Below are 69,500 nucleotides of genomic sequence, written 5' to 3' on the forward strand. Positions count from 1 at the left end.
GACAAAGATGCTTGAAAAGGATTTACAAATTTCAAACTTTGCAATGTTGTTAATTAATAGCAATGAATTTGCCATTTTAGTTTTAAGACAGGTGCAAATGGATGTAAACAACTTAGCTAATTTAAATGGCTAATTATTAGAAATTGTTTGCAAAAGCTGAGCATGCATACTTCGAATAGAATCGAAACTTGTTACAGTCTATGGCTCTAGTGCATATATGGTATGTATTCATTATCGACAACATGATGAACGTAACATCCTGGTACTGGCACTAAATGATTTGTCCGTCTCTGTGCATAATCTTTATTGAATGTGAAAGACAAAGAAAACTTCAAGTTTAAAGTCCGTCCGCCAACCCCCCAAAAGTCGCTTCTTTAAGAAATTGCGTAGCCCCCCAAGCCCGGGGAAGTTTTGATAACTCTAACAGATAAAGCAGTATGACAGAACTCCAACTGCACTTATTTGCCTCTCCATACCGGGGCCGTTAGGTAGCCGCACGTCAACAAAATTTGGGGGCGTGGCACAGACGTCAGTACAGCGACCTTGCTAACTCTGTAGTCGGCAGAGCACTCAAAACGGGTAAAAACGCATCATGCAAACTAATGAGGCATAAAGCATCCATTGTGAACATGTTATCTCGCAGCATTAGCCCAATAGCTTACGATATCACACGTGATCACATGACACGCGATGACGAAATCTTTTGAGTTGTGCGTCTGTCAACATTCCTAGCTAGAGACCTAAACTAAACCAGATTGCTCATTAGCAGTTCAAATTCTATTACAGCAGCAGTAGAACAAACTGTAAGCAAACAGAAAGCCGTACCAATGCGAATTAAGCTGCCAACAAAAAGCCTAGATGTCCAGGCAAGCAGGCCTCACGTAGAATGAAAGCGCTGCACAGCTACCCTGTTGTGGACTACGAAACAGTGTCTGCTGTTCTCCTACGAATGTAAATCAACGGTCTTTCTGTAGTACTCTTGCCCAACCTCAGGTCTCAGGCACTTGGCCTCTTAACCTCGTCGGTTTGTCATTTGGCTGGCCTCAAAAGAGTCCAAATTACTTTCTGAACGTGTGGGAAACAAGTAACACGCCAGACAGACGATGATCTGTGTTTATTTGCGTAACCTCGTGTAAAGAATTGTGATGCGGGGGCGTAATGACTACTTCCGGTACCGCGATGGTAAGTCTATGGTACAGTACAGTGTTTCTTTAGCCGATGTTATGTGGAGTGTATGACGTAAGGAAAAGGTTGCTACACGTAGAAAGACGTAATCGTAACTGGACAATAAAGATTTAAGTGCTCAAAGTTCACTGCAAGGACACTACATGTAAGATTCACTTCCAGATTGTGGTTTTAGTTAGATGATAGACGTCATTGTAACTGGAAGGTGACGACTTAAATAGGTGCTAGAAATTCAAAGTAATACAAGTACACTAAATGAAGATTCACTTCTAAACTAAATGAAAGTCGTCATCGCAGCTGGTCGATGAAGACCTAAGTGCTAAAAGTTCAAAGTAAATACAAGCATTCACTTCCAGATTGTGGTCTAGATGAACTTCCAGTTAGCACTATATAAGTAAGAGCTTTCGCCTACCTACACTAGTTTAGGTGTGAGCAAAGTACTTGTTGTCTTCTTTCGACCAAGTATCCTTACTCAGCTCTAATTAACTCAGCTTTCAATGGTATCAGAGGTAAAGTTGTCAACTGAACAGTTATATGCCAAACTGAGCATCAGAGATTTATTGTTGCATTATTGTTGACCATGACAGATCTCAAATTCAAAATCATTTCGCAGTTTTGTTTTGAATATTATCAGATGTCTGTGCAGAGAGCAAAGATAGCAAAATTGACTCTGAGTACTGCCTGTGCCATATTCGTATGATGTTACCGGTTCTCTTACGGCTTTTACACAAACCAGTTGGAGAACGTTGCAACATGCAGCAAGCATTCGCTTAGACGACGTCTTTACAGTTCTACAGAATTCTTGCACAGATGAATCGAAACCGATAGGAGCTTAACACAGACAATGCTACCAAGCATACACAAACAAAAAGGCTCTAGACAAACTTCAGCGCAGCCGAGACGTTAGCATCTCTGAAAGTAGTTCAATAATAGAGTCAGAGGACCCAGAGACACCTTAATTAAGCAATGGGTAGCACTGCAACCGTTCGTGAGACCAGAAGACTTGTCTCCCCAACCAACATCAAACTATGTTTGTTTTGTGAACAGAGAACAAAAAGTTCAAGGGAAACGACAGTCTTTAAGCAGAGTTACTACCTTCTCTGCATGTTCGGCTATTTCAAACGCAGTGGAAATCAGAAAAGACAGAAGAATTTTATTGAAAGTGCAGCAAGGACCGGGTCAGCCTGATGGTATCTCCAAGGAACTTTACTATCATGAATCTTGCTACAGGAATTACACTCATCAGAAAACATTAACCAACATGCTTGATTCTCAGATCTCTCTAGAAGATGCACAACACAGTACAGCATAAGACTGTGCGCTTCAAACTCTTGCCGGTGAAGTCGAGGGAGCAATACTTAGCGAAGATGAAGAAGGATTATTTGCAAGAATGTCTGACTTGAGGTCAACATTTGTAGACTTTCTAAAGCAGGAAAGTGTTGACACTCCAAATTACAAAATCAGCAAACTGAAGCGTCGTCTACAAAAGAATTTCGGTAATCGCATAATATTCTTTGCAAATCCACAAACTGTAACGGAGTCGGAACTGGTTACCTCTGCTACTGCATGTGCCCCAACTATTGAATGTACGACAAAGCCACCGGCACCTGTTGACGTTTTGAAACTGATCAGTTGCAGCTGTAAAACTGGGTGCAGCTCTAAGCACTGCTCTTGCCAGCGAAGCTGCTTGTCATGTACAGATGTGTGCCAATGCGACAATTGCGAAACCCTAATCCGCGTGAAGTTTTGCAGCCTGCTTCCACTATAGCATTTGCAAATGCGTTTGAAGCTGATAATTTTGATGCAAACTCTACTGACGAATATGATAAGTAGGTGGCTCTTTACATTTCATTGGTTATTAATTAATTAAGTGTAGTTTCTATATGAAATCATTAGTCCACTAAATAATGACTAAAAATGACTCTGAGCGATATACCACAGCCTTAAATTTAGACAATTTATGTCAGTAACGCTTACGTCCTGCTTTTGATGGTGTTATGTTAATTATTGTACACTTGTACTAACGTCTAGATAGATAGTATTACCAGGTACATGCCACACATCCGGGAGTTTGTCACGACTTGTGCGGTATTTACTGTCTTTCTGAACGCTCAGGTTCACGTTACTGTTGCAAGGCAGTCAAACGCAGCATTGCAAGTGTAACAACCATGTAGGAGTTTCTTTCATCAACAGAACTGCTGGCAATGTGAGAAATACTATCTAGAGACCGCACTTCATTACCTCCAGCTCTAGAAAAGACAGCTGCACTGGTTTAAGCCTTCGCGTGATATACCTAACGTCTATAGACCTTATGCATGGGACCACGTTCGTCTCTTACTCTCGGTTCGCTGTTACTGCGAATTTGCGTGGGCGTGGCCTCAGTCAATCTAGTCCTTCTTGTTACTCAGAAACGGCCCCGTTCCAAGACGGCAAACAATCGCAAATGCACTCGCATGGCTTCTATTCTACGATTGCAACTACGGAAACTTCCGCGGGTTTGGGGGGCTACGCAGCTTGTCGCTTTCTGGTGTTGGCCGACGGACTATTACACGGTAAATATATGTAGCTACATAGGCGGATAGAGGGGAGGGGTCCTGTGGGTCAGGATTTCTCCTCTTCAACGACACACCCACCACAGCCGCCGCAATGTTGTTTGGATACCGTGTTATTAAAATTAAGGTTTTGATAAATGGTTAACTCGTCTAATTCTATAAACTTATATATGCCTGTAATTATCTAATAAATATGCTAGGAAACTAATCGTAATAGAGATTGAAGTGAGTTTGCTGGTTCCATAGTTCATATAGAGATTTAGCTCCTATGGGGCGTGGCTAATTACGCTTGGACCCCTCTTTCAAAAAATTCTGTATCCGCAGTAGTAGCATCACAGCATTACATGCAGATAATTATCTACAAAGACTAAGTAACATTAATTGTTAACCGCATGCAGAGAAGCTTGGTGTTCTACTTACTAAAATGCAACTTAGTCTTATTGCAAAATACTAGCCTCGTACCAGACCCTTTCGCGCCGTCGTGCCCGGTTTCTGTACAACACGACAACGCAGGGTCTGGGATCATCCCGCCTACCGTTTATGCTATTAGATGATAAAATTAGCTTGTATGTCACCAAGCCTCAGGCTACTAATACGATTAGTCTAATAGCTATTCTCATGTGTCACACTAATGTCTTGCAATCGACTTGACCTTCCATTCGCACTCTACTTTTTTCTTTCAATGTTGGTATCCTGTCCCTACGCAAGCTCTACGTATTTGCCATCTCTCTGGGAGAGAGGGCTTCCTCTCCAAGCGACTCTAGAGCAGAAGTCCTAGTCAACACCGTGTCTGACGGCACGCGCTGCCAGGCTCCATATGTTCCCGAATCGTACACGAGATTCCCGATTTGTATTATTCTCGTACCCTAGCACAGTAATAGAGCGGCGCCTTGTGCATCCCTATTGCAAGCTACCTAACTGCTGATCGAATCACATTGGACCTCGTGACACATAGCTTCAGATAACGTGATTCGAACTCAGGATCGTGTGAATGAATCTCTTCCCTTGCAGCTACAGAAATGAAATGTAAACAGTGAATGTATGCAATCGGATATCACAGCTGGCATAACTTTGATGGAAGGATGGCTTCATAATTAACTAAGAGCATGAAAGTGTTGACGTTGGTGACGTGGGGTGACACTTAGATGACGTGGAGTGACACTACATAAAGAAAGTAGGCGGGATGATCCCAGATCCTCTTTGACATTGCCGTGTTATACGGGAACCGGGCACGACGGTGCGAGAGGGTCTGGTACGAGGCTAGCAAAATACTATCCTAGACATAATACATATTACGATGTGACGAACGTCTCGTCTTCATGAAAAGAGCGCCTTATCCAAATAGCAGAGCGTCTCGAGCGACAGTCGAAACAGACTGTTTTGAAACAGTGAAAACATCAGGCCCTGATAGTGTACGCAGCCTGCATGTATACGAACGTCATCTAATTCCGTTAAACGCAAGTTGACATATCGTATAGAGTCGTATACCAAGCATGCATCCCTAATCTGAGAAGCCACGACTGCTGTACGACGATATCATTCATGCTGAAAATTATATTCCAATGTCAGACTAGCATCATGCCCAACTGTCGTTCCTTCTCTATGGATAGGCTGCAGTTGACTAGCCTCTAGCAAGGTTCACGTGAGCCTGGCAGTGTCCGGTTCCCATATGACATTTTCAGGTTGAATGTGAGCCTGGCAGTGTCCGGTTCCCGTATGACATTTGTAGGCTGAAAATGTCATACGGGAACAGGACACTGCCAGGCTCACGTGAGTCTAGGGACGAGGCTACTAGTAGGAGTTGCATCACAGGTTTGATACTTCGTGTTTGGTTGAATACAAAATAGCATGTATGTAATATCGAAGCAGAATCGACGAAAAGCTATCGATCAGTTTCGTACAGATTTATATCTATAGCTCAAAGTAATAGGAGATCGCGCAAGTGTATCTCGAAAATGTTCGCCACCCATCCTCTAAGCTTCTACTTAAATCGAAAACACATCACATGCAATATATTAGTACATATGCACTCGCCATCAATTTGTGCTACTTGATCTAAACAGACTAGAATACACATTCTATAGTTGCTTTTGTGCGGGAATCCGTCTAGAAAGACTGCAGCTCACTCATGGAATACGATCGATAGTACTCGAAGTCCGAAAAGAGATAACTCGATCGTGTCTCGTCTGTGGTGCTTCCGACAGATTGAGCATCTCCGGTTAATCTCCTCTTTCTATAGATCTGACAGATGAGACGACAAGCGGCACGACACCCACAAGTCGGTTCGTCCGCCGTCTCTAGAACAAGCGGCCTCCGAGCCTCTTTGCGATACTTCCGACATCCTCGGACGAAAACGAGACAGATCACGCTCTTAAAACGCGTTGAAACCATCGTATAGATCAACGGATCAAACGAGGTTACAATCACAGTGAACATCATTACAGGCCAAACAGCATCCACGTTCAGTTTGCCGTTGAACAGGCTCTCTTGTCTAAAATGGCTATACCAATACATGATGCAAGGCGGCCACCAAACGACAACGTTCACTAACGTTATAATCGTCAGTCTGATCTGCACGTGTTTCGGATCCGTATTTGCCAAGGTGGCTTTACTGCGCGAGAGCTTGAAGACGAGGAGACCGTAAACGAAAGCGCAGGCGACCGACGCCGCCGCGTTAACGGATGTGACGATCACTGGAAAGACGGCGCGCTCTTCATTTTCCATGCAGCCCAGCATCGCAATCAACGAGAAGGCATCGGACGTCAGCGTCATATTATGAAGTTTGTGAGAAAAGTGACTCGTATCGATAGTGATGGCCGTCGCCAGCGCCAGAGAAAAGATCCAGCTGATAGCCATGACGGCGTAGATGACGGCGTCCCTGCGGGGGGACCCCCTGAGGGTAAAGACAGTGTAAAGAGCTATGGCGACCGCTGTAGTCATCAATGCATTACACGACCCAAAAGCCAAGAAAAGGCTCGTTAGACAAAAAGCTTCGTCTTGGACTGTAAAGCTAAATGTTGCGTTCTTCTCCGCGGAGATCACCCGTAGCAGCATGATTTCTTGGACGAGATAGTGAGAACACCAGAGAAGGTCAGCAACGGCAAGACTGACGATTAGTATTGAGAGTAGTTGACAGCGCGATTCCTTTCTCGAGCAGCGCCATACCATGACGAGCACATTAAAGATGACGCCAGCGGCGACGAACAGCCACACAAAAAAGTGAAACGTTGCAGAAGTTAGGCCGCGCACCGAGTTGTCGACAATCATCGTTTGACAATCAGTGAGTTCTGGTTTGCAACGATTGAGATTCGAAATTCACGTTTAGCCATTTGTACCGCCTACTCGCGTGACTCGATTGTTATAGCTATCTCTTTCAGTGAAACACTTTGAAAAGAAACCGTTTCTGATATTGTAACGTCTGTGTTTAATTAATTAATCAAGACGAAACTAGATTTTGCAGTTTGTAGAAAAGTGATGGCACTAGGTCGTAGAGAGCAATGCGTATCGTGTACATCGCGATTAGTTGGCGCGCAAAATACAAGACATACAATATAACGAAATGAGATAATATTGTCAACGTAGATAACTAGTTTCAAGGCAAATGGGTTGCGTTTTCGACCTCTCTGAAGGTCTGGCCACGCGAGACTACTTTATTCTTTGAGGGCGGAGTTACGATCGCCATGTAACTCACGTGTCATGTAGCTTAGACTACACCACGAGTAAAAATAATAAATCTATGGTTAAATACTATAACTAAATAGCAAAGCAATTAGTTAAACACGTTCCACACAATTCGAGAAACTGTGCAAAGAAAGACAAAAAGTTTGTATCTGACATGAACGCCATCATTCATGCAGTTCCCGTATGTGCATGCAAATTTGCAGTTGAAAAGGCATTCTACGACCATGTCTCGTGCAGAACACTAAATTTGTCTTAGAAATTTTAAAAATATACATGAAGTAATTATCAAATGCAGCAAATTATTTTTGTTACGCTTTAGCAACCAAATTACTGTCTACATAGTCACGTGACTAGTCCCGACATAGGACCGCCTACCTAAATCAAGCGCGCTAGAGTATCGATGGCTCACAAAGAGAAGAAGAGGAAAAGTTTCTCGAAGCGATCGAGATATCCACAAGAGACCGGACAATTGCCAGCAATAGATCCGTCAGATGCTGAAACAGGACTCCCGGATGAGACTCGCACACGCTTGTTCGACTTGTTTTCTCAGATCACACGAGAATTGGAAACAGTATACGCTGAAAACGTTGCTCGTAAGCATGTGTGTGTGTGTGTGTGTGTGTGTGTGTGTGTGTGTGTGTGTGTGTGTGTGTGTGTGTGTGTGTGTGTGTGTGTGTGTGTTTGTGTGGTGTGTGTGTGTGTGTGTGTGTGTGTGTGTGTGTGTTTGTGTGGTGTGTGTGTGTGTGTGTGTGTGTGTGTGTGTGTGTTTGTGTGGTGTGTGTGTGTGTGTGTGTGTGTGTGTGTGTGTGTGTGTGTGTGACGTGTGTGTGTGTGTGTGTGTGTGTGTGTGTGTGTGTGTGTGTGTGTTTGTGGTGTGTGTGTGTGTGTGTGTGTGTGTGTGTGTGTGTTTGTGTGTGTGTGTGTGTGTGTGTGTGTGTGTGTGTGAGTGTGATGTGTGTGTGATGTGTGTGTGTGTGTGTGTGTGTGTGTGTGTGTGTGTGTGTTTGTGGTGTGTGTGTGATGTGTGTGTGTGTGTGTGTGTGTGTGTGTGTGTTTGTGGTGTGTGTGTGATGTGTGTGTGTGTGTGTGTGTGTGTGTGTGTGTGTGTGTGATGTGTGTGTGTGTGTGTGTGTGACGTGTGTGTGTGTGTGTGTGTGTGTGTGTGTGTGTGATGTGTGTGTGTGTGTGTGTGTGTGACGTGTGTGTGTGAGTGTGTGTGTGTGATGTGTGTGTACGTGTGTACGTGTGTGTGTGTGTGTGTGTGTGTGTGTGTTTGTGTGGTGTGTGTGTGTGTTTGTGTGTGTGTGTGTGTGTGTTTGTGTGTGTGTGTGTGTGTGTGTGTGTGTGTGTGTGTGTGTGTGTGTGTGTGTGTGTGATGTGTGTGTGTGTGTTTGTGTTGTGTGTGTGTGTGTGTGTGTGTGTGTGTGTGTGTGTGTGTGTTTGTGTGTGTGTTTGTGTGTGTGACGTGTGTGTGTGTGCCTGTGTGACGTGTGTGTGTGTGTGTGTGACGTGTGTGTGTGTGTGTGTGTGTGTGTGTGTTTGTGTGTGTTTGTGTGTGTGACGTGTGTGTGTGTGTGTGTGTGTGTGTGTGTTTGTGATATGTGTGTGTGTGTGTGTGTGTGTGTGTGTGTGTGTGTGTGTGTGTGTGACGTGTGTGTGTGTGTGTGTGTGTGTGTGTGTGACGTGTGTGTGTGTGTGTGTGTGTGTGTGTGTGTGTGTGTGTGTGTGTGTGTGTGTGTGTGTATCTTACATGTGTGTGTACACGTGTATCTGGAGTGATGTGTGTCTGCTTGTTTACATTTGTCTGTTTGAGTATCTATTGACATCAGTTTCTTTCTTCTGTAGTTCATCGGAAAGTTCAGCTGTTAACAGATAAGTTGGACAGCCTACAAGCTGCTGATCGCAGTGATTTGAGTTTCAAGCAAAATGAATTGTTGTCAGTGTCACATTCTCCTCCAGACTATCAAGAATCGTCAGGAAAGCAAAGTCGACTCGGAGCAAAGAAAGGATGTGAGGCAGCATTGCACTGAATGTGATTGTCTTTGTAATAGCAATTATCATGTGATAGTATAACCTACCATAAAACCAGAAATTCGTGCGATGATTTAAATCATGCGAATCATGCGACCAATAAATATCATTGCACAAATTGAATTCACACTGTGCATAGACATTCCCATGCGTATTCATTCCATCTGTGTCTCGACGTTTTCCCATAGATCCATGTATGATAATGTGATCTCAGAATGAAGTTGAACAGGCAGCAAATGTCTATGCACGGAGGCTTTCTTTCTTGTTGTAGTTGTTTTTATGGTGGTTATTGCTTGGTCGATATAAAACTGTTACCAGTATACTTGAGTAGACAATCAACGAGTTGTCTTGATGTTGCACAAATTAAAACCGCATAGCATTTCTGAAGATCTCGTTTGGGGCAAATTTGCACAATATGAGGGTTGCACAAATTTCTGGTTTTCAAGTACTTATGTGATTGTCATTTGTTTCTTGTTTATACTAACTGTTATGCGTCTGTTGCATCTTTGTTAGATTTTTTGTTTGTCAGTGTCTGTATGTTTATTTTTCTTATTTTGTGTTTTGAATATTTGGTTATGCATGACTGGTTTCTCTTTCTGCTTACATTTCTTGCATTTGGACATCCTTATGTGCTCTTGTCGTGTTTTTTTGTTATGGTGTCGATCACTATGTATTTGTTTCTTTGCAGCAGCATCTAGTCAGATTTCTCAGAAACTGAAAACTACGTACAAAGCTGGGACTAGCAAGGTCAGCAGCTATATCTTGACAGTATTACATTTGTGTCAATGATGATTTATTTTGTGGGTTGGCAGATTGTTTCTAGCTTTAAGAACTCGGTTAATGTTGACTGTGCGGTACTAAAGGAGTATCTTGGGCATAATGATGGAGTTTGGGACGTGTCTTTTGCTCATCACGGGCAACCTCTCATTGCCACGGCATCTGCGGGTAAGGACATTGCTGGACGTTTGAGTGGTTTGTCCACGTACAATATGTGGCATGCGTTGCTGATTTGGGAAATTGTATGTTTCGCTCTGTTTCTATTCGTGTGTCTTTCTGGCTGTCTGTCTATCTGTGCGCTGGTTTGCTGGTCTTCTATTTTGTCGGTCTGTCTATTTGTTGTCTTGTGTCTTAGTTTGTTTATTTTCTCCTGTTTTTTGGTTGTTGTGTTGTTTTCTGTTTTTCTTTGTTATGTGTTTATGCATTTGTCTCTAATTGTTTGTCAGTTGGACAGTTTGTTTGTTTGCCTCTTGGTGTACTTGTTTGTTTGTTTGGTTGTTTGTTTATGTTGGTGATTATTTAATGGTGTCTATGTTGGCGTGTTATTTGGTTTGTTGCTGTGATTTCCTATTCATCTGTCACCTTTGCATATTGATGTTTATTGTCTTATATCGTTAGTGTGATGTAGTTATTTTCATCAACAGACAAAACTGCTCGTGTGTGGCACAGTGGGTCAGCTGCTTGTCTACTGCTTTATGAAGCTCACACAGGATCAGTTAATTCGATTCGATTTCATCCAACAGAAGCACTTCTCTGCACAGGTATGCACAATATGCTACATTGTCAGCATACCACTATCTCTGACTGTACATGATTGTCGTAGCCTCGGGTGACATGTCAACTCACATCTGGAAGGTTAACATTTCACTTCAAAAACAATCAGGCACACCCACAGCGACAGAGGTTTGGGAATTTTATTATTATATTAGGGCTGAATGTTGTGTAGTTATAGTTACTTTTTAATGCTTCCAACAAGGATTAGGAATCCACCTTTCTATAGTTTCTAATCAGGTTGCAATTGTTTATTTTTTAATTTTAAGGTTACAGTGGATGAGATCTCTCCCAGACATTCGCCTGAGCCCGAAGGTAGGTTTTCTATTGGGTGTCTTTGCTGTTTGTGCAGGTGGTGATTTCTTTGTTGTCATAGACCAAGAGAATTATGATTTGTTTGAGGCTGCGTCATCGCTTCAACTGATTTTGAAGGAACATACTGGTAGATGCTTGAGTCTGTATTGGAACAGAGTGTATTGCTGTATTATGTGTGTGTTGTATTCATGTGATCGCGTTATGAAATGATGACTTATGTCTACATGGACAGACAGACAGACAGATAGAAAGAAAGACAGATGGACGGACAGCAGACAGACAGATAGACAGACAGACTGCTTTGCTTAGATGGTGTATAATAGTTCAATGTTTGAAAATATATGTATTGATAGGCAGACAGACAGACAGAGACAGACAGACAGACAAACAGACAGAGACAGACAGACAAACAGACAGACAGACAGAGACAGACAGACAAACAGACAGACAGACAGAGACAGACAGACAAACAGAGAGACACACAAGCTGGCAAAGAGTGCAAGGGATGATGTAGGACGACAAAATGGATCGATCAAGACCAAGGGGCGATAAGTCGTATCAGTGACACTACAACGATGTAATGTGAAAATCATCTCAGACAATCTTATTAACATAACCAGATGATATTGTCAAAATGTAGTGTAATTTTAAAAGCTTCGGGACTGTGGTCCTGTTGTATTAGTGTTGCTGTGGGCATTTGTCTTTTAGTTGCTCATGATGTAAATGTTTGATTTAAATGGAAAATATATGTATTTAGACAAACAGACAGACAGACAGACAGACTTTGCACAACGTGTAGCTAAGTAGCTTCTTTTAAGTTTTGTCCCCCCCCTGTATGGGGCTAATGTACTATGTAGTAATTATTATGTAGTGGACTTTAGGTTTGCTTTTAGAGTTTGACAGACAGACAGACAGACAGACAGACAGACAGTATTAAGATAGACAGACAAACAGACAGACAGACAGAGGGACAGACAGACATGGTGTTTACGATTGGTCTTCAAAGATTTTTTTATTTGTGGACTTTACAGCTCAGGGATATCTAGACAGTGTATCCAAGAAATGAAATACGCTAAAGTTGACTAAAAATCTTTTTGTGGCTCATCCATGTTTGTTAACTGTGAAATATGTCCAAGTGTAGTTTTAATGGCCTCATATAATAATATAATAGAAAAACCATTTAGCACTATTTTCAAGATTGCAATTTCGTTGCTGGTTGTCTCAGTGTTTTAAGTGCAACAAATTTTCTGCTTGTCTAATAGTCAGCCAGTCTTTGCTTTTTATGATAGCAAGTTTAATGTTATGTGACTAGCTGGTGTGTGCTTGATATTTGTGGCTGTATGTCAAGGTGTTGTTATTGCTGCTGAATGGATGTGTGATGGTAAGCAGTTGGTGTCTGCATCATGGGACCATGTCGCCAAACTGTGGGATGCAGAACGAGGAGAATGTGTGTGTACACTGTCAGGTCAGAGACATTAACAAATTTGTTATACATGTGACTGGTTGTTTTGTTTACAAATTTTTCGTCTGCAATAGGTCATGATCAAGAGTTGACTAACTGCTCTACTCATCCGATGAAGAAATTGATTATCACATCTTCTCGCGATACAACATTTAGATTGTGTGACATTCGCACTCCTACGGTTCATGCAGTGAACGTCTTTCAAGGACACTCTAAGTTTGTTTCGGACATAGTGTACTGGATTGTAATTTGTGGTACTTGAATGGCAATTTGATTTTTGAGAGCGTAGTACGGACAGATAGCCAGTGAGATGATTTGAGGCTGCTTATGGTGTGTGTGTGTGTGTGTGTGTGTGTGTGTGTGTGTGTGTGTGTGTGTGTGTGTGTGTGTGTGTGCCTGGTGTGTTTACTTCCTGTCTGTTCGTTTGCTTGTCTAAATTGCTGTTTGCATCTTTGTCTTTGTTTGTATGCTGTTTTTGTCTGTGCTTGTTTGTCTTTTGGTTTGTTTGTTTGCTATCAGTCTGGGTAGTGGTCTACATTCATTAAATAGAGTTGATTTTATACTGTAATTCTCTTGTAGTGTTGTCACTACTGCTGCATTTACAAGCAAGGACAATATTGTGAGTGCTAGTGATGATCGAACTATCAAGGTTTGTGTTTGGTTTATTGTTACCACAATATTAACAACTCGTGTAGTAACTAGCCGCCGCTGCTGCTTTGATAGGTATTACAATTAACTTATATGTTTAATTATTTAATATCTCATTAACTTTATATTCTAGCAGCCAGCTTGCTTTCTTTGTTGCACATAATGTGAACTGAGAGACACAAGCTATGTCAGTTGGCTTTTTATCATTGAAGTGTCCTGGAGATGGGTTGTGCCCATGGGTAGGGATGCGAGTCAGTGTTTATATATGCATATGCAATTTGTACTAACATGTCGCCGTAGTTTCAAGTTGTGAATATAATTATTGCCAATGGTGCTTTGTCTATGTTTATTAAGTGTTTCTTTCTTTCATTATATTTTGAAAAGTTACAAGCTCATCAGATTGGGTATTATCAGATAAAAAATTCTGGTTGCTGATGGGTCTCATAGTTGCAAGCGAATCAAATGCTGTGGCAAATTTGACATAAAGCTTTCAGTTCACAATATGAATGTGGTGCTGCCCTTTTTTCTAGTACAAGTGGCAGACAGTCACACACACACACACACACACACACACACACACACACACACACACACACACACACACACACACACACACACACACCACACACACACACACACACACACACACACACACACACACACCAGAGCAACTTACAAATGTCACATTCTTTTTGCTGCTTGCTAGGTGTGGGATCTAAAGAACATGAGATCTGCTCTCACTACAATTAGAACCCATGCTGCATGCAACAGGTATCATAGTACAGTAATGTGTCAATTCTGTAATGTTGTTTGTTTGACATCATGCTACATGATTTACACATAGACTGGCAGTCTCATCGAAAGAAATTTTAGCTGCTCCTCTTGACAACCGAGATGTTCGTCTATGGGACCTCGCTGGTACAAGACTGGTGACTGCAAAACGCACTCGTCGCCAGGTACTAGCTATGTTAAACGTAGAAAGCATGTGTATGACATCAATGGTTGCAGGGACATAGCAGGATGGTCAGCAGTGCTGTATGGAGTGATGACTTGGCGTCTGGTGTCAATCTGTTTACCTGTGGTTTTGATAGAAAAGTCATAGGATGGAAAGTCTCTGTCTGATGTTCGCATTGATTGCTAAGTGATTGTGACTTCAGACGCAAAGGTATATAAGGAAGAGTTTAACGCCTCGATCAGATCTGTTTTTGATTATTAGCCAACATGCATACATTGAATTGTTTAACTTTTATGAAAATAGAATATGATGCCCAATACACAGTAGCCCGTTTGCTTCACAGTGGACGAGTAGCGTGTGCTTCTTTAACCACATGTCTCACATGCGCGAGTTAAGCAAGCGTCTCAGTCAGCTTCTCAGTAACAACACCAGAGGAGAGGAGTGTCGAGGTGTCCCACGATGCATCTCACACCCCATGCCAGGCCTGCCCCATTTTACTTTCCTGTTCTCCACCTAATGAAGCCACATTTGACTGTCTGATGAGACAATGGGACTCGCGAAGCTTGGTAAAGTGTCTCCTGGATCATGGCATGGGCGAAGACACACTAAACCAGCTTGCTGCAATCGTTTGCCAGGTAAATTATTAACCCAAAGCACACATGCGTGATGGTTGCAGTAATGCTTCTGGAGACCGCCAATTGGAATGCAGCGTATGCGCTCTTTGGTGTTAATGAATAAGCACTACTACTAGTAGAGTCCTAAACCCTCGGCTGCTAACTTGGACCTGCAAATTAATTAACATGAGAAGTATGAGAAGGGGGCTGCACACATTGACTCAGTCACTGGCATGTGTGATTGTCGACATCTGCCAGACTGGCACACTAATTAACACCAGCGATAACAATGAGCACATGCGCTGCATTCCAATCTCTGGTGGTCTCTTGAGTTAGTGTGCCAGTCGATGTGATGATGTGAGAAGACAACAATTATTTATTGAAGTCTAACTGCACAGTGTAGAACTAATGAGCAAAATGACAACTGGATAGCAGCCGAGGGTTTAGCACCTTAGTGCTTCTTCATTGTCTAATAATCTACTGAGTCAACAAAGAAGCACACCCCCCCCCGGCATTTTGGTTGGCTGCAGGCTGCAGACTACAGACTAGACTTCCAAATTGGAAAAGCACAGGCGTGTCTCATCCTGTCCAATGAAACATCATACGCGGATCTCTAGCTTTTGTGATGCTGCTTCTACCTATCAATCTAGGGTAGAGGTTGTGGGGATTTCAATCACCCCCCCTGTTTGTTAGCCTCGGAGTTCAAGCACAAGGTCTTGAAACCGCATTGTGCTCATTTCCAGTACTAAAAGGGCCTGACTCCCTACACAGACAGATTCTATGAAAAATTTATTTCTATTAACTCTTCCCTATATACTTTCATTCCATCATCAATTGCTACGTCTGCAGAGTGACAATATTCAAAACTCCTGGCTTCACCTTCAAATTGACGTGCATTCTTGAGTAACCGTGCACTTCCTGTATTCCTTTCCTCCTAGTCAAAAGATACGGTACAACATGACTAGCTCCATTCGTCTCTTAAAGTGTAGAAACAGTGTCTGTAGCTTACGTCTAGCTCACTTGCATGTTCCCTACCGACTTTGCAACTTGCCGAGAACTTCCGGCGCACTCGACCGTTGCGTGAAGACAGTATGAACGCCATTACAAGCCTTCTTCTTCTATATATATTAAGTTGGCAAACTAAACCGTAGAACCAAAAGACTTGGTACGACGATTCGTTACACGAGGTAGGCTACAACAATCTGATGAATCGATTTTTACCTCTGTTACCCTGACGAACGTATTTGACGTCTTTTCCATACAAAATTTGAGCACCCCGAGGTAGCGAAACTCGTCAAAATGAACTTGAACGCACAAAAGATTCTAATCACATCAGACTGTCGCGATCACGTAGCCTCGTGTTCCCTGCATGTTCGAGCGAAGCGAGCTCGCAATAATCGTTTGAAACCTCGTTTAAAACAGTGAATTGTGTCTTGTTGCTATGGAGACAATTTGATCGTTAGACCGTTACAACTCTACTGGCATTAATTAACAAGTGATAAAATTTGGAACGTTTTAACTGATAGTTTATATGTAACAGTTATGTCGTGAATTATAATAATTGTATTTTATCAGTAGGGGATCGGGCTCTTTTAATTAATTAATTAATTAAAATAACTAAGCAGATTCTTGACGAAGTGAGAGATCTGGCTGTGAAACTCTAGGCTCGTGACCAGGATATCTTTGTTGCATACTGAATGGTTCACTCAGTACGTAACTGAAAGAATTGAGGCAACAAGGCAGGATATAGACAAACTCTTTGACTTCTGGTATCAAGACATTCTGCGACTCGCAGACAGTATTGGATCCATTGAATCTGTTCCAAGAAAACGAACTTACAGCAAAACCGGAGCAATACACGTAGTCGGAGTCCGATTGAGCACTACAAACGATCCATTGCGATACCCCTCCTAGACTTCCTGTTTCTTCAGATGCGCGAACGATAATGTCCGAGAATTATTGTGTCTAGTACCTACCCTTCTGGTTCGTTCTGACGTTGACCCAATGAAAAGCGTATAGATGGAACGTTGCACTGGCAAGCCGATCTTCCATTCCCGAAGTCTCTACGAGGTGAAGTGAGAAGGTGGCGGTCAGTATGGCAAAGTAAATACCACAAAATGCAAGAAGCAAGGAAAAGAGGGCAAGAGTGCAAGAAGGCCATACCCAACAACCTTCTTCTGGCCTTGGGAGCTTGTGACTCTCTGTTGTACCCGAATGTTCATCGTCTGCCTTGATTGCATGTACACTGCCTATCACAAGTGCAGAAGCAGAGAGGTCATTTTCTCTACTGAAGAGACTGAAGACTTATGCAAGGTCTACCATGGCAGAGGAGCGTCTTGCAGACCTAGCAGTTATCGCCATGCATTACAAAGACGGGTACCAGCATGCAGACGAAGTTTGTACAAAATCATGCACGGAGATTGTTCATACCGTCTTTGTAACATAACTGCATCGTAATTTTCTTAAAGTTTATTTAGCGGTAACTAGTATAGGCACAATGCAGTTAGATTCTGTTAAACAGTTTTAATAATTTAGGGAGTTCATTCATGACACACTGCTATGTTGCCATATAGTTGTTGCCATTTACTTAGCTAAGCTCTAAGAAGCCTAGGGCATTTGCACATCTAACAATACAGTGCGTTTACTAGACTGAAGTAGGCGTGGTCTATTGAAACCTGCAACCCCCCTTTTCAAAAATCCTGGATCCGCGCCTGCCTATCCTCGCGCGTTCGATTTACGGTTCTCGAACTGGAACTGGGTGTGTTATAGAACTACTAGAACTGACTGAACTAGAGGCTAAATCGAATGCTAATTCTGCTTTCAGAATCGTACTATGCACGAGCATGCGCAGATTCAACGTAATGGCAGCAACCGTTGACAAAGTGGCTACCGTTGCAGCAGTTCAGTTCAGTCTCTGGTCCAGACCAATTGACGCCGCCGGAGGACTACTAAAATAACGGCTTCGCTAGATTCCGGGGACGGTGACTGCTCAATTGGGATGCTAGAAACTCCTGATGGTCTCCAATCCTGACTTAGAATCTCACTTGAAGTCAGGAACAGGTCGATGGTAGCGTCAGGTGTAAGTTCTCGCGGTAACGTCCGGGTAATCAGACGATAACAGGGCGTGGTCATGCCGCAATTCCAGCAGTTCCAAGTTAGAGTTCGAACTGTTGGAATTGTTCCGGCAGTTCCAGAACTAGAATTCTAGCAAATCGAACGCGAGTTATTCGTTTACCCTCGTTGATTCTAGTTCTAGAACTGCAAATCGAACGCACCCTTTTCCGTCGTTCCTGCATGCAAAGGGCAAACATACGACAAAGTCATGCTTTTGCAGGAGAAGGACGAAATTGTGATCTCGTTACAACATCGCCTCTTACTGTAGGCCGCAGGCTGTAGCTTACGGCCGCGGGTTTGACGTCAGCTTGAACGGGCTTCATAGAACGCAAGGATTGCAGTTATATCAGCCCCAAAACGCAAAAGGTATAGGTATATGTGTCTTAAAATTGTGACATCAGGTCTTAGTTGCAATGTCTTACTTTGAATGACACGACAAGTGAAGCTAGCAAGATATGTTGAGACACAGAAACAGCGCGAGGATGCAAATATGTGTCGTAGAACTAACCGTCTAGTGTTTGTCTAACACTTCTATAGACGTGACCACATAACACGTAAACGCATTTCTACGTAGGCTATCACAACATATCCATACACACGTAAACATTATTGCTTGCCTTCATTACCACAGACAGTATAACCAATTGAACTGTCCATAGTTGCCTTTATATATTACAATTGCTATTGCTGTGCAGGCGGAGTCTCCTCAATCATTATGCGAGATGTAGAATCCCATCCGGTTACAGCGTCGTATGTTGTACTGCTGTATCTAGCGCACTTTCCAACGTAAAATGCAACTTTGAGTTGACCTGCTGGTATGTTCTCACAATAACCCTCAATCTGTCTGTGACGATGAACATTGTCTCCCTGCCTGTTAGAGTATACAAGACCCTCGATGGTCATGGGACCAGAACATTCACCTCCATTGAATGTAAAATACCAGCGGGAACAACATGCTTGATGCGTGTTGCAGTATACTCGTAAGTTCCCGGCGTACGCTACACGTAACGCGGAATTTCCCAATCTCTTGGTAAACAGACATTCCTACGACGCATTTGTCATCAGACTGCATGTAATGTAAAACACAACTACTTGCTAATTAAGTCAAACCTGAATAACTCCACTGTCTTTGTCGTCCCTTCTATCCCACACGCATTGTTTCCAGTTCTCTTGGACTTCAACTCCTTGGTCTCCTTTGGATCCTTTAGATCCACCGACTCCTTTCATTCCTCTTGGCCCCATTGCTCCACGTGCTCCCACTTTCCCGGAATTTCCTTTAGGACCGACAATACCTTGTGGCCCCACTTGACCGTTTTCTCCTATTCTTCCAACTTCTCCCTTCTCCCCTTTCTCCCTTTTTCCCGTTTCCCCTCTCTCTCTCTCCTTTAGCTTCGTCTCTGCCATCTCGTCCAGGGGCGCCATGCAGGCCAGGAATACCTGGGACTCCGTTACAATCTCTAGTCTAATGAATACTTTGTATACAAGCAATGCAACAGCAGAATTTGAAGTCAAACTCTTACATCTTGATCGTTCATTGCAACGACGACCTCGACGCAATAGAGAACAAAGCAGACCAAAAGACAGACCTTGAGCATGTTGCTTCACTCGTGTCCCAGTTGTAGACGAGACTGTTTCTTAGCTAAAGCAAGCGATATTTATACTATTCGAAGTCTGCAGCATACATATGTGATGTCATTGCGGATGACGTCATTCCTTACTTTCCGTGTAACAGCTGTAGCCGTGGTTTGCCCATACTTGGTAAAGTATAGCAACGCCAGACCAGGAAGCTTCTTGAGTTGGCACCGAGTGAACAGGGAAGGAAATGCAATCGGATTACTTTACAAAACAAAGCAACGCTTTCATGGCTTCAAGGCGTTGTGTAGTATGACGATGAAAACGGGAAGGGTGTAACAAACTGTCGACGACTCAAACTAAGACTTAGATGTTTAGATGACGCAACGAAATGATGACTGCAAGGACGCTAGCACGTCGCCCACTTGATAGACCGACTATATCTGGACGCTTCGTGTGCCATGGACGTCGTCCGCATGTGTTTGTGTTTGTAAATGACAGTGTTCTCGCCAGTACCGTCAGTACCGTCATTTTGGCAGTTGGGACAAGGAAGGGACGTTTTGGAAGGGGAAAACAGCAATTATTGACTGTTGGGAACAAAATTGGAAAGCCTTAGCATGCTTATAGTGTGGGATCACGGATCTAGCTAAAGACGTTGGTGGTCTTGATGGTCCCAAAGTTGCTACAGAACAATACATATTCTTATGTCATCTGGTAATCTTAGAGAGTGCATGGTCTCCTTGTTGGCATCTAGTTGAGGTGGATTCCTGTTGAACTTACACACAAAGAAGTGCTAATGAGACTGTGGTTGTAGCAGGTGTTCTACTAATTGCTGTTTATCTTCAATCTCATGTCTTGTACACCCTTGCTCTTTTAGGTCAGCTCATAATATTCCAGTTTTATTAAGTCAACTTGTCATTGTAATAACTTCAAGACTTACATAGAGTCTTCTGACGTTTTGTTAGTTAGCTAACGGCACTTCTTTTTAAAAATTGTGGCTTATTTCTATCATATTTTGTCTCATCTATGGAACATTGGTTATCTACTTCTACTAATATACATGCATCTGACTCTAATACAAGTAGGGAACAGAAAAGGTAATTTTATGATGTCATTACCAAATATGTCAATATCAAACATTTGATGACGTTATTATATTTAATGACCGTCATAACGACGGGTTGGCAAACAATCCTGGCTAGAACGCTGAATGAGTAAATGGATCATACATATGTGGAACAACATCATGCATGCTATCTACAACACAAAATGGTGTAGCCTGGGGGCATTTGCCCCTCCAAATATGCTACACTATTTGTCAAATCGGGCAGATTAAGAAGATTGCCTCAACTAGGATAAGTGAACGAGGGTTAATTGATTTGAGACTAAACTTTTATTGACAAAATTGTACGTCCTGTCATTTTCAAGTAACAATTAACCAAAGTGGGATTTTACTGTAAATCACCAAAGTGATTTTAGCTTGTGATATGCACTATACCTTCAGAGTTTAGCACTAACAGAATGACATAATTAGGGCTAGGCGTAGGAACCACGGGGCCATAGCCCCAGATCAGCAGCCAATGGTCACTATATATAAAATAGGTCATCGTGAAAACAAGCTACAAGTGGAAGAAAACGAGGAGCTGCAACAGTGGGAAAACTACTTTTTAATATGCGCAGACGTCCTGGGTACACGAGGCTACACTTGCCGCGCATTGAGGTTTGCCCCCGCAACCTGGATGTCATTCCTACACTGTTAGGAGCATTCACGGTATGTATACTGGTTTATCTGTACAGCCAGCAAGCCAGTCTTTTTGCTGGAGGTTCGTATCAAGTCATTGAAATCATAAACACAACCTTAGAACGCAATGTACAGAGTCCAAGGCTTCAACGACGGGCTCGTCTCTGAAGGGAAAATAAGGGAGGACACAAGGTTTCAGGCTCTTGTCCTCTGGCCATCCGTTATGAATGACATTTGTAACGCTTGCAAGGTATCATCAACTGCTGTTTCTCGCTGAATCTCTTGTAACTTGCTTGTTGTAATGAAGTAGCAATCTACAGCTGCAATTTTGTTCTAATTTCTTTTCAAATGTCGACTGCGTGTTCAGAATTTCAAGGCCATTCTCTACTGTACCGCTCCTGCTCTCTGTCGTTAAATACCCTCTTGAAAGAGTGTCGGCCAAAACCATTTCTTTCCTTTCTTGTACAATACTTTGAGATCGTATCTTTGCAGCCGCAGTAACATTCTCTGTAATCTTCTTGGCGCTGTTTGAAGTGACTTGTGCACAATGATTTCTAAAGGCTTATGATCAGATTGTACTTCCATTGGTCGTCTATACGTATATTGGTCGAATCGTTCCAATCGATAGACTATCGCTAGTAATTCCTTTTCTATTTGAGCGTATCCGCTTTCACACTCATTCAACGCTCTACTAGCATACGAGATTGGTTGCTCGTCTTGGAGAAGCACGGCCGCCAACCCCAAGCTGGATGCATCACACTGCATTAATGTGGGTTTTGTCGTGTCAAAATATCTCAGAACTGGTGCTGTAGTTATAGCTTGTTTGATTTTTCCTAGCGCCCGTTCTTGTTTGTCTTACCACTCCCACGCATTATTCGGACGTGTCGATTCCCTCACTGGCTCACAAGTATGAGCAAGCTTCGGCAAATATCTTGACAAATAGTTAGCCATGCCAAGAAGCCGTCGAACACTTTCAACATTTTCTGGTTTGGGAATTTTCAGAATGCATTAACTTCTTCTGGATCAGATTTCAGCCCGTTTTCTGTAAGAGTATGGCCCATATATGTCACTTGCAGTTCTCTCAATCGAAACTTCTCTTTATTTAACTTAATTAATACCTTATCTCTACAACGCTTCAGTAAAGCGAGTAAATTCCGGTCGTAATTTGTTCTCGCCTCTTCAAGAGTGGATCCTCTGCCCGTAACCAGTATGTCGTCAGCAATAACGTAGCTATCATTCAGTCCTTCTAGTGCTTGATTTAATTTTCTCTGGGATACCTCCTGTGCCGGAGATATCCCAAACGGCATTCGTATTCATTTAGAGCGTCCTATCGGAGTGCGGAAGGTTGTGAGATTGCTTGTTTCTTTATGCAGGACCACGTGCCAAAATTCATTTCGATCATCGCACACGCTGAAGACTTTCGTATTTTTCAACCGTGGTAATAAATCATCAGTTGTGGCAATCGGGTAATGGCAGCGTTTTAGGGCCCGGTTTAGCGGTTTCTGGTCGATGCAAATTCGAAGTCCTCTCGGCTTTCTCACAACTACCAGAGCGGAGATCCAATCCTTCATTAGCGTTGGCTTGCAGACTAGACTCTGTAGCAAAAAGCGCGCAATGACAAGGGTAGGTGTTGATCTTGACATGAAACTACGGTTTGGAGAGTCAATTTGAAGCTTCCAGAGCTATTCTTTCGCGAAAAGATGTATTTGTATTCATTCTTGAAGACTTCTTGATGGGTAGACGGTATAGTTTCATGTCAATGTCAACCCCTTTCCTTGTCATTGCGCGCTTTTTGCTGCAGAGTCTAGCCTGCGCGCAAACGCTAGTGGCCGCAAAGGAGATACATGCGCGTGTGAAATACGTAGACGGTCATCACTCCGCCAATTGTAGATCTCAGACTATGTAAGCCTAGATACACGACACCCGTCACCAACACTCCATAGACTTACCTTTCAACATGCTTCAGTTGTCTGCAATTCCACAAATACCAAGCAATGGTCGTGTGGTTCGTTTATTAACCCGAGGCGGAGCCTCTCGTTACAGTAGTGATTCTTGTCGACGACCGACTACACAGATGTAGGCGGTACTATCTATTTAGCGCACGCATAGGTGCACTGTTCTGAATAGCGTTGTTTCTAGACAAACACAGCTGATTCATTGTTTCGCGGACTGGATCAACCCAAAGTTACAAGACAAAGTAGTTGCATCGATATGTGGAAATGTGTTGTGAGTCCATTTCTTTCTAGATAGAGTACTGATTTGCAATACGAGCCGGATCTAGTAGGTATGTCTAGAGTATTGTTGTTACAGTCTGGTATGTTGCTAGACAACGTGTTTTCGCTCATAATTATTTAAAGAGCTTATTTTGTGCGCAGCAGCTGTCGGTGTTGTGGGGAAAAAATTAGTGGTAAGATTTACGGCCTATAGTACATGCAGCTGAAGTGTCGTTGAGCATTTTCCTTGTTTCTGCAGTTGGTTGTTGCGTGTGAAGTACGTTATTTATCGTTGCCGTTTTGTCGCGGCTAAAATTAGTCGTTCCTTGTTGTGGGAACAAAGATCATTGGTGAACGAAGATCGTTGGTAGGCTTCGATCGTCTTTGCGTGACGGTAACCTATGATAGTCGGTTACTGTGTTCGTAGCTATCACGCGTTGTTCAGCTACGATGTTTTGCGTTTCGTTTTCTGGGAGCAATAATCAGCGGTAAGCTTTATTGTGTCACAGTCCATCATGAATAGAGTAGAGCCTTTGCAGAGTTTAGCTAACAATTTGAAGCTTTCTTCAGTACCTCTTGAGTTATCATGTTTGAATAAACTAGAAACTAGAATGATGTGTTTATGAGCATAGCGTTTATGAAAATGGTGACCGGGAAGCACCGTTGCATACATGGCCCTGCCGTGAACATACATGTACCTAGAATTCTGTCATGACGCAACTAATTACAATCAAGCTGAATACCAGCCATGGGCTTTGAACTTTCTGTACTTTTCATTGGATTATAGTTCTAACGCTAATTTGATTTTGAAGCTACGGGACACTTGATGCATGACGACTTTGGGGGTGACACTTGATGACGTTGGGGTACCATTTAGTGGTCCACTTATCAACAGTTAGTAAGAAGAGATGGTAGGAAGTAGGCGGGATGATACCAGACTCTTGGAATTGTCATACGGGCACCGGACAAGACTAGCGCGAGAGAGTCTGAGGACGAGGCTAGAAACACATGCAGACTGTTAGGCTAGAACAGCTTTAGTATGTACAAGAGCGAGACAATAATTATTGTATTTACTAATCTAACAAGGTACTAACCGTTAACGGCATATTTTCAATCTGAGCGATTGAGCGAGCACATTTAGTGTTCTTTGTCTCTTGAAACGCTAACATGGGTACGCAATGAAACACATGCATGAACCCGTTTTTTATCGGTCACGCCTAGGTGTATGTGTGCATGCGCGAGAGGCCAGATCTACATCATGTTCATCGACGATTCAGCTCCCGGCGTATTGTCCAGTACTTTTCACGTTCTAGTGTGGTTCTTTGCAACTGCAGCCATTATTGGCAACGTGCTGTTAATGGTATGGCGCTGCGCAAGGAAGGAGTCACGCCTGCAAATTCTCTCTCTACTAATCGTCAGTCTCTCCGTTGCTGATATTCTCTGGTCTTTTCACTACCTCATCCAAGAAGTGATGCTCCTGCCTGCGCTAGACGCTGGCAAAAACGACACTTTTGATTTCACCCCTCAAGATGAAAGTCTCTGCCTCACAGCCACTTTCTTGACCTTTACTAGTTGTAGTGCAGTAATGGCTACAGTGGTCGGCATAGCTCTCCACACTGCCTTTACTCTTGTTGGTCATCGTCAAAAAATTATCGTTTACATAGTTGTGGTTACTGGCTGGATCTTTTCTTTGTCGCTGGCAACTTCGGTGACTCTTGAAATGAATGACATCGTCAAGCATTTTAATAGAAGTATGTCGGCAAGTACCTTCTCATTGATAGCAACATTTGGTTGCATGGGAGGCTCGAATCCTATTTCTTATCCGATCATCGTTACCTCCATCAACGCAGTGGCTTCTGTTGCCTGTATTCTCATCTACAGTACTTTGTGCTGCAAGCTGAGGAAATTCAACAGTTACGTTGCTAGTACAGAATTGAAACATTTGAAGATAAGACTAACGGTTATAGTTGTGGTGAATGTGATCGTCTGGTGGCCGGCTTGCATCATTTATTGGTATAGTTATGTCAATGGTGAGTTTGTGTTCAACGGTAAGCTGAGCTTGGATGCTCCATTGCCTATCATGGTGTTGACTGTGGTGGTGAGCTTGATTAATCCGTTGATCTACACAATAGATCTAAAATACGTCATGAATGTAATCAAAACCGTCTGCGTTTTAATATGCTGTTATGGTAACAGTGAAAGGAGGAGACTAATTATTGCAAACGGGGATGAAACCGAATCAAGTTGTGGTTGCTCCGTTGTTTGTCAGACTATTTGTCAAGTGGAAGGAAGACGTGGGAAAGGGATTCGATTGATGAGAGACACAATGGATCAGACAACATCAAGCAGCCTGTTTCCAGAAATTGGACCTTTAACAAATGAAATGGGCGATCTGCCAGTTTGAGTCAGTCTAGGTTACTGCATGCATGTAAACGCCTAGAGAGCTGTTACACTGTAAAACGTATCTGGTTAGAACGCAGATTGCAGACTGCAGAGACATTGAAGCTGGAATCGTTTAGGAGATAATTGCATGCGTGATAAATGTTACCTGTTCACGTACTCTTGTTTCGCTGTCGACAGTGAGCCGTTCTAGCACAGGTATGTCTCATCCTGTCCATCTATGGGAGTCCATTGTCGCACGTGACAACAACACGTGACCATGCAACCGACCACTAACTTTTAATTAGCCCCTACAACACTAGGTTAAGAATTCAGTTTGAAGGGACCCTCTTTTGCGATAAGATATTCCTACTACTTGGGGTCAAAGCATTGTTAGCAACACTAAAACACTTTTATCCTGCATTAGACAGTATTTTTATATATTTGAAAGCGGTCTACTTTGTCTCAATTTTTACATCCCTAATTCTGTTTTCAGTAACCAAGTTTAGAGATCGATGGACCTGTGGTTGTGAAACATTGAATTAACTAGTAGCATTAAGATGGCTCTGAAACAAAAATAATGAAAGGGAGCACTATACAGTGCTGAACCCTATAAACGTCGAGAAATTGACTCCTTTCCAGTTTTGGGTACTTTCGTTGAACAGTCGAACCTCGCTAATCCGAGCAGCCCATGCCACCCAACGATTGATTTTAGCCTCAACAACGAGACACAGGTACGTACTTCAATCGCCATAACACCAGACAGTTACTGCACACGTGTACTGGTTGGCAAGCACCTACTTGCAAGCATACACAATAGACATAGCCTCGGAGCCAGACCGCTTTTGCACGTGAGGGGGCGGGAAGGGCGGGTGCGAGGGCGGAGAGGAAAAAGCGGTCTGGGACTACACTATTGTAAGTGAGCTCGGAAGTAGGCGCAACGACTTAATTTGTTATTATGCTAAACGAGTCTCACAGTTATTAGCCTACTTACAATGATTTGAGAACCATGCAGTGGTTGTGTCGTTCTCCATGTCATCTTGCAGTCTGCTTACACCTAGAAAGTCTGTATCTTCAGACAAGTGCAGAATTTGCGGCAGTAACTTTACGTCAGGGCGCGCTAAACACAACTTGCTTCTATCTAGCTAGGGGGGCATCACCACTCGAGTGAGCCGACTAGCTGACTTCGGGGCATTCATAGACATGGCGGAATTTTCCTACCATTGATATCAGAGTCTGACGATTTCGATTCACCAACAATGGCAGCTGCAAACACTTACGTTTTAATAAGAGCGACCTGATCTCCCATCAGCGACTTCAGCGGAGTTACCACAAGCATCACAAGATCCGCGCGGGATATTGCCAGAAGCCATATTGGCTGCTAGTCGGGCACAAGCGATGGCGGGAGAACATGCAAAATGAGCGATTTTCCAAAGCCGTACACAAGGAGGCGAAGAGAAAGCTTCTGCAGTGACTTCAAATTCTGCTCGCCGACAAGAGGCAAAACGCTGGGCATGGCAGCTGCAATGCTTCATCGTCAGGCATTGCTCAGAAGTCATCCCTAACAGACAACACTAGACGGCCACTCGTAGCCGCTCACACTCCAACACCTTACAAGCTGTAAATGTAATCACTTACCACATTAGCTGTTGCACCTGCAGACGCATTAACGTCATCCGCTGCGTTGCTATTAGCATTTTCATCACCGATTGGCCGCCTATCTCAAGGCGTGGGTTTTGATTGGCGCGGTTGCAATTCAGCGAAGAAGAGTCGTCCTCTTCCGAACTAGGTCTGATCGGCGAAGTCCCCAAACGGCTTTTTCTCTCCGCCCTTAAGCCTCTCACGTGCAAAAACGGTCTGGCTCCGAGGCTAAAATACCATATCCGCAACTCTACCATTCAAATCAACAATTACTATGTTTGGTTGCGGTGGGACCAAATATACGTTTACCGTACATTTGCAAGAACCTGGTTGCGGTATTGATTGCATTATGGGAACCGGTTGGCGTTTCTATCATTCTGTGCTTGGCCATCCACTGCTTTAGTTCTGCGATGTTGTAGTTTCCAACACTCTTGCCAACACATCTTCAACTGGTTGCTTTCGAGACATTTGGACGTCAATCGGAATGAAACGAAAATAGCTATCAAGGGGCTGCATACCTACAGCTTGACGACAACCGACTGACGGTACTGTGGTGGCAGGCACAATTGATTCGTACCATGCAAGAAACCATAAACGCTATCTGGAGAGAGCTGGCATGGCAGCAGCGTGAATACATGCTAGCCGTCTCGCCGACAGTCATTGACAATGTGCTGGAATGACCGCTTGGGTGTTTAGCTAAGGACACCTCTACATCTACGTGAAAATGAGCTGGTGGAATATGTGAGTGCATCTGCACTGTTCAAACGTTCTGCTGGTGAATACGTTTGTCAAATCGCTATGTCAAACGAAGCGGTTTCTATGGTGCAATCAATACCGCAACTAGATTCTTGCAAATGTACGGTAAATGCATATTTAGTTCCACTTCAACCAAACACAGTAGTTGTTGATTTAAATGGTAGAGTTGCGGATATAGCCTATTAATACCACGTGCACGTCACTACACAAGCATCCCAACACCTGTTTATACAGGTGGCTGAGAAAGGACAGGCAGTCATCAAACGGTAAATCTGTTCACGTCACTACAAGACCCAAGCATCCCAACACTTGTTTATACAGGTGGCTGAGAAAGGACAGGCAGTATCTAGATCCTATATCATCAAACTGTAAATCACTGCGGTGCGGCACTTTGTCGCAGATGCACGTACTCTCTGTTCGCTATGGCCTTTAATGTAGTCTATAACTCGAGAGTCATGATAAGTAATCAAAATTTGAACATAGGGCGTAACTCCACCTATACTGGTGGACAAGCTCCAACAGCCACATGTCGAGATTACACGAGCGCACGCTATACATTCCAAAGTTGTTTACATGGTCGTTTTCGTCGAGACCGTATTTCCGTCCAGTCGTTCGTTCGCCACACCGGTAAGACGACTACTATAACCCTCGGTACGCCTAGGGTTGATCATTGAGAATTTTACGTCAGATTCTATGTTTAGGTTAGTAACTGATCTGAATGAAAGAGAGCATTTACACAGTACTGAATCCTAGGCGACAAAAAATTGATCCCTTTCCAGTTTCGGGTACTTTGGTTGTACAGTAGAATTAGCAATGTGTATGCTTCCAAACGCACTGCACAACAGGAAACGTACCTCCCAACGATTGATTTTAGCCTCAGCAACGAGGCACAGGTACGTACTTCAATCGCAAACAACGCCTAACAACACTAAACAGTTGCTGGACAAGCACCTACTTAAAAGTTTGCACAAACTAACACCACGTGCATGTCACTAGACACAAGCCTTCCAACAATTGTATATACAGATGGCTGAGTCACACTACTGTCTATTCCCGGTGAGTGTAAACTCGGAGGTGAGTGATGAAGTAGAGATCACACGAGGTGTGCTTATTAGAGCACTAGGAGCTGCTCCAGTTGGACCATGTTACACCCATTATCTTAAATGGTTCCAGTTGCTGATCCGTTGGTCTTACAAGATAACTGAATAATAACCATTGCTCCATCCGTTTGTCTTTGATATGCACGAGTATTAGTCTTCCGTTTCGTTTGTAGGAAAAGCTTAGATAATTTAATAAACAGAAATGCCAGACCTAGTGGTTTCTAACGATACCGATATCATCGCGAAAGTGATGATTTTCAGAGTTCACACTTATGGGAACAGACAGTAGGTCCAACACTTGTTTATACAGGTGGCTGAAAAGGGACAGGCAGTCTTCTTATCAACGGTAAATCACTTTGGCATCGTGCTTTGTCGCAGGTTCACTTGCTCTCTGTTCACTTACTCTCCGTTCGCTATGACCTTGAAGGTACACTCGAAAGTCATCATCAGTACATCAAAATCGCAACGTCCTGCGTGACCCGCCTAGACTAGCGGACAAGCTCATATTACACAAGTTCTTTACATGGTCGTATTCGTTGAGTCGGTATTTCCGTCAAGTCGGTTGTTCGCTACTTCTGGTAAGACGACTACTATAACGCTTGCTACGGCTAGGATTAATAAAGAAGCACTAAAGTGCTGAACCCTCGCTGCTAGCGTGGAAAAGCTGCTGCACGCGTACAGCACTTGACAATATATAGAGTATATGTGTATATATATATATATATATATATATATATATATATATATATATATATATATATATATATATACATACATACATACATACATACATACATATATTATATATATACATACATACATACATACATACATACATACATACATACATATATAGTGTGTGTGTGTGTGTGTGTGTGTGTGTGTGTGTGTGTGTGTGTGTGTGTGTGTGTGTGTGTGTGTGTGTGTGTGTGTGTGTGTGTGTGTACGCTATTCGAGGCCACGTCATTTGTTTGTTCGAAACCGAAATTGGCGCGCGTTCTCTCTACACGCAGACTCTCGGCACGTGCAGGGAAAGATTTGCGTATAAATCAATCAATAGATTAGCTGATAATCTTAATTTCATCTATTTGAAACAGATAAAGCATGGCATGCGTTTCAGTAAAAGTTTACTTAAAATATTAGCAGCATGGTTATACACAATTACCGCAATTTAGACTGACTCGGATGGCAGTTGGTCCATTTCATTTTGAAAAGGGTCAATTTCCGGAAACAAGTGACTTGATGTCGTCTGATCTATGGTATCTCCTTTCAATTGAGTTCCTTTTCTAAAATCATGTCTTCCTCGAACTCGATAAATCATCTGACAAACAACAGAGCAACCACATCTTGATTCGTTTTCATCCTCGTTTGCAACAATTAGTCTTTGTCGTTCACTGTTGCCATGACAACATATAAAAACACAGACATTTTTTATTGCCTTAGTCACACGTTTTGAAGCTATTGTGTAGATCAACGGATTAATCAAGCTCACCACCACAGTCAACATCTTTATAGGCAAAGTAGCATCCAAGCTCAGCTTACCGTTGAACACAGTCTCGTCTCTGACATAACTATACCAATAAATAATGCAAGTGGGCCACCAGACGATCACATTCACCACAACTATAACCGTTAGTCTTATCTGCAAATGTTTTAGTTCTCTACTAGCAACATTAACATTGAATTTTCTCAGTCTGCAGCACAATAGACTGTAGATGACAATACAGGCAACAGAAGCCACTGCGTTGATGGAGGTAACGATGATCGGATAGGAATTAAGATTCGCGTCTCCCATGCAACCAAATGTTGCCGTCAATGAGAAGGTACTCGCAGACATACTCCTATTATAATGCTGGACGACGTCGTTCATTTGAAGAGTCAGCCAAGTTGCAAAAGTCAAAGAAAACATCCAGGTGATAACCACAACTATGTAAACAATAACATTATGACAATGACCAACAAGAGTAAAGGCAGTGTGGAGAGCTATGCCGACTGCTGTAGTCATTACTGCATTACAAGATGTGGCAGCTAGGAAAGTGACGGTGAGGCAAAGAGCTTCATCTCGAGAAGTGAAATCGAAAGTGTCGCCTTTACCAGCGTCTAGCACAGGCAAGAGCATCACTTCTTGGATGAGGAAGTGACAAGACCAGAGAATATCAGCAACGGCAAGACTGACGATTAGTAGAGAAAGAAGTTGCAGGCGTGACTCCTTGGTTGCGCATCGCCATATCAGCACCAGGACGTTGCCAGAGATAGCTGCGATAGCAAAACACCACACTAGAATGTGAAACGTACTGGAGATTAGGCCAGGAACTGAATTGTAGCCGGACATGACAAAGAAAGAGAGAGCGAGAGAGAGAGAGCCGGTGTCACAGGATCTAATTAGTATATTAAGTCTCAGACAGAGTATCCGGCCTGATATTAATTAGCCTAGGACAAGGTCTAGAGAGTCACAGTCGCCTCGCAGGACCTAAATACAGATTTAGAAAGAATTTTTAGTGTTCCCCCAAATCTTGGACTCTGCACTACGCCACTGCTGCCCGGAAACCACAGAGAGTACCCCCTCTGGATCCGTCACTGCATGAGCTTCGCAGTATTTATTGCACGCGTGTCTTTGTATATAGAAGAAGGCGGCAGTAACGAGAATAGGCTAGGGGAGCCTAAAGGTGCACCCGGGTTGAAGTTCTTGCGCAAGACCTTGCAAGGAGTTTCAATTACTTGCACGTACTTGGCAAACGTCATGTTCACGCATGAACTTGGGTCAAGGCCTTGCATGTTCTTAGTACGCGTCAAGTCAAGGAGCACTTCAGAATCTCTCTATTAATCCTAGAGAAAAACTGGCTGATTGACTGGTGCTTTTCTAAATCAGGTTCGTTTGCTAGGCTAATTTCAAAATGTTCTATTGCATTGATAGCGTGACCGCCAAGTACTTTCTCGTTCTTGGACTCTCAAGATCTTGCAAGTTCATAAATAACCTTGTCTCGATCTGCTGTACGTGCTATTATGCAGCATTTACACGGAGAATAACGATTTCAAGCGAACACTGTTGCAGTTCAATCTCTTAGTTAAACAATTTGGCAAGTAGAAATTAGCGAAGTTCTATTTCTGCACGTATCAATTGACCAACTAAGTACTTGTATGTTCTTACATGAACGCACGCGTCTCCTAGAACTTGCAAGTTCTTGCTCCAACCTACTAGTATATATCTGCTGGTAGACATACCAGTCAAATTATCTACCTTATTGTCACAATAATAATCTCTTCCACAACTCTTGCCAATATTATTCAATTCTAGGCTACAGCTACTAATACTAATACAGTTTGCACACTTTACACACGATAATCTCTTAAAACCGGCACCAAAAATCCACATACATTGTCACTAAAATCATTGTCAGCAACAAAAATGCACTTTTTACTTATTTTACTGCAGTACACAGCAACCAGTTCATCTATCTCTTCCACTGGCATGTAGAATGATGCGAGACAATTGTCTCGAACAAATCGTCTTAGCAGCGATAACGTTGGCAATTGCTGACCATCCTTACAAATGTTAGATTGATGCCTATGGTATCATTGTACTATTGCAACTGCTGTCGATTCAACAAGAACAAATTTCAGAACTTTTCCATAAAGGAGAGTGGCACTCTCAATTTCTACTACCATGCTTGAACTGCTACCACATCTCTGGTAAAGAAGTGAATGAAAAACTTCATGTCTCACTATGGCCCGACATGCTGTACCAGCCAACAGTGGTGCTGTTCCTGTCAAGGCAGTGATGGCTTGTATTTCCAAGTTTGAAAGTGGTTGTTGTTCTTCTACTGGAAGAAAAAACTCAATTCCATTTTCAATTGTCACAGTGTTCCCCCTATTGCAGATAGTTCCAATCAATACACAGAACAAAATCGGTGACCATTTCTTCAACATTACCGTAAATTGGGAGTTCTCCTCATTCGAAGATGACAAGCATACTCTTCCACAACAGATGGTGCCTGAGACTGTCTACTCAATCAGACCAGCTGTTGTCTTGAAAAAAATTTTTGAACCATCTATGGCATCACGAACAATAGAGAATAGTCTAATTTCAGTTTAGTAGCTACCTTACATTTACCTATATATGCACATATACATACACACATACCATGAAATAATATCATACATGTAGTACGAACACATACCTACATACATACATATACCTACATACATACATAGCTTCCTGGCTAGCAAAGAGCAGGTGTGATATATTAAATAAATATATCGCAATTGCACTACAAACCAAATTGGGGAATACTGGCTTAATTTGTTACCTGGTCAGCAACACCTCTTGTTCCCGTAAATAGACCTCCTACTTCTTTTACCATATTCTCAAAAGAGAACATAGAGTTTGTCCATAAAGGGCTAAAATCAATCACTTGTCTCTCTAAGTGACAAAGGCTGTGCACATTCATTGTCATTGCTGTTTCACCTGCATAAATAATGAGAAATAATTAACACTTACATACAACCTCCACTAATAACTAATGATACCATATAGAGTTTCCATCTCTTGCACAAAATACTCAAGCATTACACCAGACTTCTTAATATCGTTCATGCTCGGAGAAGACAGCAAAGTATAAACTGCAGTAACCAAAAGGGCAAAATGGCAGTGATAATTATCTGTCAAGAATTGGCGAACTATTGGTAGCATAAAGTATAATAGGCTTTCGTTTGAAGTCATGAGGAACACCTATTTTTACAAGCATTCTACTAATCTCTCTCTTATGTCTCCCAAGGTAGTAGTCTTTGCTGTGGTTCTCTGAAGAAAACCATAGCTGTAGCAGCTGTGGAACAACTCCTTCACAGTGTCACAACGTTAATTTCTAGAAAACGCTGCCAAAATTCTGCACTACCTTCAAGAATCGCATGCATGTAATCAACAGGCACATCTTCTGGAATTTGTAGTAGATCTGAAAGCACGGCCTTACCCTTGACACCATAAACCTACAAGGTACATCCACTTCACTGTTTGTCCAAAAAGCTGCGCGTGCGCACGTACACACACACACACACACACACACACACACACACACACACACACACACACCAGCAACATGTACACATTTGTATAGCCAACGTAATCTTACTGGTTTATGTGTAGCATCTGCTTCAGTTGCATGCTGCATAACCATCTCTGAAGTTCTTAATTCATACTCCCCATAAGGATATGTCTGAGAATGATCAATTCTAACTCCAGGATGCAAACACTTCTAAACAACATGTAGCAGTGCAACATTTTGCTACTGGGATACGTACTCTTTGGATGCCCTCAGTTCTAAGCTAGCATCACTCAGCTGAAGTACAACCTCAATTATCCGATGACTTAGCGAAAACTAAACAGTCTAGAAAATCAACTGTCTAGATAATTGACCAGCTGAGTGGGAATGATTTTCGCAATTAAGGGATGCTTATAAATTGCAATGAGAAGTTGCAGTGATACCAAATAAAGTGATACCACATTACAACAGGTCACCTGTGCTCTAGATAACTGAAACTATGTTTGGATTATCATTTCAGAATAATCAGTGTCTGGTTAAACATTAATTGAGTTTGTACAGTAAACAAAACATGCACATACCATCACACAAACTCAATTCAACCATAGCCATATGTATTAATTAAACTCTACCCTTTGTGATAGATACATCTTTGGTATTAATTAAGTAAGCAAAGAAGAATTCTCACAGAGCTGTAAAAGCCAGTGCAAACATACTGCAATTACTTACTGTACATCCATAATAGCCATTGTACTGCATATGATTCACAAGCTGTGCTTTGGCAGGCAAGTCCGCAACAACTTGCAGTGCTTGAACCTCCCAAGTAGCTTCTTCCCCAATAGCCGACGTCAATTTTATTCCTTCATGTGCATATGTAGTTGCACATCACCAAATGTAACAAACACATCAACATCTAGTAATCTGGTACCTTCAACTGATAGTTGCTTTACTTCTTCAACAAAAGCATTCAAAAATATAGCCATTTGAGGTTTTGTTCTCCCACACCAAATTGCGGCAAGTATCATATTGTCAACATCATACCTGTCACACCAGTACATGTGTCATACAACATCCATAGACAAACATTGTTCTGATAATTCATATCTATTCATTTTTGCAAACCTTAATCTAGGTGGTAGTTCTGCAACAACACAAGACAACGGCCAGACTAATTGTTGTGATGACTTAAACACTGGAGCTCCATCAGCGTTTAAAATCAAACTTACAGAAAACTTGCCAGCAATTTCCTTAACACGCTGAAACCGAAGACCATCAGAAACATCTTGTATTTGATCAGTTCCATTACTCTTGCATCGAGCAATTTCATCACCATGCTCTAATTGAAAGTAAGTAATGCTATGGTACAGTACAAACACATCTGCAAGCTTTCAATATTAACCTGCTATAAGCCTTGTAAGTTGTGGTTGGAGAGCCAGTGTAAACAGTTCACATGATTTGTCACGATGTTGCCTTAGACCCATGTAGCGTTCTTTAGTACAAAACAAGCCTGAGATTTCTTCATGACAAATACTACATACAAGCTTCTTTGATGGCTGACAATTGAATTGGTGGTTCTTAAACAAGAGTTGGTTGCTGATTCGTCTAAATCTATAAATTGATGTTGTGCATTTATTGGGTACAAGGCAGTGCTGAGAAATGAGTTTCAACAAATCACTTAGAGCCACGTCTGATAGGCTATGCGTGGAGATAAAGAGAGAAACCAACAAGATACTGTCCGCTTCAGTCATTGGTGATCCCATATACAGCTGTTCATCATAGTAATGCTTATCATCATGTACAACATGAGTCGCAAAAAGGAAACCTAAGAAACAGACTCTAATGTGTTCTATTACAAACTATGATTCCATTAATTAAGAAATCTATTTAGCAACAAGTGAAACAAGCAAGAGAAACATACAAAGGTAGACCTGATAAAATCAAAAGAAAGAGCTAGAGCATGTAATACTTAATAGTCTGATAAAATTTACTTATGTATTGCCAAGAAATCAATTATAACTGCCTCTTAATTAAACAACATAATGACCTGTGTTAGCACATATCAAACTGATCTACCTTGATTTTCTTCATTTTCAGAACGTCCAGCATCAACCTCTTCATCTGTGTTGTCATCGCACGACCCACCTAGAAAAATAACATATCTGCTCTACCACACTGCACCCAGGTCTATGTAAATACATACAAATCAGTTGACTATCTTCATTGTCCTGATGACAAGAATCAGAACCTTCATCCTCGCTACTTGTTTTTCAGAAACACAGTCTTTGTCTTTGTCATCCAGTTGATGTGTAGTAGAAGTTGTGATGTTGATTCCTGTATAGGGATCATCAGTAGACGAGCTACTTTCTTGATATACCTCATCATCAGTAGACGAGCTACTTTCTTGCTATACATACATACAGTTTTTTGTTTGTACATACGTAGATACAAGAGCCCCTAAGGCCCACGTTCGATACTGCAATGACTAAACTTGCTATACTCTAAATTTTCAACAGTCACTCCATCAAGTCACTAGGTACGTCATACTTGCTGTACTTCATACTTCATACTTCATATGAAGTATGGAGAGAAAGGCAATTGTTTGTTAGTTCCTTGCCCAAGAGAATTTATGTATGTGGCCCTCCCGCACTCAAACTGTGACCCAAAGGTCCCTGATGTTGCTAATCCCCAACTGCACACTCTAACCAATTGAGACACATACATACATACATACATACATACATAAATATACAAATATATATATATATATATATATATATATATATATATATATATATATATATATACATATATATATATACAAATAAATCGAGATGTATCATTGGACGGAAATATTTGACCATATCACATTTTTACAACAATACATACTCAGTAAGTAGATTAGTCTAACAAACATAATATGTTGACTAGATAATTCTCCTAAAATAGGAAATAATAAAAAAATTTAAAATTTAAGCTGTAAAACTAAAATACTACTTATATTCAGAACTAAATACATGATAGGAGAGTCTGGACTCCAAGCCCATTATACCGTTTATTACGTCTTTTAGTTTACCAAGAAAGTGTAGTTGACCCGCAAGAAAGCTACATCCTACCTACCTACCTACCTACATTATTTTCTGGCCTTCTTCTTTTTCCCCAGAATAACGATTTGGTCGATGCGCTCTTCCAACGGTCTAGCGGTGCATCGGTAACGATTTCTATGCCTTCTAGTGTACTTCCTACATGGCTCTTCCTTATCCACATACACCCGATTGACATCGTGCTTGTACCTCGTAGACATGTCCACTAGAAACACGAATCCGCAGTTGCTCCGGGTTAGTTACAGCGCATGCGTGGACGCAAATGAGATAAGCAGCAAGATCAACGAATCAGCGTCCAGTTACCCTCACAGCTAGCAGTCGGCCACTCTTTATCTACCTCCTACAGTACTGTACCCGTGATTCAGGTAGTGTTGAGCATGCGCACTCCGCGAGTTTGACGTTGCGTAGCAGCGAAACACCGCCTTCTTCGGCGACCGCGTGTGCACCGCTAGATAATTATATACTAACAGCGCGCAATATACGGGACAATTTATTTTCTAAACGATTTTGAAGTGCGCATGGCTGAAGTTTGCCATGCCACGTGACAACAGTATATACACTAGAATTTTAAAAACTCTTTTCCTGAAAAAAGAAATAGATGTAGGAATTGTATAAAAAGTAATAGAAACAAGATCTATAGATAATATTAACCAAAGCCAGACATCATTAGTGAATCCTTCCAACCCAATAAAAGTAAAATGTAGGGAATGTGGTTGGAAGGATTCACTAATGATGTCTGGCTTTGGTTAATATTATCTATAGATCTTGTTTCTATTACTTTTTATACAATCTCTACATCTATTTCTTTTTCAGGAAAAAAGTTTTAAAAATTCTAGTTTGGTAAGTTTTTAGGAGTGCGAAAGCACAGCCTACGCCATTAATTAAACAAAGATTTTATAGCCTAACAAAAATACACATTTTCTAAACCATACTTGGTCTACATGTCTAGTCTTATATCTTGAGCATGTGGATCTTAGGTTTACAGTGTACTTGCAAATACGTTAAGAGCTATGCAGTGTTTATGTATAGGTGGTTTGAATCAGACGTTACATTTAGTTGCAATAATACAACTAGTAAGTATGAAGCCGTGTTCTACTTGCTTCAGAGCTACGAGCATACGTGCATGTAGTTGTGTGTGTGTGTGTGTGTGTGTGTGTGTGTGTGTGTGTGTGTGTGTGTGTGTGTGTGTGTGTGTGTGTGTGTGTGTGTGTGTAGATTGAAGAAGGAATTTATGCAGATGATTAGCTGTTAGATCTCCTGGTTGTCTACAACAATTTCTAGATGTATTCTTGCATAATTTTAAAATTTGTGTCCGGTGGGATATGAGTATTAGCGTTTAACCACATTTTAAGGTGATTTCTGAAGATCTAAAATATGACCACGCCCACACAACCTGGCAATCCCTACATACAGGGTACTACCGTATCCTGCGATAAAATTAATTATTCACAACGTCATAGAGATTGCTATGTCTAAAATATACTTATGACGTAGTTTCGAATCCGATCCCAAGTCATTTGGTAGCGTATTCGGGCACATTCCAATCCGTATGTGAGTCACGTCCGTGGTGTACAGGGACTATTCTGTTCACGGGGACTATCCTGTTCACGTGGACTATTCTGTTCATATTTGCTCCTATTCTGTTCATATTTGCTCCTATTCTGTTCACCGGGGACTATCTTGTTCACGCAATTTGAACCCACCCTAGCGGGGACTATCCTGTTCACTGGGGACTATCTTGTTCACGTGAACAGGATAGTCCCCAGTGAACAGGATAGTCCCCGCTATAGCGTGGACTATTCTGTTCACCGGGGACTATCTTGTTCACAGGCGACTATCCTGTTCACGACGACTGTTCTGCATGTTCACACTAGCCATATCCATAGTGTTCACAGGCGACTTTAACTTATAGTCCTGTTCACGTGAACAGGATAGTCCCCGGTGGACAGGATAGTCCCCACTATAGCGGGGACTATCCTGTTCACCGAGGACTATCCTGTTCACAGGCGACTATCTTGTTCACATGCGACTAACTATCCTGTTCACGACGACTATTCTGCATTCGTCTGCTTGCTGCTATAGCCTAGCTCAGTCGTATACCGTAGCACAAAGCAACTAAACTAGCGATGCATCGTGTACGTACCTAGTAGGGGTGCTTAGGTATTTAGTGGTTCTATGAACAGCTTAGTGGTTTGAACCTCACCGTAATAGCTTTATAGTCATCCGATTCTAGGAAACATTACAACACACGGTCATATAGTTCTAATTTAAAAATTGCAACCAACACGATCTCCTATGCACTCAACTATGATGCAACTTTCTGCAGGGTTTAATAGGTTTCAAATGAACAAAACTGTTCAAGAATAGCCTGTTGTTTGTCCACCTTTATTCAAATCTAATCTTGTAATATTTTCACTATACACATGATAACTTTTGTCTAATAGCAATCTTAGATAGAGCTAAAAAATTCTCTAGCTGAAGAGGAATTTGTAACGCTACCTAACTAAATAAATAGTAATCATAAATATCTCGATGATAAAATACAATTTGCTCTGACAGCTAGATGCCATTGTACGTGTGTAGTTGCCTTTTATTACTCTCTGATTCATCGTATTGAACCTGGTTACTGTAACAATAACATAGCAATAGGCACCGCAAGCAAAGGTTAAAGACATAAAGAGAACACCCTCTGACGGTATTCTCATTTCTGTAGCTATATCGGACCACTACTACACTGTACACGGATATACAAACGCCATCCTATAGCAGGAAGTGACATGCGTAAATTCTTTCTGGCGAAAAGTAAAATTTTTGGTAAGTTCGATCACGAGTTAGAGAGATAGTTGACGTACCTAGAGTCTCGCATCGTAACTGCATGTAGATTACTTATCTCTATAGATAAATGGCTGGCTAGAGAAAAGTATAGATAGAGTGTATGTATAGGTATCGCGTCAATATAGTGATCAACGCGTACGTTCATTCTCTGTATAGCAAATTTATCCTCTAAAGTTTAGCTAGTCTAGCTATAGAAAAGAGTACAGTACAGTCTATTTCTACATGAGGTTGCGTACACCCCTCGGGGTCGCAATCGAACACCACATTACCTACATACGTGTAGACCGGCGTATGCTGATTGAATTTTGATCATTGTGATGTGCGTGGAAAACACGGATCGCGGACTGCGGATTCACGGTCCTCTACTAGAGACCATCAGGGAACCTCGTGCGCATCGTCCTCCCATTGAATTGAGCTAGTTTCGTGTAACCAGACCGCGCATGCTCTAGTAGTCGTCGACCGTGCATGCTTTCGAATCGTACGTACTTTCGTGTGCTTTTCTAATCGCGTGATATATCATCAGGAGGTATTTGGTCTAACTCTTCTCAATCGTTTCACTAGGACGTGCATGTGGTTGACGCGTGGGAGCTCCTGAAGATCAATTTCTTACTTCGCACGCTTGCTACGCTGGTAAGGACGATTCCTCGAGTTTGGTAATACCAGTAGCAGTGAACAAGACGGTAGATCTGTGTCTACATCAGCTGTACTCTAAGTCTCTCGGCATGGCAAGAGCAGAAGGTGCATGTGATTGCAAGCCAGGTGGTATTTGTGAATTGTAGACGTGCATGGCCCAGTATTGTTGTTAGTTGCTCTTTGCAGTAGTCGAGTCGTTGGTTTTGTTCACTTAGAGCAGCTGTTTGTGGTTATCTAGGCATCAGGCCAGTGGCATGTCTGGTAGCGATCGAACAGCAGTCCAGTCACGGTTTGCTTGGTAGACAGACGCGTGAAAGTTTTTGTTCGGGTTTTGGTTTCTACTTTTGGAGTTCAACATTCTAGTTTACTACCAATGGAATTAATGAGGTTGCAATGCATGAGGTACGTACCAGTTAACGCGCGCGTTTAGACTGTCCTCTAGTTGGGAGTTATAGATGATCATACAGACAGCAGTCCTGAAAAGTCTACGTTTTCATGGTATGAGAGACTGTGTCATCGATGTCATTGGTTCATTGCTTGTGTCTAAGGGTCTTTTTTTCAAATTAGGTACAATGCAGCATAGCAGTCCTAAAGTGGGAAGTACATCTAGAAAGACAGGGAATATTTACTGTATTAGTGGCTGTTGGGAACTCGATCTGCCTTTGGTGCTTTCTTGATGGGCACACAATAGCCTATGCAACCTCCCCCACACTCAAAACACTAGACTTGTTTTGAATCTGTGTCTAAGATTGATCGATCGATGCATGGCAACTTCTGTGTGATATAGAAATGTATTATAGTATGGTACTCATATGTATGATTTTTTTCACGCCTGCTGAAGGCATACAGTATCCACAGTTAATAAAGGACATACAGAACTGTACATTTAAAATTTACACAGAGACACACACAAAATAGATATTATAAAATGTGTTTTTGTTTATTGTATATGAGGAAAATAGTAATGCTAGATCACAGTCTCAATCTTCAATTAATTTCCCTACCCTAGATGACTTGCTGGTGCTTGCTTACAACCATCGATCCCTGTTACTGACGCAATTAACTTACTATGCATTAATTGCATTATAGTTGCTGTAAATTTACTAGCTTCTTGCAACCACTCGCCAACCTTCTGTCACAGACACTGTACAGTATAGATATCATACTTATCTAGGAATTACGTAATCACACATGGACAATCAGAAAATTATTAGTTGTAATACACACATTCCTAGGATCTGTATACACCAGAGAGGACCACTTTAGTTGAGCACATTAGAAGAGACTACGATATGGTAGTGTTGTCAGCCACGTACGGTACAGGCAGGTAGCTAGATAGCTAAATTGAGCAAGAGCTAGTACGGTCAGTGTTGCGCGTATGGATTGATGGGACTGTTGACAATGAACAAAAGTGTCTAGCTAGTGAACAGAAGCTATAGTGAACATGCAGATCTATAGTCGCCGTAAACAGAATATATACTAGCCGATAGTCGCCGTGAACAGGATAGTCCCCGGTGAACGTGAACAAGATTGTCACCTGTCAACAGGATTATAAGTCGCCTGTGAACAGAATAGTCGCCATGAACACTGTACGCATATGGCTAGTGTGAACATGCAGAATAGTCGTCGTGAACAGGATAGTCGCCTGTGAACAGTATTCTAGGTCGCCTGTGAACAGAATAGTCGCCATGAACACTGTATGCATATGGCTAGTGTGAACATGCAGAATAGTCGTCGTGAACAGGATAGTTAGTCGCATGTGAACAAGATAGTCGCCTGTGAACAGGATAGTCCTCGGTGAACAGGATAGTCCCCGCTATAGTGGGGACTATCCTGTCCACCGGGGACTATCCTGTTCACGTGAACAGGACTATAAGTTAAAGTCGCCTGTGAACACTATGGATATGGCTAGTGTGAACATGCAGAACAGTCGTCGTGAACAGGATAGTCGCCTGTGAACAAGATAGTCCCCGGTGAACAGAATAGTCCACGCTATAGCGGGGACTATCCTGTTCACTGGGGACTATCCTGTTCACGTGAACAAGATAGTCCCCAGTGAACAGGATAGTCCCCGCTAGGGTGGGTTCAAATTGCGTGAACAAGATAGTCCCCGGTGAACAGAATAGGAGCAAATATGAACAGAATAGGAGCAAATATGAACAGAATAGTCCACGTGAACAGGATAGTCCCCGTGAACAGAATAGTCCCTGTACACGTGGCAACAGTTTGTGCTGTGGAGTCGTTATTGATGCGTTGAGAGACCACAAAGTCGCAAGGCGAAGTACATCAATTTGTAGAATTGTGTTGATGAAGTGATAGCCCAAGTTCTCGTTCTAGTGGCGTTCTCGACACATACAGAAACCGATCTAGGAGGCGTTACCCTGCAGAGGATGTAAGACAATGCTCTGATTACAGACGCCAAAACGCACTTGAACGGCATCGGACCAAAGCCAAAGTTAGCGAAAGCATTGTTTAGGTTACTATAGACACGTTTGCAGTTTCGACAAACTTGCTGATCTCGGCGAGCATGCCGATACGATGGGCGTTTTTAGCGTCGATATCGGCTTGGAAAATTGTCACCGACTGCTTAGCGAAATTGTCTACTGGTGCTGAGTTGCTACCTAATGCTATTTCAAGCGATTTTGTGATTTATATTGGACTAAAAGTTGTTGAACTACAGAGGTAGTCGACTTGTATGCAGATTATATAGTTGCCCGGATGGAATCTTGGGAGATAAAGGGATTTATTAACTTAACTTAATTAATAATAAAACGTCCTCTTTCTTCGTTCCAACATTACTGCCATTTTCATGTCTTGTAGTGCGCGACAAGCGGAGTTGTCTTCAAGACGTGGTTTGTACTCCATGGCCAAGTAGAGAGATTTGTAGTACCAATCTTGTGTACAAGTTTTATGATGATACTGCAGATTCGGAGAAAGTGTGCTTTGTTGTGGAGTGGTGCGATGAGCCGGACCACGACACCGTCGTTCCTAGAAAGAAGATCGAGCCGGGTACCGTCGTTCCTAGAAAGAAGATCGAGAGCAAACCACCATTTCCGGTTGGGGGCAGCGTGTGTGTAAAGGCGACAGGTTCACGTGGGCAGAGTGTGAAGTACGATGGCAAGATACTGTCCAAAGGTTAGCCGCAGCATAACCGTGCCAAGATTAATTATTTATGTACAACAATGGTGTAAAGGTTTTTTGTAATAGGAAGCAAGGCAGCCATGGAGAGTACACTAGCTCGCCTGGTTGAAAACTCTACAACTAATGTGAGCCAGCTAGAAATGATTCAGCGAGAGGCAGCTACTGATTGTGTAGACAAAGAGAGGTATTTGCAAGAAATTAACTGTGAACTATTTATGATATGCTGCGGTATCTGGTCTCCATTACAGTATATCTGGCAAAGAACCTCGTCAACGTCATTCAAAAAGTATAAATAACGATCACAATTATTAGAAGACTTGGACATAAGCTTACTGTCTAGGACATATAAACAATTTTAAATTGATTTGGTTTTGTAATAGTTGAGAATTATTCCTTATTTTTTTCTAACTTGGCCCTTTTTGGATTGTAGAGAAATGTGCGAAAAGGAATGCTGAAGAGGAGTCTGAGCGTCTGCCTTCATCATAGAGCCAGTTATGGGACAGATATACGGACACATTGATACCAAGTAAGAATTACTGTTCCCCTGAATATGTAATAAATATATTGTCTTTTCTGTATGAATGTTGTACTAGAAACCATTACACTTGATATAACTTGGGTTTTTAATTAGTAATAAAGAGAGTGACCACCAAAACAATTGACTAATTTTCAAAATCCTTTTGTCTGCTTGTCTGGTTTATTGTTTTATGAAATACATATTGGTACGTTTAATAGACAAATTTGAATGTACTGATGTTGTTAATTTCTATTATGCATGTTATGAAAACTGGTTGGTTGTTGTAGAAAACAAAGAGAAGGATAGGCAGCGTCATTTTGATGAGTACAGGTGCTTGTCACCAGATTATGAAGGTGATTAGATTGCTCACGTCAAAGAAGGAAATTTTGCAATAAACCTGTGTTTTGTATAAGGAAAAAATGATTCTAGCAGTTCCACAAGGTCTCCGAGTCCTGGTTTGGAGTCTCAGTCAATTTTGAGGTTATTATGTAGCGGTAACGTATATTCTGGAAGTTGCAGTACTGTTTTGTTGCTTAGCAGTTAGTTTAGTGGTACAAATAAAGCAAATAGGAAAGGGACAAAGCGGAGCCACACTGTTGCCACTGGAGGTAACTTCCTATTTGCAGGTTATGCTTGAGTGCATGATTGCGAGTAATTTTACGTCACATAATGCTAACATATTGCTAAGCCATTGTTATGTATTTCTTTCTAGGATCCTGATTTTGGTCCAGTGACGTCAGCGAACACTGCAAGAGCTCTTGCATTGTTAGTTCAGTGACGTGTTACATCATATGTTATGGACTAACTATCTATTTGTCTTATAGTAACAGCCACGCTCCTGTTGAAGATCATAATACATCTACTCCTGTTGCTAGTATGAAATAGCAAATCAGCTGTTCTGTTGTTGGTACACTAGGCGTTATTTCTGTGTTCAGAAGCAACTAAGAACACGAGCAAGGATTATGTTGAGAGTTCGAGGTTGACAAAGACATCCTGTGGTAAGTTGTACTGTAGACTGCTATCACTGCTTCTGCAGTAACAGTTACATTCTTACATTGCATTGCTGCATCACAATTGAGAATCGAGTCGTCCAGTAATATTTGAACTCGTCTTGTCAGCACTCAGTTGTGTGTCTGTCTGTCTGTTTGTTAATGCAGTTTTACACAACAAAGTTAAGACATCAATGCTAATGCATGAGTTAAATTGTAAAAGATGTATGTGCACTGTCTCTTGGTCTGTTAACTGTAATTTTCCTGCCTGTAAGTATATAAATCAACTATAGCACCATAACATGCAGTAACGGTCATGGATTTAGTGTATGGGCGACCATGCAGAGTAAGGACCGGCAACTAATAACTTCACTTATCGTTGCGGGGGGGGGGGGCAAATTGGAGATGAGACATTTTGTCGTACACTGCAAACTGAAGTAGCAAATAAGTGAAAATACAAAAAATACGCAGCATGGAAGCTGGAAGAAGCTGTATAGCCTTATGTATAGTTCTCATTCATTCTCACTTTATGGTGGACAGTGGTCATAGTCATACTGAACAGCAGTTTATGCTATCTCTGTTTGTCATTTTGTGGCAATGAACAGCATTTAGGTAACATGAATAAAACTATGAAGTGCTGATACCGGCTAGTTCTGCTCTTGGAAATAGCCTAATGAAAGGTGCCTAATCTGGACAATTTCTTAAGTTTTCTATTCTCACAATTTAACACCAGGTTGGTGATTATTAAAGGTGAAGTCTAGGATGAAGTTTAGTGGCTGGAGTGGTATTTAATTAACAGAAATGATTGATCTATTTATTTGGTTTGCTGTTTTGTGAGCTGTCACCACCAGAGTCGGCAAGACATTATCTTGCAAGCTTTTCTTCAATCTGATTCTAAAACTTTGACATAGCACGATGTACATCTAGACTCTTGCTTTTGATATCGGTGTATGTTATATGTAAGTTGGTTTGTTGGTGTACATGTCGGTTATGTGTAAGTTGGTTTGTTAGTGTACATGTAGCTGTAGCCTGTGTTAGTGACAGGTAAAAGTAATGAATGACACATACAATTCACTGACGCAAGTAGCAACCAGTTTGAGTGAAACCATTGCAAGTGCTCATGTGTTAGTGTGAACTGTAGGTATTAATAATAGCAGCTCACAATCAGTCTGTAGCCATGTTTTACTTGTATCATTGTTAACATGCCATTTTGTAGACTGTTTCTGCAAAGACTTGAAACCATTTCTAAGTGGAATTGAGGAGACTCTGAAGAGAATAGAGTCGAAAGTCGATGCCATTTCATGTCCAACCTGAATCGGACGAGGACATGTATAGAGTAAAGGTATTGCAGTTTGTGTTTAGCAAAGAGTGCCGTTTGACTTGATGTATTTTCTTGTAACATACAGAGCTATCGACCTATTAAGAAAGAGGCAAAACTTGAAGTTTCTTCTCCGGTTGCCATACATTTCAGTCCAGTTTGCTATGTTATTGTGTAAGAACTTTTGCATGCTCTTGTGACAGGTTATCTACAATGGCATTGACTTGACGGGTATCTATGCTAGCAAGACTTCACCACAGAAGTACGCTAGGAAAGTTGTAGGCCAACTTTTCTCAAAGAAAGAATTAAGCCAAAGCATATTCAGGAAAGTTGGCCCAACTTCACGGAAAGAGCTTTCTCCGACTTGGTGTAATATTGTTACAAGTAAGGCAACAATGCACAGTGTAGTAGTTTCATGCTATAGTTGCTCATTTCTGTCATAGTACATGTATAGCTATAGATGCACTATCCTGTCAGGTACTCGCTTATCTACTTGGCACCCTGAGTTTGTGGTCACTTTTGTTATGCCCGATTCCGTGGGTACTACGTCTATGGTGAATGAAGATTTTTATCCATTATTGGTTACAGTGATTACGCATAATCCCCCTGTCAGGGCTTTTCCACAAAACCTGAAATTTTCATAAAAGTTAATGTTAGTGAAGGAATGAAGTAACATTGAATTGGTATATGTGCTGGTATGTAAAATAATTAATTAAAGGAGCATTTCAATTTCTATAATACATATATTTATGTCTGCATTTTTCTAGACTGTCTTGAAAAGCTTTACTCCAAGGAGATGCTGGAGAGGAACGAGATGGTCATACGAGAAAGTCTCAATCAGAAGTGTAGAGAGGCAAGAGTAGCTGTCAAATTGAAATCTGAGTCAGACGGACTAGCAGCAATAGGACACAGTCTATGCAACTCAGGGGAGGATGATTAGAAGTAGAGACTAGAGTATTGCTATACTTAGAAGATTATTGTGTTGGAGAGTTTGATGAAGAGTAGAAGGTCTACATATACATGTCAGTACTTTGGCGCATGCGCCAGCGGTTTGCTTACATTTCCGTACGTGTCCTTGCTCCTTCTTGACGAGTATCTAGTAAGTACTTGCTGTGACTTGTCAAGTCCTTGGTTGATCTCGGTAAGAACTTACCAAGACTTGGTAAGTCTTGTCTAGATCTGGAGCAGGTCCTTGTGAGGACTTGCCTAGGCCAAGTCCTTGCCCAAGAACTTCAACCCGGGCATGCCCGCTCACGATTCACCGCGCACGCGCAGGCACACTCACGCAAACTTGAAAGCGTGCCACGATTTCAAGGTGTGTCATAACGAAGAAGAACAAGGGAACAGCATACGGTGCACTATGTTCAATGACATACAGTCTTTATTCCTAGTATAAAGAGAAAGGCGAATCGCGTTTTTGTCCGCCACGGCAGTTTCGCTCCTCGGTTTTGACATTTTGGGAAAGCTAACGACAAGTGTGTTAGGTTCTTTATTCACGCATTTACCGTTTACCAGCTTGAGATAGCTTGCTCTTGAACGACAAAGCGCTTTCTCGATCGTTTTCTAGTTGCACGTGACCCGGTAATGGGTGGGGCACAGAGCAGCACGTGATGGCATCTGAAACTCGGAGCGTGAAATAAGTCATGGAAAGGTGACGGACGCCGCCGGCAACGCAGATCGTGCATCTATCTTTACATGGTAGCTACATGAGCTGGTTATAGAGTTGAGGAATAGCCTATACCCGTAGCGACAGACGATGCACGGGTAGCGGTGTTTCTTCTACAGAAATTCAACAACTGGAAGTCAGATGTTTGCGTTGGTACACTGCTAAGCTAGTCTACAACTTCATACATGGTAGATGTCTGTCTGGATGCCATTGCGCTGGTGCGCGCTCTGTGCTCCGCCCATTCTTGGGTCACGTGCAACAAGAAAAAGATCGAGAAATCGCTTTGTCGTTTAACAGCAAGTTATTTCAAACTGGTAAATGAATAAATGTGTGCATAAAGGCACGTTTTCAAGTTTGCGTGGATGTGTCTGCGTGTGGGCGGTGAATCGTGAGCAGGCACCTTTGAAGGGTAACTGCAACGAAAAAATCAAAAACATTTATGTTGGAAATTGATAATTATAGTTGCATTCATGACAGGAAAAATAGTTTTAGATTTTTAAGTTAAGTCTTCGCTGAGATACAGCAGGTCAAAGTTGCTTGCGGTTCTTCAACTTCAGGCAACGTGTTATAACGGGCGTGGTGTAGTGTTCACGTCACAGAGGGGAGACGCGTGTGCATCTGTATAGTCAGCGGCATGTAAAAATGACTACATTTACATATCCAAGGCAACGCTGCTAGGGTAGAGGCGACGGCAGCAACAGTTATTCTTCAGAAGAGCCCTCTGGAGGTTTTTACGTGATGATATGGTTCCGCCTGTGTGTGTGTGTGTGTGTGTGTGTGTGTGTGTGTGTGTGTGTGTGTGTGTGTGTGTGTGTGTCTGTGTCTGTGTCTGTGTCTGTGTCTGTGTCTGTGTCTGTGTCTGTGTCTGTGTCTGTGTCTGTGTCTGTGTCTGTGTGTGTGTGTGTGTGTGTGTGTGTGTGTGTGTGTGTGTGTGTGTGTGTGTGTGTGTGTGTGTGTGTGTCTGTGTCTGTGTGTCTGTGTCTGTGTGTGTGTGTGTGTGTGTGTGTGTGTGTGTGCCTGTGTGTGTGTGTGTGTGTGTGTGTGTGTGTGTGTGTGTGTGTGTGTGTCTGTGTGTGTGTGTGTGTGTGTGTGTGTGTGTGTGTGTGTCTGTGTGTGTGTGTCTGTGTGTGTGTGTCTGTGTGTGTGTGTGTGTGTGTGTGTGTGTGTGTGTCTGTGTGTGTGTGTGTGTCTGTGTGTGTGTGTGTGTGTGTGTGTGTCTGTGTGTGTGTGTGTGTGTGTGTGTGTGTGTGTGTGTGAGTGTGTGTGTGTCTGTGTGTGTCTGTGTGTGTGTGTGTGTGTGTGTGTGTCTGTGTGTGTCTGTGTGTGTGTCTGTGTGCGTGTCTGTGTGTGTTTGTGTGCGTGCGTGTGTGTGTGTGTGTGTGTGTGCACGTGTGTGATTGTGTATACGTGTGTCACTGTGTGTGTTTGTGATACGAGGCCACGTCATTCGTTTGTTCGCAACCGAAATTGGCGCGTATTCTCTCTACATGCAAACTCTCGGCACGTGCAGGGAAAGGTTTGCGTATAAATCAATCAATAGATTAGCTGATAATCTTAATTTCATCTATATTTGAAAAACACATAAAGCATGGCATGCGTTTCAGTAAAAGTTTACTTAAAATACTAGCAGCATGGTTATACATAATTACCGCAATCTAGACTGATTCAGATGGCAGTTGGTCCATTTCAATTTGAAAATAGTCAATTTCCGAAAACAAGTGACTTGATGTCGTCTGATCTGTGGTATTTCCTATTGATTGAGTTCCTTTCCCAAAATCAGCTCTTCCTCGAACTCGAAAAATCATCTGACAAACAACAGAGCAACCACATCTTGATTCATTTTCATCCTCGTCTCTAACAATTAGTCTTTGTCGTTTACTGTTGCCATGACAACATATTAAAACGCAGACGTTTTTGATTACATTAGAGACACGTTTTGAAGCTATTGTGTAGATTAACGGATTAATCAAGCTCACGACCACAGTCAACATCATGATAGGCAATGGAGCATCCAAGCTCAGCTTACCATTGAACACAGTCTCGTCCCTGACATAACTATACCAATAAATGATACAAGCTGGCCACCAGACGATCACATTCACTACAACTATAACCGTTAGTCTTATACGCAAATGCTTCAGTTCTGTAGTAGCAACATTAGCGTTGAATTTTCTCAGTCTGTAGCACAAAAGACTGTAGATGATAATACATGCAACAGAAGCCACTGCGTTGATGGAGGTAACAATGATCGGATAGGAAGCAGGATTCGTTCCTCCCATGCAACCAAATGTTGCCATCAATGAGAAGGTACTCGCAGACATACTCCTATTAAAATGCTGGACGGCGTCATTCATTTGAAGAGTCATCAAAGTTCCTAACGCCAAACAAAACATCCAGCTGATAAGCACAACTATGTAAACAATAATCTTTCCACGATGAACAACAAGATGTAAGAGGGTGTGGAGAGCTATGCCAACGGCTGTAGTCATTACTGCACTACAACTCGTAAAAGACAAGAAAGTGACTGTGAGGCAGAGAGCTTCATCTCGAGAAGTGAAATCGAAAGTGTCGTGTTTGCCAGCGTATAGAGCAGGCAAGAGCATCACTTCTTGGATGAGGTAGTGGCAAGACCAGAGAATATCAGCAACGGCGAGACTGACGATTAGTAGAGAGAGAAGTTGCAGGCGTGACTCCTTCCTTCCGCAGCGCCATAGCAGCACCAGCACGTTGCCAAAGATGGCTGCGATTGCAAAACACCACACTAGAATGTGAAACGTACTAGAACCTACGCCAGGAGGCTGAGGAGGTGATCCATCGACGAACATGATGTCCTGTAGATAGTTCTAGTGTAGGTCTGCATGCGCAGAGACACTTGGGTGTAGCCAAAAACCCGGATTGTGCCTACGGCGAGGATTGACAATCCGGGGAATGACGAAGGCTGCAAGAGACTGGATCGAGTCGAGTCTAGACTTCCAGACGAAGTAACAGTAAATGTGCTCACTCAGGTGCCTACTTATGGAGCGCCAATGTGGACAAAATTGATCTTTCATTGCACCGTCGAAGTCAACCATCGGTAATTATAATCGATGTCAATGTTCGATGTCGAGCATCGATCTTTGATATCGATAGCCGATGTTCGATGTCGATAACCGATGTTTGATGTAGACAGCCGAAGCTCGACGTCGATCATCGATGTTCGATGTCGATGTCACCGATCTAACCTCGCAAGCCAGGCTCTTCCGCGCAGTCGCTGAGCTAACTGCACGTGAATCACACGAGGAGGAGGAGCTTTTACCGGAATTGCTCTTCTCGCGATGGAGCAATTCCGGTAAAAGCTCCTCCTCCTCGTGTGATTCACGTGCGGTTAGCTCAGCGACTGCGCGGAAGAGCCTGGCTTGCGAGGCTATCACCGATCGATGTCACCCGTCGATGTTACCGATCGATGTCAAGTATCGATGTTACCTATCGATGTCACCTAGTACCTATCGATGTCACCCATCGATGTCGGCTACTAAGTATATACCTATCCATGACACTTACCACCCGTCCATGTCAGTTACTACCCATATATGACGGTTACTTCCCTATTTAGTTTACCTACTAGCTAGACTGCCGGTTGAGTCCAACTGAAGCGAATCTAGCGCGAGACGGAGCCTCTGGTTACAGTAGTGATTCTTGTCGACGACCGACTAGACGAATGTGTGTCCAACGACCGATGTGTGTCGACGACCGACTAGACGGATGTAGGAGGTACTATCTTAATAGCGCACGCATAGGTGCACTGTTCTGAATAACGTTGTTTCTAGAGTCCATTCGAACAGTAGATGCAGTGTGGAAAATTACCTGATCTTGGTATCCCGGGCACTTACAACATGGAAATGATACCTCCGGAATGCACGTGAAGAGGTGGAGACACTCGTGCATTCTAACAGTCAGAATGATGCACAAATACGTTGGAACGAGCAGCTTCCGGAATATTTATTACATATGCAGACTCCACCCCAGTCTGACATGGCCCATCCTATTCTAGCTAAGAAGTAGATGTAATCACCTTAATTGCATTCCTTAGAAGTCATTAGACAGCCAATTAGTTCTCAATGACGTCTCCAGAGTCACAAGCGAACTCAATTCAGAGCTTTAGAAAACATCCGCACCTACTTTTGTCAGTAGTATTTCTGCAGCTGTTCTAGAATGCCCTCACAAGCTTGTAATGAGTGTTTACATTGCGTTTAGCAGACGTCATTGAAGTAGTTACGTTAATTCAATTTCCTATTTTCCCCACTAGAAAGCCCAAACTGACGAACACCACACCCACAATTCCCACACTGCACCTATTGTTCGAATGGACTTTAGACAAACACAGGTGATTGATTGTTTCGCGGACTCAACCCAAAGTTACAAGACAGAGTAGTTGCATCGATATGTGGAAATGTGTTGTGAGTCCATTTCTTTCTAGCTAGAGCGCTGATTTGCAATGCGAGCCGGTGTCCCAGTACAAAGTATCCCCGTATAGAGTATCCTACCCGGATAGTATATTCTATCCGGCCGGATGCTTTATCCTAGGGTAGACTATCCGGGTGACATTTTGTCCGTGTAGAGTATCCTACCCGGATAGTATAGACTATCCCGCCGAACAATACTGCAATGTCACAAAGTCGTGGTCTATGAGCGAGTGGTCCTCTTCCTCGATGAGAGACGCTGTCCACCAGGTAAGACTAAGGTCGTTGCAGTACAGTAGTGACCTAGCTACACCTGCGTACACGTGCTCATGCCCGAACCTATGCCGTTACAGTGCGCATAGAACGTGAGGTGATTTTGTTTCTACGGTCTGTCAAAAGTCTGAAGTCGGAAGTCTGCTGTAGGAAGACAAAGCTGTACTCCAGCAGAAGGCTTGGGAACTAAATTCAATCCCCGACCCCACCTGATTACTGACGAGGAGACCAGAACACAGGTACCCGTCTAGATGCTCTGTCTAGTCAGGTTGTTATTTGCAAACCTATCAAAGGAGCAATGGTCGTCTCTGGGCATGTCAAGCCATTCGTGGAGCGAGCGAAGAGAGCGAGCTAAATCTAGGCTTGGGCGGAACCTGTCTCCCTGTGCGTCCTCCCATGTGTGTGTCCGTTCCAAAGTATTAGGTCCATACGCTGCTACTCCTATTTGCTGGGAAATGTTTGTCAATATTGGATAGAAAGTTGTTTCTTAATAATATCAGCACAATTAGTGACAAGTGGTGGGTGGAGGGAGTAGCTTGTCCTCTTTGTTGCTAAACTTTTTGGCACCTTGTAGCCTTGAAGTAATCTGGTAATAGACTGGCTTGTATGTATGTATGTAGGTGCTTTGAATTGCTACTTATCCAGATTGCATGGTAACACCTGCTTGGTGATGAACTCTATATTGTCTTGTCAGTTCATGACAAACAATTCATGTCAAAGCTCATTGTGTTATTCAGAATCATGCCTTGCTGTGTGACAATTTAAGTTGTGCACTGTGTTTTTAGAATCCTGCATGTAACTGTGCCAATTTCTAGATTGCTCATAGCATGTACATACACACATACAGACAGATATACAAACATACATACAACATCATCGCAATGCGCAGTTGACTGTCTTATCGGCTGTCAGATCGCCAAGTGGACTTCACAGAAGCATGTACCTTTCTGGGACCTTCCCGCCGGGTTGGTGGGTGCCCTGTTGGGGGTGGAGACCCCGCTGCACCTCCATGGTGAGGTAGCAACGAGACATAGTACACACACACACACACACACACACACACACACACACAGCATTCAGTTTAAATGTGCTCATGTGTTCCCATTGAGATACTATTATTTCAAGGCAGCAATAATGACTAGGTGTTCAATCAAGCAGGATTGCATTTGGTACAGCTCCACGGCCTTCTTGGGTGCAGCAAGCTTTTGGACACATTGACACATGTGTCACTGTGATACCACTCCTTGCAGGTATAGCATTCTATTCAGTCAGAGTTGGTGCAGGACGGCATGCGGCATACACAGTACACTTTTACTTTCTGAATTGCCTTCATTTGTATCGTGCGCTTCATCTTCTTCACGGGAAACGGTAACATTTCACTAGCTTCCAAACATTGCAGTAGGTGTGTTCGCATCTGCGTTTGGTCAAACACCAGTTGTCCAGGGTGTTGTCCAAAAACCAATGCAGTAGCGAATGCTATCGAAAACAGGCCACAGTCTGATCCTCCCACTTGTCGCTGAACATCTATGTACTCCAGGGTGATGTGGGGCTCTTTTGTCACAAGAAGGCTGGAGAACGTAAGCTATCGAACACGTGTACGTGAGAGTGTTGCAGTCCAATGTTGGACACAGTCAACCAATGAGCATGTCCATCATGCAGTACCTGTACAAACTCTTGAGGCTGCACTTGAAATGACAAAGTCAACCCCAAAGCAACATCTTGGAGGCCTGGCATAGCTGGATTGGCTTTCTGCAGTAATTGCTGGGCTGCGTTGATGACATTGTCATTCAGCCAACCCGTTGGTGACTGAATAGTCTTTCTATCCCCATTGTCCAATCCGAGCTCTTGTAACCATTGCTTTGGATGTTGTGGTTGCATGGAAACCTGGTAGTCATCCACATCGATGGGGCTGTTTGGGTTCACATCAGCTCTTGCTACCTTCTGCCTTTGTACTTTCATGACATGTGCACAGAGACTTACTTGCTTTCGTTTTCTACTCTTTGATGGCAAAGCAGGTGCAGGCACAGATGGCAACACAGGAGGAGGTAACGGTGGAGACATAGGTTGCGACACAGGAGGAGGTGATGGTGGAGACACAGGTGGCAGCAAGGATGGAGGGTCACCCATTGCAAGTAGTACTTTCTCGTCAGGGAGTGGGGGTAATGGAGTTGCATCAGGCACAAACATGGGAGGGGGAGATGGTAGAGGATAGTCGTCGACTTCATCTCTATATACCTATAATGCAGATAGCAAACTGAAACGGTGAGTACAGTGCAAGTTATATCAAATCAAGCAGACAACCTCATTCTGGCATTGCTGTGACAGTTTGCTTGGTGGTGAGTTGGCACTTGTTATTCCATCATCAGTTTGATTGCTTTGGTTGTCTTTGCTTTCACCATCCATGCACTGTCTGTATTCTTTCAGTAGAGTTCCATGAATGAGTTTTGCCAGTATTGTTCCAGACTGGGATTTCAATTGATATCGTCCCTTCGGCATGATCTTCACTACCTCAAAGGGCCCTTTCCACCGCTCTTCTAGTTTGCCCCCCATGCGATGAGAGTGTTTCATAACTTTATTGAGGACAAGAGATCCTACTTTGAGTTCCTTCAATAAGAAGCCAAATATCATCACATGTAATGTGACTGATATGAGCATGGTTATGGAAGTAGAGTTAAAAGCAGAGATACACATACGTACATGCATGCATAAGAACAACCTGTTGATGTATTTCGAGATGTATGTGTGTGTATGTGTGTGTATGTATGTATGTATCTCAATTAGTTACAGTGTGCAGTTGGAGACTGGCAACATCCGGGACCTTTGGGTCAGAGTTCAAGTGCGTGCATAAGAACAATCTGTTGATGTCTTTCGAGATGTATGAGTGTGTGTGTGTGTGTGTGTGTGTGTGTGTGTGTGTGTGTGTGTGTGTGTATGTGTGTATGTATGTATGTGGCTCAATTGATTAGAGTGTGCAGTTGGAGATGGGCAACATCCGGGACCTTTGGGTCAGAGTTCAAGTGCAGGAGGGCCACATACATAAGTTCCCTTGGGCAAGGAACTAACATACAATTGCCTCTCTCTCCGGAGTGTTAGTTTCTGTCCAAGCAGCAAGTTGAAGTACATAGTGACATATAGTGACTGAGATTGTAAAGTATCGTAGCAAGTGCTTAGTGACTGCAGTAACCTGGGCCTTAGGGGCTCTTCTAACAAAAAAATGTATGTATGTATGTATGTATGTATGTATGTAAGTACCAACTACTTGGCCAACAAGGTGTTCTGTGTGATAACATGCTTCCTTGCCCATGCACACGCAACAAGCATACTCCTAACATATTGGTACTATGAGCCAGTGTGTGTTGTAGTGAGAATGCTTATTTACTGATGCACTGTTAATGTTGCAACTTACATGGTGGCTGTTATACTTGGCATCATAGTACTTCTTCTGTCTCTCTTGTGCTTTTTGAATGTTTGTTCTAGCCCTGTCTTGGTAGTGTTGCCGCAGATCGGAGAGTGTGTTGATGATGTCCTCTCGGTCTTGTGGGGATGGCATGGTATCAATTTCAGACTCATTCTCAGGTGCTCTGCTGCTTAGCTCATGGTCAATTGCCTTCCTAGGATGGCGATTGTAGAGGAGGAAGAATGGACTGTAGCCAGAGGAATCTTGCTTAGATATTCTGTAAGCATAAAGTGCCACCTCAATGTTGAGGTCCCAGTCTGTAGTGGAGGAGCTGAGTTTGATGAGGGACTTGACTAATGTCTGATTTGTTCGTTCAGCTAGCCTATTTGTCTGAGGATGGTATGCACTACTGATTCGATGATCCACTCCTGTCTTTTCAAAAAGATTTCGAGAGACCATTCACAAACTCTCTACCCTGGTCAGATATGACAATCTTCGGCCAGTCGTGACGACAAAACAGGGAAAACATAAAGTTAGCCACTCCAACTGCACTTTTGTCTGGTAGTGGACCAGCTTCTGGCCACTTAGAGAAATAGTCAGTGACTGTTATGATGTATTTGTTGCCACGGACAGTTTCTGGAAGTGGCCCAACAATGTCTATGCCAATCTGGTTCCAGACATCAGTAACTGGAATGGGGTGTAATTCTGGCCTTTGCTTGGGCATTCTAGGATTCACACGCTGGCATGTGTCACACGAGTTGCAGTAGAGTTGGACATCATTTGCCATGCCTTTCCAATAGTAATCCTGAGTTATCTACGTGAACAATGAACAAAAAGTTTAATTCATGTAACCTGTCCTAGTGGAGTGCTGTTTTACAAGTACAGTTACAGTGCATTGCATGGCATCCAGCCTTGTATGGAATAGAGCGATGTTGTCATTCCAGTACATGTGACAGCGTAGTGATATTAATTCATTAAGGACGCCTGGTGATGTTCCTCTAAAATGGTTGTAGATGTGTAAGATTGCTTTGGTTGATCTCAGGCAATAATTATACAATTTTTGACACTACTCATTACTTTGGTTGATCTTCCAGGCTTGGATGAATTTCATAGTTTTGTTGACATCGAGCAGATAGCCTGTTTGAACTATGGTGGTTGAGACGTCTCAAGTTGTAATTGCTGAAATGGGCTAGGTATGGTATTGCTGTTTGCTCTATGACTTGTTCATTTGATATAGCTGTCAGTATTCAGAGTAAAGTGTGTGGGCAACATATGTGGTGTACTATTATTGACAGTTGTGCAAGAATAATTTTTTCTGACGTAATCCACAGTTGAAAAGTTGCTTGTCGTTTGTCACATGTTGTAGTTCTATTCAAAAGTACTGTTGTGTTCTCTACCTACCGTTTGAATATCTGTATTGTGTTGAAAATAGATAAATGTTTCTATTAAGATCAAGGTCGTGTGTATCTATGAGATGCCAAGGGAACAAAGCACTCTCTGGTAGATGCAGCTGGTGCGAGCTACAACATAAAACTATAGTCAATAGGAGTGACTCGAATTCTAGTACAATGTTACTGTTCTGAAGAAAGTGTTGTAGGTCTTTCAGAGGAAATATGCATGAATGCTGACATCTGAGCTATATTTGTTTACTGACAACTTGTATACTACGGACTAGAGCTGTGTACCTGTTTTCATTTGTGAAGTTATAGTGTACTGCAACATACTTTTGCTATCAAAGTTCAGGATATGGCTGTGTCTCTACATGTACGTGTACTGTATATGCAATGGACAGACAGTAACCTAGATATAAGTGTCAAAAAGTTAAGTATTTCACCTTGCTGAATGTCTTGTCACGACCAAAGTGACACCCGTCCACACCATCATGACAGGCTCGCATAATTCTCACTTGCTCTTCTCTGGACACGACTACTCTCCGGAGGTTCAACACACCTGCCTTGACATCATCCTTCTTGTGGTAGAGTACACCGTCCTCGTTGTAGAAAGACGTTGCCTGCTGACGAAGCCCTCTTCTGTCGTTGATGCTGACGCCTTGTGGATATTTGGGTTGTCCGCGTTTACAACCTTGCAGGCAATTCAGCAAAGCCTGGCAACGAGCCTCTGAAAGGTCAGTAGCCTTGCTCATGATGATAGCTTGCTGCATCGAACACCCTTGAAACGGCGGGAAATTGAAAAAGCGCAACCATTCTAAACCCCGGATTTGTCACGGATAGTCTACATAGCTATTCGAGCCGGATTTTTGGGACACTCGGGTAAGGTTTAGACAATTGGGGGATAGTCTAAACTATCTGGGATAGTATATACTATCCGGAGGATGCTCTGTTCAGGAGGATAATCTGCACTGTGACATGATTAGTACAAACTATTCGGGGGATAGTCTATACTATCCGGGGGATAGTTTATCCTGTGACACCGGATGTAGTAGGTGTGTCTATAGCATTGTTGTTACAGTTAGGTATGTTGCTAGACAAGGTGTTTCCGCTCATAATTAGCTAGAGCTCACTTTGTTCGCAGCAGCTGTCGGTGTTGTGGGGAAGAAATTAGTGGTAAGATTTACGGCCTATAGTACATGTAGCTGAAGTGTCGTTGCATTTCCCTTGCTTCTGCAGTCGGTTGTTGCGTGTGAAGTGCGTTATCGTTGCCGTTTTGTCGCGGCTAAAATCAGTCGCTTCTTGTTGCGGGAACAAAGATCACGGTGAACGAAAATCGCTGGTAGGCTTTGCTTGACGGTAACATGATGTCATCTGATAGTCGGTTACTGTGTTTGTAGCTATCACGCGCTGTTCAGCTATATGATCTTCTGCGTTTCGTTTCTGGGAGCAATCAGCGGTAAGCTACATTGTTTCACAGTCCATCATGTCTAGAATAGAGCCTTTGCAGAGTTGAGCTAACAATTTAAAGCTATCTTCAGTACCTTTTGAGTTGTCATGTTTGAATGAAGAAGCACTAGAAGTGCAAACCCTCGGCTGGTATGCACCTTGAAGGTAATTAGTCGCGTTGTGACAGAATGGTTTAATTAAACAATACCAATTAACCGCCACGCACAGCAAAAGTATAAGGCAAATACGAAAACCAGCTTTCGGCTAGATAGGTACAAAAGAAGCAGCACTGATTGTCAGTGAACAAAACACGATTTCATGCACCTACAATGTTTTGAGCTTTCAGAAGATGGCACTATTGATGGAACAAGCATAATGCTACAACCTTTACTATTGATGGAACAAGCATAATGTTACAACCTTTGCTCTCTAGACGTTTAGTTCTCTGTTCAACTTCTCTAGGCGTCTGATTGTTTGTGCAGCTTTTGAAGTCGTAATAAGCCACTATGGGCGGTTTTAGACGTGACATAGGTAACACCAAGGCCAAAACAAAAACAAATGTGGGAAAACATGAACGTTATAAATGTAGCTAGATTAGGCGTTGTTTCTAAGTGCTAAACCCTGAAGTACAACAAAAGAAACAGCTCGCCATCGATTTTCCAGCTCAGAACAATCTAGACGTCTGGTTGTTTGTGCAGCTTCTCTAGACATCCGGTTGTTGTCGTAATGGGTAAAAATATGCACGTTTAAAATGTAGATCAGGTTGTTTCGAAGTGCTGGAACAAGCCAAATGTTACAAGTCGGGTAGCCTCGATGTGCCTTACGTAATGAGGCGACCCCAGAGCCAAAACAGAACATCAATGTGGGAAAACATGCACGTGCACATGTAGATTAGCTAGGCGTCTGTTCGCTCTGACTTTGGATACCGTAAAACAAAATGAATAGAGACGCACTAGCGTACTTACAGGTCAGCCGAGCCGCTTCGTCCGACAAACAGACGCTGTCATGGACAATGCACGTTCCCCTTCGCAAATTCCCGTCAAGCACTAAATTTCTGTTGGAGACGACACTACTAGTAGTGATCTTTGCAACAACACCACGGCCGCTCAGCCACGCACACCGAAAATTTAAGTTGGCAAACTGCAGAATTAACCACTATGCAGAAACACTATGGAACAAGCAAAATGTTAGAAGTCAGGTACAGCTACGCACCCTCGCTCCTGGTTGTTGTTGGGGAAACATACACGTGCAAATGTAAACTATAGGCGTTGTTTCTATGTGCTAAACCCTTAAAGCAAAGGACTAAACACCATGTACAGGACGGACGCCCGATGGCCGAATTCTCGTTAGCGGCTACCAAACAAAGAGAGGTGGAGCCTCATGATGACATCACGTTCGTCTATTGGTCAGTAATGACACCACTTCTCGTCTATTGGTCGGAATAGCTTCATTTGCATCTCCGCTAACCAACTATATATACGGTCGCCGGGTCGTCGAACGACTACTATATCCTCCCACCGGAAATCAGGGCCTCGGGTAATAAACTAGACTGGTGTGTTTACGTGTATATGCATAGCGTCTAGGAAACCGGAAAGCAGCGTTGCATACATGGCCCTGCAGTGAGCATACCTTTACCTAGAATTCTCTCATGACGCAACTAATTATATTCAAGCTGGACAAGCCGAGGGTTTACACTTCCAGTGCTTTTCATTGCAATTTGAACAGTGGGTGATGGTGATTGGCTACAGAAGGCTTCCGTTCAGGTATGCTTTTGCCAAGCGTGACACCGATTGGTTCATTTCGATCCTCATCGATCCTGCTGCTCACATCTTGGGAGGCCCAAAGTGGTAGAGCTGTTTAGTCTCAAGACTCAACGGCGTACCGTAATAGGGGCCAGAGGAGGCCATGCCCCCTAGTTTTCATGGGCATGTCAATTTAAAAATGTGTAGACTTTTCAGAATTCAGACTACTGGCTTGCCCACGACTTTTCACGAGTTTTTCATTCATCTTAATTTAGTAGTGAGTTTGGTTGACTTAGCAATTAGTATTACAGTAAATTTACAGAAGAGAAGCACTTGCAGCTGGCTCTACGCTTTTCTATCTAACACGCAATCAGATTGGAATCAATGGACATCTCCGCACGATCAGCAGAGCACGCACCGCACGCGCAACGTACAGAGCACGCGCCACCGCGGCCACGCGAGTTACGACCGAATTCGTTTGTTGCAGTATTAGCTGGTATATGGAGAGTAGTGTACCGCTCGCTGACAGTATAATACTGACTATAACCCCACACATGTTGCTAGAGTAGCTTGTTTTAACTTTTTTTCTTTGCGAGTTTATGCTGAAAGTAGTTTTCTCACTGTCTAAACTCTGACACATGCAACGTTTAATGCGGGTTCGTTGAGAACTGTTTGCAATGCGTATGGTGAAGACTTTGACCATGCGCGACTCAAAGCTCAACTAAATTTTTTTAGTCAAGAGGACAAAGACAAAATAGAGGAACGGCCTCAATTTCAAAATACATCAGAAGTATCAAATGACACGGAAGAGGAATGGAATCAGCTGCCACCAGGAATAATAGATTTGTGTAACATATTCCAAAATCTTTATTATCAAAATGCATACGGAGAGGTCTACAAACTACTGAAAACGTACCTTGTCATTCCTAGCTTCTCATCGACATCTTCAGAGCGATCTTTCTCTGGTCTAAGAAGATTGAAAACTTAACTAATTGGTTGCGAGGCATGCAGCATGTCTGAAGAAAGGTTGCCTAATATTGCTTCAGTGGCAGTAGAAAGAGAAGAAACTTGTAGGTTGGGAAGCCATATATGGCCAAGAGCAGTCTCTTGTAGAGCAATTTCAATAGCCTCTTCAAGGAGGTTGTTGCTAGTGTAATGTTTAAAATATAAGGTACTATTACTGCTCGCAACTTTGTGGGGCCCCCAATTTTATGATGCACGGTACACGCCTGCTAGACTTGCTAATTGCTAGTCCGATCGACTAAGTATGAAAGTAAACACTAAAAGGTGTGTTCACACTAATGGCGCGCTACTTGTGCCATAATTCGCTATTTCTACTTAGGAAGAAATAATTCTACTTAAGTGGAATTCATTTTCACTTAAGTGGAATTGATTTCTACTGAAGTAGAAATCAGCACTTCTACTAAAGTAGAAATCCATTTCTACTTAAGTGAAATTTATTATTTCCACTACAGTTGAATTGAATTCCACTTAATTAAGTAGAATTATTACTGAAGTCAACTGATTACTTCTTAAGTGGAAATGAATTCTACTTAATTAAGTGAAAATAATACTACTTAAGTGGAAATGAATTCTATTAATATGGAAATGAATTCTACTTAAGTGGAAATGAATTCTAATTAAGTGGAAGTGAATTCTACTTAAGTGAAAATAAATAATAATTAAGTAGAAATGAATTCTACTTAAATGGAAATGAATACTACTTAAGTGAAAATGAATTCCACTTAATTAAGTAAAATTGAATTTCTCTTAAGTAGAATTATTTCTACTTAAGTAGAAATAGCGAATTATGGCACAAGTGGCGCGCCATACTAAACAGCCAAGAATGTTTTGATAGCTCCAAACCACACGCAAACCTACCTTCGCAAGTAGGGTAGTGTGTACGGGTAGCCTCGCAAGTCAGGCTCTTCCGCGCAGTCGCTGTGCTAAACGCACGTGAATCACACGACGAGGAGGAGCTTTTGTCCTAATTGCTTCAGCGCGAGAAGAGCCTGGTCGCTTTTTGAGAACATCATAGTGACGTCGGACCCCGGATCCGGTTTCATAGCTTGGATAAGGTTAATTCGATTAGCTAAGCATGTAGGTATGAAAGTTGAGTAACATGCGTCACATCGCTTCATGCACTTGCTTGTCATAACTTCTGGAGACGAAATGCACGTGGGTCTAAACTTTACTATACCACGAGACACGCCCGTTTTTATTGCCTTGTAGCTAATTGACTGAAACGGTAGAATCAGTGGCAGATCCTGCACGCTAAACGCCAGTGAATCTTGGAGACTAGGTCTGCTTACATTGATCTGAAACTTCGGACTCAAGCCAGTACTTCAGCAGCTACAGCTTCTACATCTGGTGCAAATATTCGTTACTTGCATGCACTTCTGATTGGTTGATTGTGTAAAAGGATACGAGCGGACCTTCGACTGAAGTGGGTTCTTTGGCGTAGCGTCGGGGGGGGGGGGGGAGTAGAGGGCTAACCCTCTCCAATCTTTGTAGGTGCGTGTCAAACAAAAGCGCCATGTTTTTCTCAGGTTACCAAACAGTGAGATTAATCTTCTTTCACCACATTGTTCCGGCAATGGCGGACGTTCGTACTAAAAATGTGAACGTAAAATGTAAAAACGGGCGTGGCTTTTCAGTGTGATTGATCGACTCCCCAAACTTGAGGACAACGCTACGCAGGGGACCAGTCATGGCTAGGACCAGTTGTCGCAGAATAGATATTGACTCTACGTATCTAGGGCATCACGTGCACAGACGCTTAGCTTAGTCTATTTTTGGAGAAAAACGGTAACAGAGAAAGAGCCGTTGTAGATGAAGGATTCAGACTGGAACCCGATCCATACAGTAATTAAAATATTTTGTTTGTCCTATTGTCTTTTAGAACATCTTGCTACTATAGACCAATGGTCTGTCTATAGCTAACTACCTGTTGTGCTTTATATTAACAATTAACTTAATAAGCAAAGTGTGTCCCATACAGCAACCTCTAGACCCTGTCTACTGTACTGTCTGTAACTCTGGCAGTTCTATGTTAGGCATAGTCATTCCAGACTGAGCTAGACAGCCTGGATTTTGTAGCCTCGGTCTCCCAGAATCGTGTAGCGCCAATGAAATTAGCCTTTACGGCGCTATACACGGGTCTGGAAGGCCGAGGCTAGTGATTATCGTCTAGCTAAGATTTCTCACTGATTATTTTGAGAAGCTGCCAGAGATTAGCGACAGAATGCTTGTTGGTGTGAGAAAAGTGGACGGAGTACAGCTAGTTCATGATTCGTGGATTAATTAAGTTAATTAATGCAGACGCAGACATTAACTTTTACATTTTTGTGAATTGAGTTTCTCTTGTCGGACTACTAGAACGTATATCGACGTTATGCAGTCATATAATGACAGTCGATGATTCAATTTCCGTCATAACCTCCCAGACGTTTGGCCCGGTCTCGTCTATAGACGTCATAGTTGCAAGTTGCTTGAGTATGTCTATAGAATGACATCCAAAGATGGGTCGGTGTATAGATACCCTTCTGTAGTAGGTACCCTTCGGTCACGTTTACAGTTTCACAGTAACAAATTATCTCTATCATGCAATTTCGTAATTACAAACGTATATATAGAAAGCGCAGCGAATGTAGTTAAATACCAGTAAAAAGACTATGACGTTGAGCGGGAAATGTTAGCCTGGTGTGGCGCACTACACTTTGATGCACGAAGCTCGCTAATCTGGCTTGTTTCAGGCGAGAAGAAATGAACAATACGAGCTGCAACTTGACTCAATCTGTAATTCCCTGATGTGACAATTCCCAGATATTCATGGCGTCGATCAAAACCTTATGAACGTTGCTAAACGCTTTCACCAAAGTCAGGCGGTTTGTTCGTTTTCCATTATTATTAATGTTAACGCCAGACGTCAACTCACAAATTTGTCATGCAAAATTTGTGGCGCAAAAGCAGCAATTAATTGCTGCTTCCTCGCTATTTAGGGTCGGCTCTTGAGCCTCGAAGGGGATCCGCGTTCTCTCGTAAATCTAAAGCGGCCATTTGCAATGCATTAGGTTGCGGAACGTGGTTTTATGCATGATTTTGTGGCGATTCGACCGGCAGATCTAGATTTGCTGTGATTGATGTTACACACAGACTGACAGACAGACAAACAGACAGACAAACAGACAGGCAAACAGACATACAGACAGACAGACAGATCAGCGTTTTATATAAGTTTGTCTGTTCTTTGCCTAGGTAAACATGAATTTCTAACCATTTGGATAAGACAAATTCCGGATAGCCTGTTCCCCCGTAAAATCACGCATAACAGATGCAAACATTCTCGTTGAACGTCGTCACTTCGAAGACGTTGCACGCTGCAGTTGCACGGACCAGGTGTATTGGTGAAGGAGGTGACAGCGATTCGACGCGCATACAGGCAACCAAAGAGTAGCAGTATTTCATAAAAGAGATTGGATATATATTTAAAATCTTGCTTTATCGACGTTAACTGATTGGTTCTACAAGCGACATTCTACGTGTTTACCGTCCGAGGTCAGGAACGGGCATTTTAGATTTGGTGGAAAATCTGATGCGCCTTTCTAGAGAGATTCGAGAGGGAGAGGAGGCGAGTTCGACCGACAAGAAATCCCGTCGTCCCAAGAAAACACTGGAAGACAGCAACACCTTCACTGTGTCAACAGCTAAGTGATGGACGTGCGTGAGCAAAATTTAGGAAATCTGCGACTTGTTGTTTTTGGGTTTGCTTTTACACACAGATGCACTGGCACGCACAAGACAAATTTATCTAAGACGTTGCACTCTTAGTGTAGTATTTACTGTAATAAGTTGGCCGTTAATGAAGCTGCAATCTATTTTGCGATTCAAACACACTACCAAAATGGAAATACTCTACTTTGTCAAACAAACATGAAGTTATAGCAACGAACTGTTAACTAGAGTTTCTGTTTCTCACCATTAACGTTAACACGTGGTACTGCACAAGTATTTTACCTCGAGTGTCACTACAGCTACGTCTTACCAATGTCTACTAGACTAAACGCATAACTATGTTGTAATATGAACGATTTAATTGATTTCATTCTTATAATTGCTCATTGCTGTGCAGGTGGAACCTCTTCGATCATTATGCGAGATGTCGAAGCCCATCCTGTGTAAGCGTCGTATGTTGAACTGTCCCGTCTGGCGCACTTTCCAACATGAAAAGCAACTTTGATTTGCCCTGCTGGTATGTTTTCACAATAACCCTCAATCTGTCTGTGACGATGAACACTGTCTCCCTTTCTGTTAGAATACACGAGACCCTCGATGGTCATGGGACCAGAACATTCACCTCCATTAAATGTAAAATACCAGCGAGAACAACATGATTGGTGAGTGTTGCAGTTTACTGCTAAGGTCCCAGCGTATGCTACACGTAACGCAGAATGTCCTGATCTTTTTGCAAATCTGCATTCCTAAGTACAAGCATTGTACGTTATTCAAACATTCGACAAGAGAACCGCTTTGTTTAGATAAAACCTTAATAACTCCAGTGTCTTTACCGTCTCCACTGTCCCAGACGCACTGTTTCCAGTTGACTTGAACTGCAGCTCCTTGTTCTCCTTTGGATCCTTTTGATCCATTGTCTCCTTTTATCCCCTTTGGTCCCACTATCCCTCGTGCCCCCACTTTCCCACTGTTTCCTTTGGAACCGACCAAACCCTGCGCGCCCGCTTCGCCCTTCGCACCGACTCTTCCAACGTCTCCCTTCTCCCCTTTCGCTCCTCTCCCCGTTTCTCCTCTATCTCCTTTAGCTCCATCTCTACCGTCTCGTCCAGGAGAGCCGTGCAAACCAGGAATACCAGGAACTCCGGCACAACCATCAGTCTAACAGTTAGAGCAACATGCATATGCTGCAAAGGTACTAACAATAAAGGTGAAGTCAATAACATACATTCTGATCTACAGCAGAATTGACGATTTCGACAACAATGAAATTAAGGCAAACCCAAAGACAGAACTTGACCATGTTTCTTCACTGATCCCTCAGTTGTGTATGAAGCTGACTCGTCGATCAAGCTTCGTTTATATAAGATTGCATGTCTGCTACTTCCTGTATGATGTCATTTAGAATGACATCATCCCGTGTATTTTGTGTCACGGTACTGCTCATCGTATGCCCATACATGGTAGAGTACGTAGTATAATATAACGCCACATCAGCAACCATTGGCGTCGACACCGATCAACACAGGCAAACATGATAATTACATTACAAGTAGACAGACCGCCTGACCGGTACCGTCTGCTTGAGTGTCAGGCGTGTTCCCATAAGGTTGCGCTTGCTATCGCCCTAGATCCTGCAGATTTACCAACAGGTGGACCGTTGTACTGTAAATTTACACGCAAACAAACATGCACATTGATTCACTTGAACAACACACAGCAACAAACTTACGACGGTATACATGCGAGCACGCACGGTTACTCATTGATAGATGGCATCTCGACGTGTGCAACTGTTTATTATCATATCATATTGTGTCCACGTTTTTGCAATTAGTAACGACGCAATTTAGAAAAATGATCTCGAACTAGTGACGTCATTTCGTCTCGACATGTAATGAATATGGCTAGAATCAGTATCCTATCAATCGATCTGACCATAATTGGTATAGCAACAGTCAGTGCTGGCGTGTTGTGCCCCACAGGCAATAATTTAGGAACGGACGTTTCCAGATGCATGTTTTGATCGCAACTCTATACTTCATTCTAGTATACTTCATCACCGTCTTCGTTGTGATTTTTGTTGCTTGGTTTCGGGGGAGACAACATCATGTGATACCGCCCGTGCTATCCTCGCGTGGAAGGGCCACTGAAAGCAAAGGAAGGCCTAGTGTCGAGGCTATTAAAGTCAATAGCTATTGACAGCCCATGTTTACGTATATCTATAGACAGTGCATAGATACAAACCTGACCGCACATCCAGGAAATGATGGCCATTGCATAGATTGTCAACCACAAGTCACCCTAGACTCGTCAGACCGCCTACTGACGTCACTAAATGTTGCCATTGCCAGCTGCCTTGGGCAATTTCCACATGCGCCCTTGCTGTGGTTGCAAAGGCGTGGCGTGGCGCACAAACACTTCAGAAATCGCCGAGACAGCGTTCTATCGCTTTCTGCGCCTACTGATTAGGAGTTAGCGTGGCTTTTGAACGTGAGTTTTTCTTTTGTCAGACGATCTGGGCGTCGTACGTCGTTTGCGGTATGAGTTTGGCTCCAAGAGCTTCCGAATCCGATGCAAATGGGTCTAGACATGAAGCGGCTGAGACGCAGTTCATGTGTTGAAGTGTATTACAGTAATGCGTGGCTGTCTTCGTACAACGTACGGATCTTTGGCTGCTTGGTTTACATCTTGCGGAAATTATCGGCTCCCGGGAGCCGTTTATTGGAACAATATACGTCTGATATACTCCGCGTCGTGTTTCGCTTGCCATAGTATCGCACTAGTGACAAGCACTTAGTGCATTTAGTGACGTTAGTGGGCGGTCTGAAACCAGTCTCGATGATTGACTATCCGGAGATCTAGAATGACGAGGGCGGAGAGACTAGATACATAGTCTCTACATCAACCTACACACGTAAGCCAAAAGTGCATTATTGAAAGCAAGCCGAGAATTCACTTATCTTGTGTTCTGAAGTATATTCTAATCTCAGATAAACTAAGCATTTGGTGCAAGAACCTGCTAGCCGCAGCCCAAGCGTGCTCTAGATTGAGTCTAAGTTTGAACTCCGTATCATAGGCTGATACATAGGTTTAGACCATTAGCTAGATGACGCGTAACGGTAGACTCGACGTGCCCAGTCCTTCTTCCTCGAGCGCCTAATTAACTAAGCCAATAACATGTGTGAGACCACATGGTCCTATGCACACGTGACATGACAGCTACCGCACGTGACTGCAACCTAGGTACTGGGCACGAGTCTAAAAAATTAACGTGTACGGGAAATGATCTAAGTATTAGTAAATAATTAATGGAAGGAGGAACTCTAAGTATATGT

The 69,500-nt window shown here is 42.6% G+C and overlaps 8 protein-coding genes and 3 long non-coding RNA genes across 17 annotated transcripts in view; 4 read left to right on the plus strand and 7 right to left on the minus strand.

Moving 5' to 3' along the window:
• LOC134185281 (sphingosine 1-phosphate receptor 3-like) overlaps positions 1 to 15 on the plus strand; it is a 1,167-nt gene extending 1,152 nt beyond the window's left edge. The window contains exon 1 of the mRNA XM_062653062.1: positions 1 to 15. This exon is cut by the window's left edge and continues 1,152 nt beyond it. Within this exon, the coding sequence (XP_062509046.1) occupies positions 1 to 15 (15 nt within the window).
• Positions 16 to 7,815: 7,800 nt separating this feature from the next.
• On the plus strand, positions 7,816 to 14,690 carry LOC134185637 (WD repeat-containing protein 37-like). Of its 2 annotated transcripts, none has more exons than XM_062653470.1 (14): positions 7,816 to 8,011; positions 9,264 to 9,428; positions 10,138 to 10,196; positions 10,262 to 10,394; positions 10,871 to 10,987; positions 11,050 to 11,129; positions 11,267 to 11,312; positions 11,374 to 11,439; positions 12,661 to 12,777; positions 12,849 to 12,990; positions 13,354 to 13,423; positions 14,129 to 14,193; positions 14,267 to 14,378; positions 14,431 to 14,690. In XM_062653470.1, the coding sequence occupies exons 1-14, from the start codon at positions 7,819 to 7,821 to the stop codon at positions 14,542 to 14,544; spliced, it is 1,479 nt and encodes a 492-aa protein (XP_062509454.1). In that variant the 5' UTR covers positions 7,816 to 7,818; the 3' UTR covers positions 14,545 to 14,690. The 2 variants fall into 2 exon arrangements, with proteins under 2 accessions (XP_062509454.1, XP_062509455.1); XM_062653471.1 differs by having other exon boundaries at positions 10,141 to 10,196.
• A 1,077-nt stretch (positions 14,691 to 15,767) lies between these two features.
• On the minus strand, positions 15,768 to 16,342 carry LOC134186239 (uncharacterized). 2 transcript variants are annotated; one of them, XR_009970935.1, is made up of 3 exons: positions 16,213 to 16,342; positions 16,001 to 16,109; positions 15,768 to 15,925 (listed from the first exon to the last, which is right to left on the minus strand). It is a non-coding gene; the product is annotated as an uncharacterized LOC134186239 (long non-coding RNA). The 2 variants fall into 2 exon arrangements; XR_009970934.1 differs by having other exon boundaries at positions 16,001 to 16,131; positions 16,213 to 16,333.
• A 2,444-nt stretch (positions 16,343 to 18,786) lies between these two features.
• Positions 18,787 to 19,527, minus strand: LOC134185282 (collagen triple helix repeat-containing protein 1-like). The gene is made up of 2 exons (XM_062653063.1): positions 19,216 to 19,527; positions 18,787 to 19,149 (listed from the first exon to the last, which is right to left on the minus strand). Exons 1-2 carry the CDS (start codon positions 19,525 to 19,527, stop codon positions 18,787 to 18,789), a joined length of 675 nt encoding a protein of 224 aa, XP_062509047.1.
• Positions 19,528 to 30,580: 11,053 nt separating this feature from the next.
• On the minus strand, positions 30,581 to 31,772 carry LOC134186099 (uncharacterized). The gene has a single exon (XM_062654016.1). The coding sequence runs from the start codon at positions 31,624 to 31,626 to the stop codon at positions 30,679 to 30,681; it is 948 nt and encodes a 315-aa protein (XP_062510000.1). The 5' UTR covers positions 31,627 to 31,772; the 3' UTR covers positions 30,581 to 30,678.
• Positions 31,773 to 32,766: 994 nt separating this feature from the next.
• Positions 32,767 to 36,679, minus strand: LOC134185694 (uncharacterized). The gene is made up of 10 exons (XM_062653551.1): positions 36,617 to 36,679; positions 35,943 to 36,365; positions 35,666 to 35,879; positions 35,472 to 35,584; positions 35,273 to 35,403; positions 34,400 to 34,490; positions 34,035 to 34,344; positions 33,815 to 33,972; positions 33,438 to 33,556; positions 32,767 to 33,375 (listed from the first exon to the last, which is right to left on the minus strand). The coding sequence occupies exons 2-7, from the start codon at positions 36,301 to 36,303 to the stop codon at positions 34,163 to 34,165; spliced, it is 1,092 nt and encodes a 363-aa protein (XP_062509535.1). The 5' UTR covers positions 36,304 to 36,365; positions 36,617 to 36,679; the 3' UTR covers positions 32,767 to 33,375; positions 33,438 to 33,556; positions 33,815 to 33,972; positions 34,035 to 34,162.
• A 4,248-nt stretch (positions 36,680 to 40,927) lies between these two features.
• Positions 40,928 to 42,377, plus strand: LOC134185891 (uncharacterized). The gene is made up of 4 exons (XR_009970868.1): positions 40,928 to 41,109; positions 41,351 to 41,514; positions 41,568 to 41,610; positions 41,680 to 42,377. It is a non-coding gene; the product is annotated as an uncharacterized LOC134185891 (long non-coding RNA).
• A 1,746-nt stretch (positions 42,378 to 44,123) lies between these two features.
• LOC134185752 (uncharacterized) lies at positions 44,124 to 48,108 on the plus strand. Of its 5 annotated transcripts, none has more exons than XR_009970828.1 (13): positions 44,124 to 44,247; positions 44,320 to 44,437; positions 44,502 to 44,539; positions 44,684 to 45,123; positions 45,184 to 45,250; positions 45,308 to 45,378; positions 45,483 to 45,535; positions 45,595 to 45,644; positions 45,706 to 45,768; positions 46,976 to 47,101; positions 47,166 to 47,213; positions 47,281 to 47,461; positions 47,845 to 48,108. It is a non-coding gene; the product is annotated as an uncharacterized LOC134185752 (long non-coding RNA). The 5 variants fall into 5 exon arrangements; XR_009970827.1 differs by having other exon boundaries at positions 45,311 to 45,378; XR_009970826.1 differs by having other exon boundaries at positions 44,684 to 44,779; positions 45,058 to 45,250; positions 45,311 to 45,378.
• Positions 48,109 to 50,292: 2,184 nt separating this feature from the next.
• LOC134185901 (uncharacterized) lies at positions 50,293 to 51,620 on the minus strand. The gene has a single exon (XM_062653784.1). It carries the CDS (start codon positions 51,566 to 51,568, stop codon positions 50,399 to 50,401), a length of 1,170 nt encoding a protein of 389 aa, XP_062509768.1. The 5' UTR covers positions 51,569 to 51,620; the 3' UTR covers positions 50,293 to 50,398.
• Positions 51,621 to 54,062: 2,442 nt separating this feature from the next.
• Positions 54,063 to 55,878, minus strand: LOC134185708 (actin nucleation-promoting factor WASL-like). The gene is made up of 2 exons (XM_062653570.1): positions 55,757 to 55,878; positions 54,063 to 55,690 (listed from the first exon to the last, which is right to left on the minus strand). The coding sequence occupies exons 1-2, from the start codon at positions 55,856 to 55,858 to the stop codon at positions 55,013 to 55,015; spliced, it is 780 nt and encodes a 259-aa protein (XP_062509554.1). The 5' UTR covers positions 55,859 to 55,878; the 3' UTR covers positions 54,063 to 55,012.
• A 10,411-nt stretch (positions 55,879 to 66,289) lies between these two features.
• On the minus strand, positions 66,290 to 67,491 carry LOC134186030 (collagen triple helix repeat-containing protein 1-like). The gene is made up of 3 exons (XM_062653935.1): positions 67,391 to 67,491; positions 66,976 to 67,323; positions 66,290 to 66,911 (listed from the first exon to the last, which is right to left on the minus strand). The coding sequence occupies exons 1-3, from the start codon at positions 67,463 to 67,465 to the stop codon at positions 66,549 to 66,551; spliced, it is 786 nt and encodes a 261-aa protein (XP_062509919.1). The 5' UTR covers positions 67,466 to 67,491; the 3' UTR covers positions 66,290 to 66,548.
• Positions 67,492 to 69,500: the final 2,009 nt, after the last annotated feature.

This window comes from Corticium candelabrum, chromosome 10, assembly GCF_963422355.1.
Source record: "Corticium candelabrum chromosome 10, ooCorCand1.1, whole genome shotgun sequence".
Classification (NCBI taxonomy): domain Eukaryota; kingdom Metazoa; phylum Porifera; class Homoscleromorpha; order Homosclerophorida; family Plakinidae; genus Corticium; species Corticium candelabrum.

Coding starts and splice junctions, on each gene's coding strand:
- LOC134185637 (XM_062653470.1), top strand. CDS start 7,819: ATGGCTCACAAAGAGAAGAAGAGGAAAAGTTTCTCGAAGCGATCGAGA. Junction 10,197..10,261: donor ACAAAGCTGGGACTAGCAAG/GTCAGCAGCTAT, acceptor GTGGGTTGGCAG/ATTGTTTCTAGCTTTAAGAA. Junction 10,988..11,049: donor AGAAGCACTTCTCTGCACAG/GTATGCACAATA, acceptor TGATTGTCGTAG/CCTCGGGTGACATGTCAACT.
- LOC134185282 (XM_062653063.1), bottom strand. CDS start 19,527: ATGGCGCCCCTGGACGAGATGGCAGAGACGAAGCTAAAGGAGAGAGAG. Junction 19,150..19,215: donor AAGACAGTGGAGTTATTCAG/GTTTGACTTAAT, acceptor AATGCGTCGTAG/GAATGTCTGTTTACCAAGAG.
- LOC134186099 (XM_062654016.1), bottom strand. CDS start 31,626: ATGCTCTTGCCTGTGCTAGACGCTGGTAAAGGCGACACTTTCGATTTC.
- LOC134185694 (XM_062653551.1), bottom strand. CDS start 36,303: ATGGGATCACCAATGACTGAAGCGGACAGTATCTTGTTGGTTTCTCTC. Junction 35,585..35,665: donor GAACTACCACCTAGATTAAG/GTTTGCAAAAAT, acceptor CTGGTGTGACAG/GTATGATGTTGACAATATGA. Junction 34,345..34,399: donor CATGCATGCGATTCTTGAAG/GTAGTGCAGAAT, acceptor GACACTGTGAAG/GAGTTGTTCCACAGCTGCTA.
- LOC134185901 (XM_062653784.1), bottom strand. CDS start 51,568: ATGTTCGTCGATGGATCACCTCCTCAGCCTCCTGGCGTAGGTTCTAGT.
- LOC134185708 (XM_062653570.1), bottom strand. CDS start 55,858: ATGGATGGTGAAAGCAAAGACAACCAAAGCAATCAAACTGATGATGGA. Junction 55,691..55,756: donor CACAGCAATGCCAGAATGAG/GTTGTCTGCTTG, acceptor TCTGCATTATAG/GTATATAGAGATGAAGTCGA.
- LOC134186030 (XM_062653935.1), bottom strand. CDS start 67,465: ATGGTCAAGTTCTGTCTTTGGGTTTGCCTTAATTTCATTGTTGTCGAA. Junction 67,324..67,390: donor ATTCTGCTGTAGATCAGAAT/GTATGTTATTGA, acceptor TCTAACTGTTAG/ACTGATGGTTGTGCCGGAGT. Junction 66,912..66,975: donor AAGACACTGGAGTTATTAAG/GTTTTATCTAAA, acceptor GCTTGTACTTAG/GAATGCAGATTTGCAAAAAG.